Source organism: Columba livia, chromosome 1, assembly GCF_036013475.1.
Source record: "Columba livia isolate bColLiv1 breed racing homer chromosome 1, bColLiv1.pat.W.v2, whole genome shotgun sequence".
Lineage (NCBI taxonomy): Eukaryota > Metazoa > Chordata > Aves > Columbiformes > Columbidae > Columba > Columba livia.
The window spans coordinates 171231520-171282486 of record NC_088602.1 but is presented as its reverse complement, the minus strand read 5'-3'; the positions used below and the strand labels follow the sequence as shown (position 1 = coordinate 171282486).

Genomic DNA, 50967 nt, shown 5'->3' with positions numbered 1-50967 from the left:
TGCCTGGTTCTGTCAGCCATTGCCCCCCCTCTGCACCTGGCTTGTCTCCTGCTGTTTTTCTCTCTCTCTGGGTATGAGATGTCAGAAGGATTAGCCCCAAATCTCCCCTGGGTACTGCAGCTTGCCCCCTGCTCATCTCTTGTGGTCACCTTGGAAGATCTGTCCCCTCCAAACCGAGTGTCAGCCGCAAAGGCGACCGCAGTAGAAATTGCACCCTTGAAATGTTGGGTGTGGGCAGACACCAAGCTCCATTGTCACTATTCATGAACAGAGCCTTTAAAATGTCCTGGCCCAGTGACCAGCTTGTGTCACCACTGGAAGAGAGGGTTGTGGTGCTCGCAGAGCCAGCCGGGCTGTGCCAGGGCAGGGGGAGATGCTCAGGCAGAGTGGAGGCTCCAAACCCTCTGAGGTTTCTTGCGGTTCCTGATGGAGGCGGGAGGTGTAGCCAGACACAACCCATAAAACATGGTGCCCAGGCAGGCTCACCCAAGCTGTGCCAGCACCATAATCACGAGGGACTCATGATGATAAATGGCACTGTGTTCCAGGAAGATCACGTTCCCTTTGGGGTCGTTGGTGTCAAACACTGTCGTACTGTGTTACATCTTCTCCGTGGCCTTGCTGGCAGCAGATGCAAATCTCATGGTCTTTCCTGGCATACCTCATCTCCTTCACACAAGGGCTCAGCGAGGTCGTGCCTGCCCCTGCCGCTCCAGAGCCAGCTCTGCCACCCTGTAGCCCTGTGTCTGAGCACTCCAGACGGACGCAGTTTTCCTGCTGCCCATTTTCCCCATGTACCCATCCACCTCAGCAGTCTGCCTCTGTCACTGTCAGGGTGGTCACCTTCATCCCCACTGTCCTGGTAGAGACCCCATGCTGCTCTGACGTGCAGCACCTCTGCAGCAGGACTGCCTTGCCACAGGGCTTTTAATGAGAAGTTAATTGCAGGTGACACTGCCCAAGCGGAGATCTCTCCTGGGCCTCCGGTCTGTGGCAGCACTTGGCGGGATGGAGATCAAGAAGAGGGAGCATCGGTGCTGCCAGTAAATGTGCTCCAAGACAGGCAGCGAGGCATCTTTATTCCCTCTTGACCCATTTAAAGCAAGTGCTGGTGACTAAGGATGCCGAGAGGAGGATAAAAATACCTCCCACATGTTCCCTAGGAGGCCAGGGACAGAAATAGGGGTGCCATCACCTCTCCAGAGAGCAGCTGGGGCCACCCAGTATTTTGCAGTCCCAAAGGTGGAATCCCTCAGTACCTCTCATGGCAAACATGACCACATGTGATGGTTTTACACTAAAGGAGGGAATATTCAGACTACACATGAGGAAGAAATTTTTTACAATGCGGATGGTGAAGCACTGGCACGGATTGCCCAGAGGGGTGGTAGATGCCCCATCCCTGGAGACATTCAAGGCCAGGATGGACAGGGCTCTGAGCAACCTTGCCCCGCTGCCTCCCTCCTTGTCTCCATCCCACTGCACCTGACAAAGAGGGGCAGCCCTGGGTTAGCGGCAGGGCAAGGTCTGGGGTGGCAGCCGGGATCTGGCGCTGCCTTCCTGGCCCCTCTGTGTTGCATTTTACACTTGGAATGGGCTCCTCACACCAGTGCTCTGCAAGCAAGATGCTGGAGACCTGGTGCCTGCGAATTTATTTCCTATTCTTTAGGTCACGCAGACTCCTGCTGCTTTATTAAACCTCAGAAAACATCTTTTGCAGGCAGCCACAATATTGAATGAACCCAGTTTCTTAGCAAGTGAAAAGGTCTTAAACCAAGCAAACAGACCACAGCAGATACCCCGGGCACTTTACTACAACTGGCAGTTCAGGGTGGAGGAAGAACCCACGCAGGAGGATGCTGTGGTCTTCAGGCAGGCTGCTCAGGCTCATAAACAGCAGCAGGTCTCCTCACATGAGGGAGCACAGAGAGTGGCCTCACAGGGAGATAACTGCTTTCCCTCCCTGGTGGGTGCAGACCCCACTGGTCAGCATGGGAACGAGGGTTGGTGTGGGGCCAGGAATGATCGCTGAGGCTCCTGGGTTCAAGAAGGTGGCCCTCAGCCCTTGTGTGGTTTGTGAATAATTTGTCCATAAAAAGCCGGAACAAAGGGGCAAGTTACAGCAAGGAGTCTGCAAGCTCAAGGTCTTCCTCCCTTTCCTTTTGGCACAGGGTCCCTGTCAGGAATAGAAAAGGTTTGTAAAGGAGAGAACAAACAGGCCTCTCCTGTCCACAGCTTTCATAGACTGATATATCTCCAGAATCTGGGTGAGCATTAGCAGGAGGCTGAATGTCAAGGCAGAGGTTTGTAGGCACTTGTTGGTGGCACAGCATGTTGGTTGGGCACCACCAGGAACCCAAATGTTGCTGTCCCTGAAGGACTTGTTCACTTAATATATCCACCCAGATGTACCAGCAGACTGTGTGGTCTTAATGCTAGTGAGGCTGTAAGTCTCCTGGAGTGTCAGAGTTACTGGGAGAGCAGTATATGCTGAAATAGGCAGTCCTCCTTACTAAATCTGTAATTCCAGCTCTGGCTATATTTTCATCTTTCTAATAATAAGTGCAAATAGAGTAAGAATGAATCACAGGCTACAGGCTTCGGGGTTTTTTTTTTTCCCCCTCCTTTCTCTGTGAATCCATCATGTGCAGGAGAGGGGCTGGAGCAGAAAAGGAGCTCAGACCTGGGCAAGATCCTCTCTCAAGCAAGTCTAAACCCATGTGCTTGCACTTCTGAGTGGTGTCAATCCCAACCAGGAGCCAGCAAACCCTCCCACTCCTATTAACTTCACCATGTCATCCCACCAGCCTAACACCCCTGCCTGAGAACGTTTCCTTTCAGGACACTCCTGGCCTGTTCCCAAACCAGCGGACCTGTCCCATTCCCATCTGCATCCCAGGGCTCGTACATCCGCACATCTGGATTTGCCTGCTAGGAATTTTTTTGCTTTGTTGCAAGGACCTTTTGCAAATGTTAATGCTTTCCTTTCGCTGGAGAGCTCTTCAGCTGATCTGCCAGAACGCATTTCACACGCTTCTCCTAAAATTATGCCCTTTGCTTTTCCCAGCGTTCAAGCTGAAGCAGAGCCCAGCGTGCCGGCGGCATGGAGGAGAGCAGCTTGCCGGCTGCATGCAGCTCCGGGGGTGGCAGAGTGAGGGGTTAAGCATGGCCCAAGTGAGCATCAGTGGCTGGTGCCTCGGCAGAGGTGGGAGGGCTGGGAAAGACCTGTGGGGTGAGAGCAAGGGTCTGTGCTGGGCCTTGTGGGTGCCCTCAGTGGGAGAGGTGGGGGGATCAGAGCATCCCTTGAAGCAAGACAGGTTTCAACACTTGCTCTTCAATGGCGCACATAAGCCTGTGTTCAAAGTTCATCACCTTTTAGGCATGAGAACTTCATAGAATCATAGAATCATTTTGGTTGGAAGAGACCCTTAAGATCATCCAGTCCAACTGTTAGTAGCTCTGGCACTAAACTATGTCCCTAAGAACCTCATCTCCACGTCTTTTAAACACCTCCAGGGCTGGTGACTCAACCACTTCCCTGGGCAGCCTGTTTCAATGCTTGACAAGCCTTTCCATGAAGAATTTTTTCCTAATATCCAACCTAAACCTCTCCTGGCACAACCTGAGGCCATTTCTTCTTGTCCTATTGCTTGCTACTTGGGAGAAGAGACCAACACCCTCCATGCTACAACCTCCTTTCAGGTAGTTGTAGACACAATAAGGTCTCCCCTCAGCCTCCTTTTCTCCAGGCTGAACAGCCCCAGTTCCCTCAGCTGCTTTTTCTCCAGACCCCTCACCAGCTTCGTTGCCCTTCTCTGAACTCTCTCCAGCACCTTGATGTCTTTCCTGTATTGAGGACCCAAAACTGAACACAGTATTTGAGGTGCAGCCTCACCAGTGCCTGGGTTTGGGCTGAAAGCACAGTATGAGCTAAAGATAAGCTGCTCTTAACACCTCCCAGGCCAGCAGTTTCCCCTCATTTCTCTCCACTGGAGCCCACTGGACTGTACACACTCCTGGCACAGTCTTCAGCCATCTCTGGCATTGCCACTGCTGCCCTCTGGGCTGGGAGCAGGGACAGGGGATGTGCCCCAGTCAGTCCCTTCAATTGAGTGGGCGAGAGGTGTCAGGTGGATGGTTGATCCCACGGAAAGTGACCCCCAGTGACAAGGGGGTCTCTCCTGAGCATGGGGTCAGTGTCCAGTTGGTTGTGGTGGACACCCACCATCACAGGGAGGTGGTGTTTAGGTGGGGCCCTTTGCTGCTGCCCCCCATCAGGGCTGGGATGGGGCTCAGGTGGGCAGGGGAGTGCTGGGGACAGGTCAGCAGGGCTCCTGAAGAGCTGGCCCGGCACACACCCCGCTGGTCTCCAAGTCCCTGGAAAGGGCCATCAGCAGTCCCCTGGCGCAACGCACCCATGCAAGCGGGCATCACCTCCCACCATCCATACCTCCCACCATGTACTCCCTGCATCCCTCCAAATCTCCTTCATCCCCTGCACCCCTGCATCCACTGCATCCTCCTGCATGCCCTGCATCCCTCACCTCCTACTATGTGCCCCACACCCCTCTGCATCCCCCCAAACCCTCTGCATCCCCCTGAATCCCACAAATCCCCTTCAGCTTTCCTTTCCCCACACCCCACCACAGTCTCTATAACCTCCCACATCCCCACATTGCCCTCACACCAGACATGTATGCAGATTATGAGGAGTTTACAATTACCCCCCAGCCACTCCAAACTTTAAACAAGGACATTCAGGGTTTACCCTCTGCTGGCAGGAGCCTCCCCAAATATCTGTGTTGGGAAATGCCGTGGGGGGATCCAGATTCAGCCCTGCTACTGGCCCTCCCTGGCTGATGCTGACAGTAAGCAGCAAGTCATGACTATCGTCTCTGCGGTTAGAGCTGATTAAATACAACTCAAATGACTCACTGGGGAATTTTTATTTTATTTTTTTTTAATAACTCACGGTGTCACTACAGGGCATGAAGTTTGCTTCGCTGAGTTTGTTTCCCTGTTTCCTTGTGGAGATAAATAATTGAGGAGCTGAATAGCAAACCAGAAACTCAGAGCGACCATTGCAGGGAGTGCGCTGGGAAATGTGTCACCCCAGCGTAATTCATAGATTTCATTTTTATATTAGTGGTGACTGGGGGGGAGCAGAGACAAGAACAAATTTTGCCATAGGGGAGTAAGGGGGCCAGGCCTGGGGGGCTGGGGGGTGCTCTGTGGGGGACTTAGGAGAGGGATGACAGGTCTCTTGTGCCTCCTCATCCTAATCCGCTGCTACAGCCCTTTCTGTCCCCCTGCAATAGGGTTGCCCAGCGTAAAAATGATGCTCCTTCTTGTTTGCAATGCAAAGTGCTTTCAGCATCTCCCACTGCAAATAAGCCAGGATGACCCTCAAGGGAGGGCTATGATGGCCACGAGGGACCAGCAAAGGTGACCAGCTATGGCCGTCTCTTCCATGCCTGTCCTTTGCCCCTGCTTTGCTCCAGGGAAGGGGACTGAACCCCCTCCACAAGGGCTGTGGCCCTTGGAGGGCACCTCTGGGGGTACTCGCCAGATCTCACCCTTGGGGATGCCCATAGAGAAGGTGAACCTCTTAGCTAAGAACAGCATGAAAATAAATAAATAAATAAATAAATAAATAAATAAATAATTCAAATACTTGAATTTACACAATACCCAAATTTACCAGTGCTACGCTTAGAGCACCTGCTTTAAAATTACCCGAACTTCACGAAGGAAATAACAGCCTTGGAAATTCTTACCAAAAATATTATTACTATCAAAGAACAAGAATTGCAGGGGTTTTTGAAGAAGACGAAGATGCTCTTTTGCATGTCACCCCCACTGTAAACTCCTATTTAAACTGCCATCCTGAGCTTGGTTTCGGCCACAGCATTTGGCTGCAGGTGCCTGCATCCCAGAGTTTCGCTGTTCCGCGAAATGCTGGTGCTTCTCAAATCAGGAAGCAGCATCTGGGTAGCGGGACCCAGTCAGACTTCAACCCCTGCAACCCTCTCAGGGAAGGAAACGAGAAAGACATCTGCATTATTGAAACCTTTCAGACTGCGGCGGGGGGAAAGGATTGGGGAATCTCCTGAAAAATCCCACCTGCTCTTCCCTGCCTGCAGCCTTCCTCCCAATGTGCCTCCCACGGCTGTCACCCAAACCTTTGTGCTCTCTCATTGATCCGGGCTCAGAATAGCTCCTGTCAGCAGCTGATGAGCTGTGGCTGGCTGACACCAGAGCCAATGGATGAAGGACATGGGGCCTCGACCCTGCTACACCCTGCTGCCAGTGACCCCCCTGCTCCTGCACTCCTCCACTGCACCCCAGGCTCCCAGCACAGCCCCATGCTTGGAGAAAGGGGTAAAAAAGGGGGAAGTAACGTAAAGTGGGTAGAAGAGGGGAGGATGCAATGCGAGCTTGTAGCAGAGTGGGCTGTGCCATGTGCTCCAGCTCCAGCACTGACCACCTCACCACCTGGCTGATCCCTCTGGGGGGTCCCAAAAGCGGACCCTCACTTTTGAGGGTCTTCTACATCTCATGTCCACTTTCAGAGCCCTTTGGGAACAAGCGCAATGGCGCAGGCAACCTCCCGGCAGGAGAAGAGCCCTGCATCCCTGGGACATGTCCCCAGTGGTGGGGGGTCAGTCTCTGTCATGGTGGCACCTTGAAAGGAGTGCAGAGGTTGTCCCCGTGCAATCTGCCTGTCACTGGCAATCACTTCAGGTGTCAGACGAGGTTTGTGTCACTCGGCAGGGATGACCCTGCCTCGCTAGCTAGGACCAAGACAAAGAGTGGGTTTAAAATGACTCTACTTGCTGTGGGAGTGGGGAAAGTCAGCCCCCTAAAGCCCAGGGCATGTGCAGGTTTGCCTTACGCCTGTCTTGGGGCCCCCTCTTGGACCATGCCTGGAGCAGGGTCAGGCTGATGCCATGGCATGAAGCTGAGCATCCTTTTCCGTGAGGCTGAGCATCCTCCTCCACAAGGCTGAGCATCGTCCCTGTCCAGCATGTCCTTGTCCCTGCATCCTAACGGTGCAATGGGGGGTGAAGATCTAGGCACCCCTGAGAGCACTTGGGGCAGCTGCTGGGGACAGGATGGGGGTTTCCCTTATCCCTGTCATGTGTCCCCCTGGCCCTGGGTGCACCCACAGCCTGGCAGGTGGCTTTGGAGGCAGGTGGAATTGCCCTGGGGCTTGGGTAAGGGGTAGGACAAAAGGGTTTCAGGGTTGTTGGCTCTAGATGGGGTTTCTCTGGGGAGGTGAAGCTGAGAGCATTGTGGTCCTTTCCTAACTGCTTTGGTCCTTAAGATCAGGTTTTGGGTGCTTCCCTGCCAGCCTCAGAGTGATGGCCTTGCTCTGTGGTGCTGGGGAATGTATGGGGCTGTCCCTTCGGCTCCTGAAAACAGGGGTAGCCCTTTCTGCCAGGGGACCTGCTGCCTGCTCACCCCAGCCCCTCGGGGTGGTTTTTGGCTGTCCCCCCACCCTTATCCCCCTGGGAAATGGCTCACTAAACACAGCCAGCAAAGCGGGGAGCAGTGGGGGTGGCCCCAGGGGAGACCATTGGCCCATGAAGGCAGTAAGGAAACCCCCTTCGCAGTGGGCACCTGGGCAGGCACCGTGCCCCCTCCCACTGCTCCCCCAGCACCCTAAAACACCTGGAGATGGGGAGGAGGGGAGAAGGTGGCTAGTGCTGCATCTCAGCATCTCCCCAGTGTGCCTGTGGACTGAAGTGATCCTGACAGTCAGCGAAGGAAACGGAGGCTGATTGAAGCCGAGTGGTTTTTTGTTTTTTTTTTTTTTTAAATCCTTCCTTAAGTGCTAACACCATCTGGCTCCCCCAACTCTGTCAGCGCTTCCAGTCCCCAGGCAGCTTCGCTGTTCCTAATTACTGTCATTAGGCAGTGGGTAGCGATTAGGGAGGGATGCTGATGAGCGGCATCAGGAAGGCTGCGGTCCCCTGGCAGCCTCACACAGGGGAGCGAGCGGCCTCTTCTCCCCAGCCCAGAGCGTTTTCTAGCTGGGGAGCTTGGTGGGTAGCACGGTGATTTGGTTTTTGGTAGAAGCTGATGGGGAAGGGGGTGCAGGTTGGCAGGTCTGAGCACCGGGGTGTCCCCAGGGAGGCCTGGTGCCACTGGAGATGGGCTGCTCCAGGGAAGGGTGCAATGGTAGAGGTGCTCTGTGCTTCTGGAGGTGGGGGAAGGAGAAGCACCTCGCTGCATCCCACCCTGTCCTGCTTCTGGTAGTCTCACTGCTCCATGCCTGTCCTGCCCATAGGTGTCCAGCTACCAGAAGTTGTGTCTCCTGAGCAGCACAGAATCCATAGTGATGGTCTCCATGGCCAGACCCACCAACTGCCATTTATCCTGGGCAGCCCAGAGGCCATGGTGATGGGCTGAATGGCCGGACAGAGTCAGGCCATGCTCTCACCCTTCTGTTTAGCCAAAACAGGGCTGGTCACCAGCCCACCTAGCCCTCCCCAGCTCCCCTTGCTGCATTTGGGCATTCACCCTCCCATGCAGGTCCCCTGCAGCACTGCAGCCATGCAGGCTGGCATGCAGTGCAGTGTCTCTGCCACCTCATGGCAGGTGCCCCAGGCCTGCTAGTCTCTCTTTTTCACCCATGGTCTCCCACAGGTGTCCCTCAGTGCTCACAGGGACTTCCACGTGTCCCTCTGCAGTGTCTGGCACTGGGAAGCAGGTGGTGGGGAAGGCTCCTGTGAGGTGGGATGAGGTCCATGCCCCATGAGTGGACAATGGGGTGGCCATGCAGCAAGTGGGGGGATCAGAGGCTGTACCCAGAGGTGGGTGGTCCCTGTTGGATCTTGGCCATTGGAGTGTTGCTTTGTGCATGGGATAAAATGGTGCTCACCTTACTCTGTCTGAGGTCCAGCACCCAGAGAGAGCCTGTGAAAGGGCAAGCTGGTTCTGAGGGTGTCTGTAGGGGTGTTTTGGGCTGGAGTAGCAGGGCTCATGGGTGAACTGTCAAGAGACTAAACTAGTGGGTGAACCAGCAATGGCAGGAGAGAGGAGAAAGTGAGGGAGAAGCGCCCAAGTGGGGAGGCTGATGGAGCAAAGCCAAGCACTTTGAAGGCTGTGGAGTCTTCAGGTTTGACAGACGTGACTAGTGGTTGCAGGAGAAGACCCTTAACCAGGGTACCCCTGATGCCTACCCTCCCTGTGCCACTATGTATGTTGGCCAGCTGGCTCCTGCCTTTAGGACTAGGGATGAAAACCACCCCCATCCCTAGGGACACCAAGGCTTCCATCCTTCCTTCCATTCCTTCATTGGTGAGATTGCAGGAACTCCAATACCTCTGTGACCTTTGTCATTGTGGGGTCAGTGGAGTGGAAATGGCTAGGGATACACCTGAGGTGGTTTTGCAGTGGGGAAAGTTTTAGCCCCAGCTCCTTCCTCCTGCCCTGAGATTTCCTCAGGCTTTCCCCTGGCTCTCCCCAAAACCCCGTGCCCCTGCGGCAGGTGAAGCCTGGCCTCGGCAGCCTTTCTAGGCAGTTGTGCAGGCACCAGGCCAGGGAGGAAGCACAGCCTCTGCCTCACAGGGGGAAGTGAGAAACTGCCGTGGAAAGCCAAAGACAGGAAACACGCCCCAAAAAAACCCACTTGCCCTGCTCCACATCCCATCAGCCAGCTCCTGGGGCGGCTGTGGGAGGGATGGAGGTGACCGGGCTCAGCTGGTCCCCAGCCATGGAGATGACCATGTGCAAGGGACATGCTGGTGAGGCTGGTGCAGAGGGAACCTCTCCAGCTCAAGGCCCCCAGGATCATCATGGTGGAGACCCCTGAAACCAGAGGAATGGGGACCCCATACAGACCCCTGAGCATGAATTCATAATGGATTCACTTTATTATTTCATTTTTACAATCATATTTTTTGTCTCACTGCAGACAAGATGGACAACCCCCTGTGTGGTACCTAGGGATGGAGAAGTGTGCACAGAGGGGATTGTGAATCCCCCCCAGGCCCAGGCAGGAGGGGGTCACTGTCCCACTACATGGGCAGTGAGGCAGACAGGACACATAGAAGACACCCCACACACCATAACAGAGAGGGGCACTCGACAGCTGAGGAATCCAATGTGGATTGAAATGCTGCTTCTGCGGATTGCAGATGCTGGCCACTTGTGGTAGAGGAGACACCTGGCTGAAGCTCTAGCAGAAATGAGAGCAGAAGCCCTTACTTGAGCAGAAAGAGGGGCTTTTTCAACAAGATTTGTACATGAGTTTCTTTTTCAAATTGCCACGCTGGTCGAGGTGGGCAACTCATCTGCAGGGCTGAGACACTGTGGTAACCAGGTGGGAAGCAAGAGAGGAGCTTGACAGTCCTGTTCTCTTTCCCTCTCATCCCCATCTCCTGTGGAGCAGGTTGCTCTGCATCCCACAAGAAGCCCTTCTTCCAGCACCAAAATGTGCTCTGGCCTGGCTTCAGCTCCTTTCCCTACTCCAGATGCACCAAGGTTGCTCGAAGTCACTTCACAGGGCCGGGTGAGGAGCATGGGGATGAAGAGATGCCTGATTCATGCCACACAGACGCTTCTGCTTGCGCAGCATGGCTGCTGTGGATAAATGGGAACCCAGTGCTCCACAGCTCCTGACAAAAAGCCATGGGTGCCTGGAGCCCCAGAGTACAGTTGCTGGGCATGTGGACCAGCCCCTCCACCTTCCTCAGCTTCGAGGCTGAGCTGGGAACCCCTCCCATTTTGAGTCAGGTGAAGACTCACCTCCACCATCACGATTAGGTCTCGGAGAGGAGTTGTGGTGAGGAATTTGGGCCTTGGCACCTGTGGCACCTCCTGGGGTTCCCTTTATGGGATGGATGCCATGAGCTCAGTTCTAGCACCATGGCAGGAGAGAAGAGGGAGGGTCACCCTTCGACAGCAGTGTCTGGTCCTTCAGCCCCAGAGAGAGCTCAGGCTTGGGCAGTGGTCACCTCCCAGTCATCAGAGGGACCAGTGGGTGACTCCGTCATGAGCTGGTAGCCCTTAATGGCCCACTGGTACTTAGCAGCAGTGCTCCACACCTTGCTTGGCCACTGCTCCTCAGTTCCTGAAGCCTCCTGGGCAAGGAGACCACCTTGCTGAAGGAAGAGGTCTGCCAGGTTGCCACCAAGATGGAACTTCATCCTTCACACTTCTAATTGCCTAACCAGCCACTCTAGGGCTGGCAGAGTTTCCCACCCAAGCCTTTGGCCAGGATCTGTTCAGCCAGGGGGATCGGCTGCTGTAATTACTTGGGAACAGCAATCTCACACTAATGAGTTCGTTTGCAAGGCAGAGCCCTTCCTGTGCAGCAAAACCACTCACGGGAGGGTGAACAAGACCATCTACACAGAGATGCCTTGGACCAGCATTGCTGGCCAGGTCTGGAGCACAGGCAGAGCCTTGAAGACACTCACATAAATTAAGTCATCTCGCCTACACTCGCATCACTCCTTGCCTGGTTCTGTGCAGCGTGGAAACATCCATCACCGGGAGCCCTGTCATCTCAAGTGACACACAGTATATCTGCAGCCACTGTGAGCTGAAGTGACAGTTGTTTAGAACCGTAATGACAAGCTCATGGAGCTCCTCTAGACCAGCAGTCTCCATTGCCTGCCCCTGGTCCTGCCTGACTTCACTGATTGTAGGTCAGCACAAAGACAGACTTTTTTTTTCCCCTTTTCCCTCCCTCACTCCCTGCTTGTGAAGGCAGACTAATTTCCCATCCCCTGGGTCCCCGGCTGTGGAGGGGGTTCCCATGACCGCCAGTGCATGCCTGCCACTGCGTGAGAGGCCCAAAGGGAGGAGAGACCTGGATATTATGGCATGCAGAAGATGGGGGGACAGGACTGTGAATGGAGCAGATGCTGGATGCGCCTTGCTCCGTATGGCCCCAAGCCTCCTTTTATTGAGGTCAGTAGCAAAAATCGAGCTAATGGCAGCAGTGTGGGACTTGATCTCAGTGTAACTCCCTGGTGCTTTATCCATCGTCCTTTTCTCCCCGTTTCTGCTGTTCCAGCCCCATGTTCCCAGGAATCGCCCATCCAGCAGCAAACCCGTCCTGGCACAATGGCAGCCCCCGCCATGCTCAGTCCTCACCGGCTGCATCTCCTCTGCCTCCTCCTGACAGCACGGCCGTGGCAGCTGTCGACAACTCGGCGTGATCCGCTTTGGCTTCCTCCAGTGCTTACAGGAGTAACGTGGGACTCAACGCAAATGGGGAAGTGGAAAACGGCAGTCATCCTAGAAGGCTGATATTTCTTGAGGCAAAACCCAGTCCTCAGCCATCTCACATCCATGCAAGGCTTTGCTCACCTCCAGGACAGTCTCTGGGCATCTGCAGGGAGCAACTGGAGTCCTACAGTCCCATTCCTCCCACTCTCAGGCTCTGTCCTCGCCAGTGCAGTTCTGGGTGGTTTTTGTGGTGACCAGGGCTGTGGCCCCCAGCTCGGTGGCAGGCAGTGGGAAGCCATGGTTGCACTCCTCATGTCGGGGGTACACGGCAGAGAGCAGGACGATATCACCATTAGGATCGCCCTGGCAGCACGGTCTTCGCTTTGACCCAGCATTCCCAGGTGGCCCTGGCATCTTCAGGCTTCCATTGAGATTCAGGCACAGGGCAGCATCTCCTTCCAGCATGACAGTGTCCTGGCAACCCAGACTGGACAGGGGGCCAGTAGCATCCACATTTGCTGAACGGGGAAAGAAAAGGGGGTTATGTGGCTCACAGAGTGGGACCAGGTATGTCACAGGCAGAGCGTCCCATCCCTGGGGACACACAGCAGCGAGACAGGTCTGGCACAGGAGGAGCCTGCAAGGTCACCACCATGCTGCTCCTGCTGCAAGCTCCCCCTGCTTACAACTGATGGCATTTCCCCCTAAAAAGCAATCGGAAAAGGCAGAAAGTCGCACTTGCACTTCGAGCCCTCTTGCTAAACCCTGCCAGCGGCAGAACAGCCCGGCCCTTGGTGGCTCACCCTCCTCGACCGCCTCCTGCTTAAAAATAGACTTGTTTACACACTTCGAACGTAGGCGCGTGCTGCCTGCCCCAAGCCTCCTGAGCCTTTCCACGCATCCAGTGCCGCAGCAGTGGGTTTGCTGGGGTGCAGCCTGGGGGAACAGGGAGCAGGGCGTGTGGCAGCGTAGTAGCTGAAGGCTGCCTCTGATGCTCTCTGCCATGGTCAGACCTCTCTTGTGGTTGAATTTTCCCTTCTCTTTCGTTCTTGGTATTTTTCCCAGGCGTGTGCATCATGGGCCGTCATAGCTGCACTCAGTTCAGTGGAAAGGCCCCAGGTAACGTCCCCCACAGTGTGAGTCACCCGGCCAGCACCACTGCTGGTGTGCAGCAAGCCAGGGTGTGGGGAACAGCTGACCCTGGCCCTGCCACCCCAAGGGCCCCCACCTGGGTTGTGGGGCTGTGGTGGGTGCCAGCATCCCTGAAGCAGTCCCTCATGGGGGTCCTAGGGAGCCATATGCCATGCCTGAGGATGGGGAGTGGTGAAGCCAGATGACACCACTTCCAAGAAAAGTGGCCAGGGTTGAAACAGCGCCAGGGCAGGGGTCCCCAGTGAAAGAACCAGCCACCCAGCCTATGGCTGACACCCCGATAAGATGGGCCATCACGGGGCACCATGGCCTCCTCCCCCTGGAAATACCCTACCAGGAAAGGCTCAGCCCTGTCCCTCACCCCCCAGCCAAATTTTTGATGCCTTTGGGGATAACCCTGCGCCATGCTTTGGTGTCCTGCCAACAGGGCTGGCCCTGACACTGTCAGCACCTTTGGGGGGCACATTGGAGGGTGCCAGGCATCCCAAATGGCAATGTCAGGCTGGGCAGTCAACAAGGGACCCCTATTTGCAGTGCCACAGGGCAAGGCTCCCTCTGGAGCCATCCACAGGTGTCCACCACCATCCCTGCAGCTGCTGCTCCATCTATGGCTCTCTGGATACTGGGCGAGAGGGACAGGCAACTTGCCAGTTCTCTGCACATGTCCCCTCTGGAGAGGGGACAATGCCAGTGAGTGTTTTAAACAAGTGAAGGCATGGGGAGACCCAGCAAAGGGAGAGACAGTTCAGTGGGTTGCACTGGGAGCCAGGTGCAGGTGTGGGTTGCCAGGGGACACAGGACACCATCACACGGGGGGACTCAGCCGCCTAGAAATGCCCCAGGATGCCCATGGAGCTCGAGTCAAGGTGGAGGAGCTGGTCTCAACAAAAACATGTCTTGGCAAAGCTGGTGGCAAGTAATACACTCTACCCCAGGAGCCTTGGGATGCTGTGACAGGGAGAGCAAGAGGTCCCCTACCTTCAGTCTCCTTGTCCACTGCCTTCCTCTTCCTCCTCTGCTTGCCCGCCTTGCAGGCCAGGAAGCCCCAGAGAGCGGCGAGAACCAGGATGAATCCCACCATGGCCGGGACCCCAAAGATCAGGAGGGTGCTGGGCAGGTTCACCGAGGGGAGGGTGGGCTCCTGGGCAGAAGTGGGGGCCGCACGGGTGGGCTCTGCTGTGGGGTGAGATGCCGGTGGTGTCAGGAGGGGAAGGGCTGGGGTGAGGGAAGGAGGACAACAGCATTACCCACCTACCTGTCCAGCCTTGGGACTGCGGTGGTGGGGAAGAAGAGTGGCCCTTCACAGCTCCCCACCCACTGCCTGCAATGAACTGTCCCCCTGCCTGGTGGGACCCTCATCCCACCCACTGTTGTTCCCAGATGGTGGGATATGGGGGCATCCTGCTCTTCCCATGGTCACCCGTGGGGCAGGCTGTGACCCCCACACCGGGTTGGATCATCCATCTTCTCCCTGCACCGTGTTGCCCTAACTGGAACTGGCTGCCCTCTTCCTCCCTCCTCTTCCTCCCCCAGGTGAAGGCAGCGTTCCATCCTCAGTTGCCACCTCCATCACCATCTGCAGAAGAAGGTCACCTCCACCTGCCCACCCGTGGGGTGCACCAGCCCCCTTGGCCCACCACTGCCCAGCCCCTGGGAACTTGGTCCTTGGCCACCATCATCCCCTTACTTGTGTGGTCCTTCAACAAGTCGGAGCACTCAACGCAGAGCTTGGTCAGGGTGTCAAAGCACTGGGAGGAGAGGCAAGAGGAGGCATCTTTTCCTGACGACGACATGTCTGAGTGGGAGCGCGAGCCCAGCTCCCGCATGGCGCAGCAGGGAAGGGGCCGCCCGAGTGTGAAATCGCAGCGCCCCGGGGCCTGAGCAGAGGGAGACACAGTCTGTCAAGCTGCGTAGTCGGCTCCCTTGGGGCTTGCGATCGCTGCGCTTTACCCTGGGGCGGATCTTCACTGGGGAGGAGGAGAGAGAGCGCCCAAGCCCTACCCCTGACTGCTTGTACAACGCGCCCTCAGACTACCCCTCTCCTTCAAAATATGCTTCCAAAATCCCCATAGCTCCCACATGTCCCAGCCACGCAGCACCCTGTGCCCAGTGGCATGGCTCCTCAGCCCAGTGGTGTCATCTCCTCGGCCCTGGCCCTTCCCCAGCCCACCTGTACATCGCGCCCAGCCCAGACATGTCCCCCAGCCAGAACACTCCCTCGATGGAACACAAAAAGCCCCCTTAATGTCATCTGGTGCCTACAGGAGGTTTTCTTATGCCCAGGTCTTTACAAGACCTTGTCCAAGGGCCATGGATCTGTCTTGGATGGAAAATTCAGAAAAGAAACAGAGAAAAACAGAGGCACTCATGCTTCCCCTTTCAAAAGCTCCTACTGCCCCCAGGACACAGCCTGTTAGCGATTGCTGCATGGGAAGACCATCTGGTGTGTGGCCTCCATCACCTAGTTCTCTTCATCCTCTCCATCCTGTATCTAGACTCTTGGCAAGGACCCTCCTGGCCTCTCAGCACCACATCCTGTTCCTCCAGGATTCAGATCTGGGTCTGCTCAATGACTGTCCAGGGCATGGACAATGCAGGTCACACTAAGCAAGTTTGGTTCCCATACCCTTCAAAGGGACTGTATAAACCCTTAATGGTCTCAGGTGTTCCTGCTCATGAGAAACCTTCTGTCACTAGTACCCACATGTCAAAGCCCAGTGCCTAAGATCTGAAGTGGGTAAGTGACGGATTTCAGTGCTGCAGGTTGGCTCTTCTCTGTCCTTACCAAGTAAAAGTCACATCTCTTCCACTCACTGTCCTGGACCAAGGCTGGGAGGGGAGGAGGAGAAAAGCCATGGGATGCTCTGGTTCAAGGTGACAGAGTACCAGTTGTCCCCATTGGGCAACTGAGCTCACCTAAGCTCAGCAGAGGACTTGGTCCATGGATACACCTGCCCCTCTCCAATGGCTTTTGGGCACCCCACTCCCTGAAGCCTTGGATGGGATGTGGGTGCCAGCTCCCCATGCTGGGTTGCAGCCCAGGCATGGCTCCCCAGTGTCCCATGTCCCACAGGGCAGGAGCCAACCTATGGCAGTGCCCTCCAGGCCCCCTGGCCACATCTCTATCCCTATTGGCAGCATCCCTGCAGGGTGGCTTGCACCAGGGCAGTGCCAAAGCAGCCCCAGCACCATCTCAACCCTTCCTGCCAAGCACCATGGGGCTCTGGGCAAGTGAAAGTCCCAGCCAAAACTGGTCTCTGCCCACCGCTTCCACGCCTGCCCCAATTTCACTTCCCTTTCCAGCCATCATGCCCAGTGACCCACTCCCTCACCCGTCGCACACGTGCACATGTGCCAGGGAGCACCCTGCCTGCTGTGCTACACCAGCAGGGATGTCTGTGCTGGTGAGGATGGCTGTGCCAAGCCCAGAGGGCTGCAGGCTCCTTTGAGGAGCTGCGGGAGCCTGTCCACCATTCCTGCACCTGTGACTCTGTTATTGACCCTCTGTCTTAGTCAAAGTAAAACTCCATGACTGAGCAGGGGCACACCAGGCACTTCCCTCTCTCAGCGTGACCATGAGCTCCAAAGCCACAGCGGCATGGCCAGCTTGGCACCCTCTGCCTCAATGCTTGTGCTAAACAGGTGCCCGCCGGGGGAGGACATCTCTCTGAATCCCACCTCACCCAGCTCCCCGCCTCTCATGCACGCTGGCTGAGGGCCAGGGCTGCAGTACAGGTGTAGGAGCAGGAGGGACATGCGTACACCAGGAGCAGCTCTGGGGGGCCAGAGAGCTGTGCCACGGTGCTGTGCACTGCAACATAGCAGGCTGAGCGGTCAGGAGAAAAGCCCAGGCTTACTCCACTCCACAACAGAGAGCCCCGAGTTTGAGAGGGCACCCAGAGTCCTCACTGTCCCCAGTAGGCAGCTTGGAGAAGTGCAAGGGTAGGGCCCAGGGAGCAGAAAACATCTTGCCTTGTGGGCTGGCAGGCTGAAGCCGTACACAGAGGCAGAGGACCCCACAAAACAGCCACTGCTCCGTCAGGACACTTGCCCCAGAAACAACTCTGTGCTGCAAAGGCTTTGCTGGTCCTCTTGCCCCAGGGGGCTTTACACCTGCTGGTCTCCTTGTCCCACCTCCCTTTTTTCCTCCATCATCCCCCTCTCACCCACCTCTCTGTAATCCCCCCACTATGCTTTCCCCACATCAGTGGTCTCTTGGTGACCCACAGCCCCTATTCCCGTGGGCCCCGCTGTAGCACTGTCACCCCGCCCCTCTCCCCCCCTCAGGAAAAACGTCACAGCATCTGCTCTACCATGCTCACAGATTAACTCTGTGACCCCTCCAGTCAAATATACACACCAGGGAAAGCCCACACTGAGTAGATATGTGTTGCATTTGAAGTGGAGGGTGAGATTTACAATCGAGCTCAGGAGGTGATGGCTCCTGTTTTGGTACCTGGGGTGAAAACCTGAAGCTGCAAATGCATAGTGGGGAGCCCAGGGATGTCCTCCTGCAAACAAAGTTCTCCCACGTCCTGGTACATGGAAGGATATCTCAGCTGCATCAGTGCGATTGATCTTGCCCTATTCCCCCCATTTTCTGAGCCCTCTTTATCCTCCTTTACGGCTTTTCCACGCTCCCTTCCCAGCCTGTCCACATCCTCCTGGGCCGAGAAAATTATGTTTGATTTCACACATGATAACGCTTACTCACAGAGAAAATCACTGCTGACTTCCCCAGTGGCTCTCACACATGTGTCTGCCCACCAGCACGGCCCAGGCTGCCCAGCTGGCTCTGGACATCAGCCATGCGCCTTTTCCCCTCCCTCATCTTTGTCTCCCGTGCCCTTCGTAACGGGTGCTGATCATTTTTGGAGCAACAAAACTTAAAACACGGTGAGCAGTTTGAACTGCTTGCATCTAAGAGCTGAATACGCTTGATAATAATACAAATGCATAATTAAAGAGCAGAAAAAATTACTCACTGGATAGGGAAATGTGCTTTTCTTATCTCCTCTGCAGGGAAACAAAAGCCCCAGGAGCCTGGGACTCTGGCTAACTGAGCGCTTTTATTAAGCAAATAAACCAGCACAGATATCAAATGAGCTATTTAAAAATTGTATCTTAATCCTGGAGTCAGAGAGCTCAATTTCCAGCGCTGCTTGCTCCAACCATGCACGGGGAGGGCTGGTTTCAGCTGAGGTCGGCTCCTGGGATCCTCATGGGGACCGGGCAGCTTCGGTGATCCCAGGAGCAGGGAGGGACAGTGGTGACATGTGAGTGCTCATGCACACATGAGTGACTGGACTCGTGTGAGTGGTTCCTCTGGGGTCGGGTGGTTGAAGTGACTCACGCACGCGCTTGCAGAACCACCCATAGCAGAAAATATCCACCGAAAGTTCACCTTGTGCTCATGTGCACCGGAAACCCAAAGGCTTGTCAATCAGAAAAGCCGTGAGGTGTTTATCAAGCAGACCCGGTTACGTTGGGACAAATACCTTGCAGGACGCACCCAACAACCTGCAAATGCCTTGGCACAGCCTGATGCCTGTCGCACCCCAATGATGCTGCTGGAAGCCTTTGGCTGAAGCCAATTCCCAAAGCACATTTGGCATCTCACTCCTGTGCCCCTTCCCAGCGCCCTTGTGCCAGCTGGTGGGAAGCATCTCTTCTTGCAATATCCCAGCACAGCTCTGAGGAGCTGGTTTTTTTTAGGATTCCGGCACAAACCTCCTCATCGGGATCCACTGGGATGCCCTAGCACAGCACAGCCTCCCCCTTGCTCTGCCTTCTCAATGCCAGCCAGGCCGAGGACAGAACCTGGGAAGATTTTAGGAATAAGGTGAGAAACTGAAAGCTTCAAGAGATTCACCACAACACTAAGCCCCAGACCCCTCTGTAGGTGCTCTGCTTCTTACCAAGGGGTTTTGTGGTGCTGCTCAGACACCTGCATGGGGAGTTCAGCACAGGGGAGTGCCCCGGTGCCACTGACTCTGCTGAACATCATTCATCTCCCCACTTCTTATTTGGAGCTGTGCTCATCCATGAGGTTAAGGAAAAACAAACAGGTGTCCTTGGCTTCCTCTGCAAGCAGGCTTGGACCCCTTCAGGGATGATGTTGAACATCCACATTAGGCTTCCGTGATGGGTTGCCCTTAGAAGACCCCTCTGGGGTTGCAGAGGGAGGGTGGTGGGTCAGCACTGCCTGGGCTCAAGCTTCCTCTGCCCATTCCTTCTCCAGAGTGCCAGGGCAGGACATCGCAGAATGGAGGACAAGGGGCAACTTCCCCATCCTCAATCCCACCCTGGGGCACCTGAGCCCTTGACCTCCTCTGCCAGGAGCAGGCGGTATGGGGGGAGTTTGGGCTGTTTGCAGACAGTGTGCTGGCTGCTCTTGTTGCTCTGCAGAGCGTGGTGGGACTCTCCCAGTGAGGCTTGGGTCCCCAGATGCTGCCTGGGCCCCACCATGTCAAAAGCGACACATCGTTATTTGAGCTCTTCTCCCTGGATGTTCTCACAAGCAAATCCCCCTGTCCACTCTGCCTGCAGCCAGAATGCTGCCTCTATCCCCAGCCTAAGGATGGATGGGAGCTTGTAATGTCCCCCATGGGTGACCAGGGGGAGGCCAAGTGCACTGTGTTGAGTCCCACCACTATGCTCTTGGGGCATGAATCTCCAGCCAACACGACTCCAGAACCAAAATCAAAGTCTGCTTAAGGAGAGGGTCTGTCTCCCTTTGAGCCCTCACCCTTTGCAGTGTGCTCCAGCAGCAAGGGGACAGGAAACCACTTCAGTCAGCCTACAAGTCAAAACCAAACTCAGCAGCCCCCATTGCACTTTGCATAGTGCTTTGTTGCAATGAACTGCTGGCAGGAGAGCTGCAGCTCCAGCTCATGTGCGGGAATGGTTTGGTGAATACTTACGAACAAGGAGGCAACCTAAGAAAGTACAAAGGTGCTTGCAAGTGATTCCAACACAGAATAAATTACATTTATCTGAAGTATGCATTTGCTTCAATTTACTCTGCTGCCTGCTGTACAACCAACCCTGTCCCTGTACGCAAATAACGCCTCAGTGACCCCCAAAACTGCAGCCCAGCCTCAGCACGGTGGCTCTGCAGCCATGCTCTTTGCACTGGTGACGGAAGCCATCCTAATGGAGGTTCTCAAAACCAGTAGCATGCCAGGATAACTTAAAGCACAGCTCCAATGGGGAATGGAACACAAAAAACCCCACCCCAAACTCCAGTGGCACGTGCAGATCGCCACTGCCTGAACAGAAGGAAGGGAGCAGGAAGCTGCATGGTTTCCAGTATTAACTACTGCTCTAGAAATGGGTTGCTGAGCTGACTTCTGTGGCTTCACTGTAGCCTCCCAGGACCTTGAGCCAGGGCAGGAGTGGTAGGTGCAACACCATGCTTCCTCACCCCCACCACTCGGGAGCTCTGACTTTTCTGTTTGTCACTGCTGGATGATGCCCTGCAAGTGGCTTCACTGAGGGAGTGCGGGTACTTTGAGTGAAGGCTGCTTGGCCCATCAGATGCCAAACTCAATCTGTTTTCAGCCCTGTGACATTGAGAGGGACTGCGGTACTGGAGGAGGAACAAGTGCCACGCCTTGGGACATGAGCAAAGCCCCAGTCTGTTGTGAGAAGCAAGGAAGCATGTTTCCATTGAGCCAAAGCAAGGCCCACAGCCACCATGCTGTCAGCCTACCCTTTTCTCCCTCTCTAACCAGAGCACCTCTGTGCTGACAGCATTTCATTAGTCTGCATCACCAGATTGGGCAGTACCCTCACACCACTCCACAGCTTCCCACAGACCTTTGGGTACAGTGCCGGTGTAAAAAGGCCAGGGTGATTTCATTTGCACAGGTTCGAGTGCAGAATGACATTATGAATTTCCATGGCTGTGTTAAGAGCGTGATGAAGAGCCAACAGGCAGATTTGGCCCCTGCTGCTCCTCTCCTGTCTGGCATATGGGCACAATGCCTTGGCCATCTTGCCAAAGCCCAGAGGAGCAACAGGGGAGCGATGCATCAGGTGAGGAAAGGGATGATGAGGAGCTGCCATGGATGCAGGGCTGGGGAGGTGGAGAGGGACTGGCAGCAACCCTGTGGGCAAAGTCCACCGATTCCCTTTCAAAGGGATGGGCCTTCCTACAGCTTGCAGGAGCTCCCTCTGCAACAGCCCCCCCTGGCATCTGAGCCTTAAAGGCACTGGCTGGAAGAAGGATGAATTACCCCAGCACGGGCTGCCACGGGAAGGGAGATGCTGGGTGGGTGAATGGTACAGCTGAGGCAGACAAACATAATCCCCCCTCCATGATCTTTTCCCCATTTCCCAGCTCAGTGAGAGCAGCCGTGGGGGAGCTCCTGCCCTCTGCCACAGCCCATCGAGTGGCTGCCCGTCCATCCCCAGGGAACACAGCCTGGCCTGCTCACACTGGCCTTCCCCCTCGACACTGCACGCACAGCACTGCACGGGGCTGGACCACCAGAGGATGCAGGCAGGGTTCCGCAGGACCATGTGGCAACACAGCATCTCCCATCGCCCAGCCTAAAAACACACGAGAGGCTGAGGGCAGATAAAGCTTTATACCCCTAATAATCTTGTCTCAAAGCTAGATAACTAGGACTGTAAATCCCTGGTGATAATCACAGACACCATGCCTGCAAGCCTCTCCCTCGGACCATTCATTTGGCTTGATGATGCTTTAAAGAGACATTTAATGAGGATAATCTGATTCAAATCCCCTCTGCTTTTGGGCAGCAGAGCAATTCAGTCCCCCTCAAACTACTTCTTCCTCCATGACTCTCTTTATTTCCCCTTCTCACATGAATCACTCTGGGGTTTCCTTTGCTTTTTGCATTACTATTTCGATTCTTTGATATGACCACTGCAATCAAGATTTTCTCCCTTTAGAATCTAATTAGTGTGAAATCAGACTTGCTTTTTACTCACAGCCTTGTGGTAATAGAACGCTGGCCTATGCTTCAGCTCTCACTTTGGGTGCAGGGAACATTGCAGCCTGCTTAAAAAAGTTCCCTCTTTACCTGATTCAATCAGAACCACTTACAGGAGATCCACACACATTTCAAGCTTGGCAAGAAGAGTCAAGCTTTGGGAAGGGGGGGAAGGTCTCAATCACACTCAGCTTTCAGCACAGAGCAGATGGTGAACATACCGCTTCTATAATTTATAGGACACCATCAGTATGTATTAGTCCCATGCAGTGGCTGAGCTCAGCCAAACCATGGCTCATGCACAGGCAGAGGGAACTCGGGCAGGTGATGCTCCATGTGCAACCTGGGCAAGAAGGGCCAGGCTCTGGAGAAAGCACACGCTTCACGTTTCATCTCCTTCATAACACAGAGGATGCAGTGCAGCAGCCCTGACCCTGGAGGGGTTTTCTCTTCCCCACAGGCTGGGCAAACACTTTCCAGCCTGCAAACTTGTGCTCAAACTAGGTCAGTATTATGCAACATCTGTGCACAAGCAACTCCCTTTCCTTTCTTTCCCCTTCCCTTCCCCGGAACCAGCTCACCCAGCAGCACAATGGATGCTAGGGCAGGTGTTGAGGGTTTGTTTGCACTTCTCCAGGGCCACCACACTGGCACAGATTGCGGGGTGTCACAAAGCCCAAGAAGGATGTGTACCACCACCACAGCTCTATTTCCACAGTGCCTAAGCCCCCCTGCCCCTGCCTTTCACCTGGACACACACACCTGCTGCTTGGAACAGCCAGGTGAGGATACCAGGGAGGCGTGAAGGACCTGTAGATGACATCAGGAGGGAGAATTGCTCAGGATGGCCAAGTCAGGTTATAATGAAGGAGAAACAGGACAGAAAAGATCAAAAGGGGACATCAGGTAGTAAAAAAACTCCCTGCAGAGCAAGGTGAAGGCAGCTCCAGCCCCATCTCTGAGGCAGCAGAGCTTTCAGCCCTCTGCATGGCTCAAATGGAGCCCTGGAGACGTGCAAGATCGAGCATTTAGAGGTGCACTGTGTGTGGACACAGAGAGACACCGCGCTATCCCAGGGCTTCCCCAGCTCCAGTGAGTTTGATCCTCTGCTGCTCGGCATAAGAGCACGAGGCACTGAGTCACCCCTCAGCCCCACAGGGAAATGAGGATTAATTAGTTGATGCTGGCACATTGCTTTGAAGAGAGGTGTTCCACTGCAGCACGAGCCACAGGTTGTTACGTACCAAGCTGAGTCAAACGCAGCTCTGGCTTCACATCTGTCATCTCTGGAAGAGCAAGAAAAGGAAATATAACAGTGGAGGGAAAAAAAAAAAAGAACGTTCGCACTGGGGCGATGCCAACGCTGCTGTCAAACCTAGGAGAGCAGCCAGCACGGAGGTTCAGGAGAGCTTTGAGCTGACCGGAGCAACAGCGACAGTGCCTCAAGGGCTGCCCACCCTCAGCAAACACCCAAGGTGCTACACCAACCTGAGCGCTGCGATGACACAGGCAGCAGTGTGGGAGCAAGGCAGCTCTGGTCGCAGCATGGCAACATCACCCTGTCACCGCAGGATGGGCACAGAGTGGGCCTGGAGAGCTTCCATGGGGAGACAGGAAAGGAAAATACTACATCCTGCCAGAAAACAGGGGAAGCCTCTGTAGCGTGTTTAGTGCTAGCTGGGCTTTTTAGGTTTTTCCAAGTGCTCACCATTGTGCCTCTGCCTCACTTCTGCACGTGGGCCGCTCTAGAGGATGATGCTTCAGCTGGTCCTGGCACAGATTGTTGCAGCGCTGAGAAGGTGGCAGGATCCAAATGACATTGGAACAGACTACCCAGGGAACTGGTTGAGTCACCATCCCTGGAGGTGTTTAAAAGACGCATCGATGAGCTTTTTTGGGACACGGTTTAAAGGTGGACTTAATAGTGCCAGGTTAACGGTTGGACTTGATCTTAAAGGTCTTTTTCAACCAAAACAATTCCCTGGTTCTACGACAGAGCAGCCCCTGTGCCAGGTTTCATAAGGGGAGGTGGCTTCTCTCTTTGTTTTTGTCCTCACCCCACCTCGGTGCTCTTTCCCCTGACGTGTAGAGCCCCCAGGGCTCTCGCACCCAGCCTGCAGCTGCACCTGGGCCGGTGGTGGGGACACAGCCTGCGCGTATGTAAAACACGTCTCTCGTCACACACCGCTGCCTTCCCTCTGCGAAGGAGGCGGCAGGGCGCGGGGGCGGGCAAGGCCCCTTTCCTCGCTCCTCACTGAACACCCCACCACCACGACAGCCCGAGGGGGATGAGGGATGTCAGCATGGCGGCACATGTCAGCTCCAGCAGAAGGAGCCCGTGGCAAGGGAAACGTGGCCCAGCACGGGCCGGGAGCCCACACCACTCAGCCGCCAAGGAGTCAGAGCAAGTCACATCACTCCTGAGTCCCCTGCGCCCAACCTCTCACACACACCGGGTTCTTCGCAGCCAAGACAGCCCCTCCAGCGCAGAGCCCACCCGAGGGGATGCCGTCCTGCCTAGCATCGTATTAATATTTAACAGTGAGGAAGAGATCCAGAGACTTTGATTTCTCCCACCAGCCAATTCAAGGATAATTGCACTGCACAGGGAGTTTCAGCGTTTCAGAGGGTGGTTTTGCTCCAGTTTGCAACAAAACCCAACCATGCCGCAACGCCCCACGAGAAGGATCACAGCCCAGTTTTAGGCAGCCTTCCTGCAGCAGAGGCAGGCGGGTAAGAGGCACAAAACACAGCCAATCTCAGGAGATGCCCAGCAGGCAGGTCCCACCAAACCCTTCTCCCCAGAACTTAAGTAAAAATCAAACTCTGAAAATTAGGAAAAAAAAAAATTGGTTTATTCTGTTTGCACCCAATTCCAGATTTGCGGCCCCAATGCAATGTCAATTTGTCCTTATCACACCCCTCCAGCGGAGGCAGAGTGAGTGAGGCACAGTGAATTTTAACACACGTGCCCAGGGTCATGCAAGAAATCAGCCACGGAGGCGAAACAAGCCCAGCGTTTCTGGCTCTCAGCTCTGGGCTGTGCCCGTGATTGCTTTCTCTTGCATATAAATCACTTTTCCCCACCAGTGAAGGACAGCTGGTCACTGAATGGAAAGTGGCAGTTGTTCAGCAGCCCACAGCAACACTGCACACCAGCTTAGGGTGGGAAGTGGAGAACACTCAACGTGCAGAGGAGACTGCCAGGGGATCTGGGCCAGCTGAATGGAGACAGAGCAGCTGGAATCTGGCCAGCCCAGTGCTCCTGCAAAATCAAGACAAGTTAAAAACCCCACAGCAGAAACAACTCCCTTGCTTGTGCCAGCAGAGCAGGTACCTCAGCTGTGGCTCTGCAGGTCAGCTGCAGGCACAGAGCAGAGATATCCCACCCGCTGTGGACAGTGGTCACGGTGAGAGGTAACAAGCAGCTCCTCCAGTGCAACCACAGCTGCTGGGCACCACCACCCACATAACCCAGCCAGCCTCTCTGAACTACAGGTCTTGGCAAGCAGAGACGGCCAGTTTCAACCAGTCCCCAAAGCAAATATTAGAGGTGGTCTTGAATCTAAAGCTCTACCACCAGTTTCAAGGTTTGAAGGGACAGATAAATACCAAGGGCTGGACTTACCTCTAATCTATGTTCCAGGACAGAGAGATCTTTTATAATACTATAGGCTCCATATCAGTACACAGACTTCCTCTCCTGTTATATACACTGAGTGTATCATGTCTTATCATGCTTAAAAGTTGGTCCAATTTAACTTCTGGTGTGGCAAAGCCGGCAAAAAAACAACTTCCCTTGGAAAACCTGTGCTAGCAGAGAGCTATAATCCCAACACGTAATTCTAAAAAAGCTGATTTGTGCCAAAACCTATTACAGAGCACGCCCGTGAGCAGCTTGGCTGGCAGGCTGAGGATACAAAATCTTCAAGTGACTGGAGTGAAGGTAAAACCCTGTGGTTCAAACTGCAGTAGCAGAAAAGACCCTATGACAGCCGCATTCAATTCCATCCCCCCCTAAAAAGCACTGCATGCCTGAAGCTTACACCAGTACAACTTGTAGAAGGTCTTCTACGCTAATTAAACCGCTTTTACACTAATTTTGCTGACATGGCTGACAAACAAAAACACGTCCACAAATTGAAACAGTCAAACCAGCAATGCTCATGGGTACTTTTGCCACAGAAAGGGGGATTTCTCTTTGTGAATCTCCACAGGGGTAGCGAACTGAGGCAACAGAGAGAGGAAGAGGAAGCAAGTAACTCCAAAATATTTCTGTTAGTTTAGATTTCAGCCAGCTTTGGCAAGCTCTTCCACGATGTTTAAACACAACAGAACCTGAGTCACCAGCCTTAATTCAGCTTCAGGCCTTCCATGCCTCTGATCCCAATCCAAGTACTGCTTTCACAAGACCTTTATCAAGCATTAGTCCTGGCTACTCCATCCAAATGAAAGATAATCCTTAGCTGCCTTGCCTTCTGTGGTAGGGCCAGCATTATGGCCTGTCTAAACTAATAGCTGACAGTTCCTAGAGGTATTTACATAGTTGAAGCTGTAGCTTTAGATGTGTCCCAACTACTTTCCTTTGTAAAACATGATGGACCTGAGACACAGTGTCATATTCTTAGATACACTCCACTTCCCCTGCCAGTTCTAGTAAAGACTTTTTCCAAAGAGTAAGAAAAATATTTGCCCCAAGGTGAAGCGAGATGCTGCTCTTAAGGAACTAGAATTTATTTTGTACCAGCTGAGATTTGGCCACCTGTAGGAAGTACAAACAGCATCTTTCTTCTTTGAAAGTAGTAGACGGAAAGAAATACCGCATCCGAAACACAGTAGTGGAAAAAAAGACCCTATATTTGAAGGTGCAGGAATGCACAGCAGCACGTGCGCCTTGCTACAGAGCATTCTGGGTGAACCAAAGAAAGTTTCATTTTCACCCGTTAAGAAAGCACAGCAAAATTACTCTCGAGGCCAGAGGGTTTTCACCTGAGCCCCGTAGTTATTAGAGGCAAACGGAGAGCGACCTAGGAGACGGAAGTCTCCTTGCCTCACAGCAGTTGTGGGGGACACGAAAGACCGGCTCATCTCATGCTGCAGCCCTTCCTTCCCTCCCCCAGACTGCACCTGCACATCAAGAGCAAATCGAAACCAGTCTATTCCAAACCATGGTCTCATTTATTATGAGGGACCCAAAGAGAGAGCGAGGCTAAGACGGCATAATCAACAAAGAAACTTATTTCTCAGCATGATTGCCACTTGCTGGTAGCAGCGTCCTAGCTGGTACCTTCACGATCACAAAGCCAGCTGAAAGTAGGGCATGCCCATTAAGCTTCCAATCCTTCTTACACAGCCACAAGAGTTTGCACGTCTTTCTCCTTTGGGTTTTAGCCAGAGTCCAGCCCTTTTGGGCACCATAACACAGCTGAATAGTTTAGCTCCTTTTGTTCCATCTGACAAACAACCTAACCCTCCCCTGCCAGCAACAATACAACTGGAGCTGGGATTTGTGTGTCCCCTGAGCAAGGATACAGGCTTTGTGCCTTGCTGAGCTGTCTTTGCAAGGACTGCCAACACTCACAGCTGATTAAGCCTGCAGTGCTTTCTGCTTTTTCCTGCTCACACACAGATGTCAGAAACAAGCTAAGCGAAACAGCACACGCAGCTAGAGCTCTGCACCCGGGAACATTCAAGCAGACTATTAGGGACTAAATAAATTAAACCAGAGCAGAGCTGAACACATTCTCTCTCTCTAGGCTTCATTTCTACCTGGCATGCAATTCTGGGTAAAAAACATCCCAGTATTTCAAGAAAAACTGTATAAAACTGTAAGGTGGCTCAACTCAGTACACAAGAAGGATTGTATTTGGAAAGCTTTTGCCACCACCACGTGGTTGGAACCGTGGCTGCAGCCCACCAACTAACTGAGTTCAAACAGCCATCAAGGACCAGCCTCGCTGCCAGGAAAAACTGGGGCAAGTGTTGGTAGGTTTTAGAGCCCGTATCACATACCTAAAGACAGAGCATACACCTAAATATTCAATATTATATATTTTATTAAGTTAGAACTCCAAAACACACTACTGATTTGCATTAGGAATAAGGCATGAATAAGAACCTGTTAAACTGTTATATAAACCATACACCCAACTTGCAGGAGACAACATGTGTTTACTGTATATTGCTCTAGTCATCTGCAGTATTTCATCTCTGGTCAGCCCTGGCAGCTGGGTTGCCAGGGTTATCCTGGGCTTGATAAAAGGAGACTTTTTCTTTCAAGATCTAAATAAAAGCTAAAGTGCGATCTTCTTTAGTGCCTTCCTCCTCAGTGAGGTATCAGGCATGGAATACCAAGCCCTTCACTGGGCAGATGCTCACACAGCTGGATCAGGAACTGCCACTTGCAGTCTATGCAGAAGCTGCAGGACAGCCTTCCTTCCCCATTAGTCTCTTGGTGGAGAGACAAAACCTGGCAGCAAGGTTTCACACCATTAGTCTGAGGTGTTATATTTCATCCAAAAGGAAGCTGGAGCCTCCTGCCTCTTCTCTAAATACTTCAGGGACACTGAAACTAAGACATTCAACCATGACATGCAGCATTTGGAATAGCGGTCTGTTCTTCTGATACTCTCTCAGTAAAACACGTAGCTCCTGGCCACTAGCAAAGTGGCTGAAAGTCAAACTTGATCATGAAATAGAATTCAGACATAATAATGGACAGGAATCCTCAATTCAAACTGTCCTACCCCCAGCACCTATATCTTATCCTCTAAACTGGAATCAAGCTTTTCTTGAGAGATTAGCGACTAGGAACAGCTCTGGATGAATGGTCACAACAAGTCAAGCAAAAAACCTTCCCAATGTGATTGCAACTGTAGCAGCTTGAATGCCTAAAGTGAAAAAACTGATGAATCTGGCTGAATTCTCACGATGAGAAGGTAGTCATCAGCGTGCTGAAGTACAAGGCAGAAACTCCTGGTACGTAACCAGCACAGATCTGTAACATTCGGAGAAGTCGCTGAGCAGTGGCAACCCGTGTCCCTTCCAACTGGAAAGAAAAATGGAGAAATCATTTAATCAGTGGAAAAAAAGAAGTGCAGTGCATAGCTGAGATAAAAGAAACCTGGAACCACTTAATAGTATGGTTCAGAGCTGTGTGCCTCTGAGAGTGGAATGATGAGTACACAGAAAAGTGAAGTGTTCTATCACCAAATGCCAAACTCTCCCTCCAGCTTTCCAGACCAAGCAGGTAATTGGAAAGAGTGGCGCATTAGATGGCAAAACAGTCTGTGAAGCAACAAAGCCTGGCTAACAGGAAGCACTATGTGGGCAATAAAGTCACACGGCAAATAATGGCTCAGGGGCTCCCAGGAAGAGAAAAATCCCCCAGGGAACAAGTGTACCAAGACACTGCATTTCAGAGAAGTCTTTGTTAATTTAGACTTGGCTTCTTGAGGCTTTGAAGCAGCACAGGAAGGAGGAGGTAAACCAGAAGACTCATTTCAAGGACAGTCAGGTTCCTATACATCTACTGGTCTTGTAGAAAGAGTCTGGTCTATGACACTTACCCAAAACAGTAGTGCAAGTACATATATTTATTGCTAATGTAATGATGTTCCTAAGAATCAGAGAACATCGGAATTAACAAATCCCTTCAGACATCAAATAGGCACCTTACCTCCAGTTCACAGAACAGCACAGGACTGCAGTAGTTTTCTCCCAGTTTCCAGACAGCATTCATGTCTACACTGCAACAATTCACCCTGCCAACTACAGAAAAAGTTTTCCCACATTACAAGCCCCATAATCAACATTCAGTGAAGAAAAGTAACAGGAATCACAGCATGTTAGGGATTGGAAGGGACCTCAAAAGATCATCCAGTCCAATCCCCCTGCTGGAGCAGGAACACCTAGATGAGGTTACACAGGAAGGCATCCAGGTGGGTTTTGAATGTCTCCAGAGTAGGAGACTCCAAAATCTCCCTGGGCAGCCTGTTCCAGTGCTCTGTTACCCTTACCTGGCTCTATCCTCATGACACTCACCCTTTATATATTTATAAGCATTAATAAGGTCACCCCTCAGTCTCCTCTTCTCCAAGCTAAAGAGCCCCAGCTCCCTCAGCCTTTCCTCGTAAGAGAGATGTTCCACTCTCTTCATCATCTTTGTTGTGCTGTGCTGGACTCTCTCCAGCAGCTCCCTGTCCTACCTGAACTGAGGGGCCCAGAACCGGACATAATATTCCAGGTGTGGTCTCACCAGGGCACAGTAGAGAGGAAGGAGAACCTCTCTTGACTTACTAACCCTTCTAATACACCCCAGGGATGCCATTGGCCTTCTTGGCCACAAGGGCACAGTGCTGGCTCATGGTCATCCTGCTGTCCACCAGGACCCCCTGGTCCCTTTCCCCTACACTGCTCTCTAATAGGTCATTCCCCAACTTACACTGGACATTTCACATCTGCAAAATGATCCAGAGCTAATTGAGAGCACCATAGAAGGTAAGGCTACAATGAGCACTACAGTGGTACAAGATTCACAACAGAATTAGCACAGAAGTTGTTCATAATACTGACAGCAGGAATAGTATCGCCACATTACTGAGTACTGTAACATCACCATGTTGCATAAGGGATCAGTATGCTATCAGCAGGGGCAGAGTGTTCTACTCATTAATCAAAAGCCCTCCTGGTTCATGTGGTATAATACTACTGAGTGATGTCTCCAAGGACTTCACTCCAACAGAACAGCCAATGCCAAGGTTCTTCTGCACCCCAGAATTAGGCCTCCTGACCCCCAAATTCCAGGAACACGGCACCACTGTTTCAACACTGAGCCGTATAAGCTGGCCCCTCCAGTCCCTGAAGCTGAAGTAGGGAGGATAGGCAGGAAAACATCCTCTCCGCTTCAGGGGGAGGGCGGGGAGCAGATTAAAGACACAACAGAGTCAGACAGCTCACATCAAGGATACCAGTCTTGTATTAAAACTATACTTAATAGTTTAGTAGCTCATCCATTTAGATTCATTTTATTACCACAGTATCATATACTCCTCACTGCTCATTAAGATTATCATTAAGAGAGATCTGCAAGAGCAGAGAGAACAGACTTCTGCAGTGCTACAGGAACAAAAGTAATCCATAACACAAACCCTCCTCAGGGATTAGGGACAGAGAAGAGAGGTCTGGCTAGCAAAAAGGAGAAAGCAAGTGAGCACGAGAGAACCATGTTTTGTCTAGGAAAACAATTAAAATAGGCAGATGAGGTCAGACATAATTTTAAAAAAGCTTCTGACGAAGCCACTGGTTTCCTTGGGTTTGTTTCAAGTTAAGTCACTGCCCTGTTTTAAGGAAAGCAACAGTGAGTTGTGCTGCTTGGAAAGGAGGCGGAGGGCAGTTGCCATACGTACCCCCAGTGACAAGAAAGCACACTTTGCCCAGGAAGAATTTGGCATCCACATAAGCTAGCGAATCTTCGACATTCTTCAAGCTGCCGGAAAAACACAGACAATCCAGTTGGGCAGGAAGGTAAAACTAGTGCAGCATAAGGACAAAGGGAATAACTTTCAGAAGCACAATTAGAAAACCAATGATGTTAACATCTGCTGATCTGTGAGCTGGCACAATTATGCTTTATGAGAAAAGCATGGCATCAGAGACCTCTGTAATACCCACAGCTGTTTAATAATCCATAACATATCCTTTCTACACAAGACTCAACAGTCAGACTTAGTTGGAACAGTGTCCTCCATGATTTGCAGACACTAAGCATCCCAACTCATTAACATCCAACAAGACTTCAGCGCTACTTTGGCTCTTTCGGAAGAGCTAGCCCACACATTTCTGAGGCACCATCTGTGCTGTAAGTATGCAGCTGGGACTGTCATTTTTAGTAAATGAGAGACCAGGATCATCAGTCACAAGTTAAATAAGTAATAAAATGCTGACTTCTGTGCCTTAGGAAGCCTCATGGCATGGGGACACAAATATCGTTTCTACAAAGATGAGCATGAGATGCGAGAAAATGGATTGATCCCTGCAGGCCTTTCTTTTCTGCCTGGAGACGTCTGTAGGGCTGATCCCACTTGACCAGCAGTATCAGTGAACTGGGGACACAGATGCAGCAACTGGCTGGTTATTAGGTAGCACTGCCCAGCACACATCAGCCATCTGCATATTAACCAAACTTCACAGCACCACCATCACTTCCACCTAATTTTACAGACAACGTCTTTCCAAAGCTCAATTCATATCACCCCATATCCAGATCCAGGAATAAATTCTGCCTTCTCTGCTACGGTGACTTAGTGCACAACAGGCATGTTATCAGACAGAGTGGTTCAGTACTAATCCATTGCTGGAGGCCAGAAAACCACTGCATATATTACCGAGCTGTTCCACCACAGCAAGTCCTAGGTTTGAAATCCTCTATTCAGCGATTCTGACACAGTAATAATGTAGATTTAGCCATCAATCAAAGAAAGAATATCAGTTTCCCCTCTCATCTCTCATATTTTTGCCCTTCTTTTACCTGTATTTGTTCTTGATGTCAATCATAAACACAATCATATCTATCTGTGGCCGAAGGTGATCTCTCTCAGAAGGTAAGGGGAGGGATGTAGCAATGTGGCTGAAAGAGAATAAATTTGCCAGTTTAACCAAACAGCTTGGCAAGGCAGTATCCACTTCAGCATAACCACATAACCATTGCAGTTCGCTGTGTAGCAGGTTACCGAGAAGCCTGCTAATTACCAAATATGTGAGCACTGGAGAGACACTGTGATTCTTTAAGTGGTATTTTCACATCTTAAGCCTACTCATAGTTGCTGACAGCCACAATGATACTTGCTAGACAGGGCTGTTTATAATGGGAAGCTTATTAGAGCATAACAAGACTCACAAGAACATTTTTCTCCACAGAGATCAGTATGGCAGTCATTTTTTTAATTGTTAAGAAGAGTCCTATCTAACAAAGTGAAGCCCAGTGCTTTACTGGTATATTTTACTGCCAACTTTCAATTAAAATGCATCTGTGCTTCCCTGTCAGATTCCAGAAATACTGGTCATACATTCACACAGGACACACTACCTTCTCAGGTGTCCATGGTACAGAAAGTTGTGTTGTATTTGAAAAACCTTAAACTAGAAATTTATCACTAGCATAGCTTTATAGATGAAGTTGCAACTCATAAAGAGCTTACAGTTTCTGTTATACCATTACCACCCTTTTTATACCTTTCACTGTATCAGGAGGTACTAGGTTAGTTCAGGTGCCCTTTTACAGACCACCACCATTGCTGACAGAACTGCTGGAAGAATTACAGGGTGGGGATTTTTCATTAGTGTCTCTTCCAGGAAAAAAAGAAAGGTTTCAGTACTGCACATCTGGGCCTTCCACAGTGAAGATTTTCAGCACCATGTTTTTCAGTCTCACAACATCTACTCTCTCTCACAATCCATTACTCTCTGTAAGCCAAGACGGAAACACAGATTTTGGTCTCCTTTGGCAATATTGCTTCTGGCAATTAAATCTTAAGGACTTAATAGTTTTACCAGCAGCCACAGACAATAGTAAATATTTCCTTCTATCAATCATATGCTGTTTGTAGTTTTGTCTGCCAGACTCCAAATAAAGGTGTTTTGTTTAATATTTTTAAGAAAGGCATGCTTTGACAAAAACATTCTGAAACTAACACCTGATATGAGCCCAGTGTACTTGAAAGACACATTGCAACACAAACAAGCTTACAATTTTAAGGTAAAATTTAGGGAGAATCTATGGTGAAAGTATGAGATCTCAGTGTTGGGGAAGAGGCGGAAGCTCCGCGATTTGGAATTCTCCTATATTTAAATCACCATCCCTGCGTGATGTCAGCAGCCTCCAGATTGTGCTACAGAAGACTTTTTTTCCCCCCACACACACACAGTAGGAAGAGGCACAAAAACCCCAGCCCTGCAATTCTGCCAACAGCTGTACCTGGCAAGTAGACCTGCCAGACCAGACACTATGTTACTTTGTAATGTGTATAAACCCAAAGCAACACAATGGGGGGGACCTGGACAGGCTGGAGAGTTGGGCGGGGAATAACCTGATGAAATTTAACAAGGGAAAGTGTAGAGTCCTGCATCTGGGCAGGAACAACCCCAGGTTCTAGTATAGGTTGGGAAATTACATATTAGAGAGCAGTGTAGGGGAAAGGGACCTGGGGGTCCTGGTGGACAACAGGATGACCATGAGCCAGCACTGTGCCCTTGGGGCCAGGAAGGCCAATGGCATCCTGGGGTGTGTTACAAAGGGGGTGGTTAGTAGGTCAAGAGAGGTTCTCCTTCCCCTCTGCTCCGCCCTGGTGAGACCACATCTGGAATATTGTGTCCAGTTCTGGGCCCCTCGGTTCCAGAAGGACAGGGAACTGCTGGAGAGGGTCCAGCGTAGGGCAATGAAGATGATTAAGTGAGTGGAGCATCTCCCTTATGAAGAAAGGCTGAGGGAGCTGGGGCTCTTTAGTTTGGGTAAGAGGAGACTTGAGGGGTGACCTTATTAATGTTTATAAATATATAAAGGGTGAGTGCCACGAGGATGGAGCCAGGCTCTTCTCGGTGGCAAACAATAATAGGACAAGGGGTAATGGGATCAAGCTGGAACACAAGAGGTTCCACCTAAATTTGAGAAAAAACTTCTTCTCAGTGAGGGTGACAGAGCACTGGAATAGGCTGCCCAGGGGGGTTGTGGAGTCTCCTTCTCTGGAGACATTCAAAACCCGCCTGGACATGTTCCTGTGCGACCTCACCTAGGCGTTCCTGCTCCAGCAGGGGGATTGGACTAGATGATCTTTTGAGGTCCCTTCCAATCCCAAACATACTGTGACACTGTGAAAAAAAACTGCCACAGACTTCCGCTTTCCCTGATGATACTAGCACAGAGACTTCTTTTGCTCTGTAGTATGAGCATAAGTTTCCATGCCTTTGGGTAGTTACCCAGCTTTAGTACCAGTAGCCATCTAGTTATGGCACTCCACAGCATAGCAGAGGCTGCAGGATTTGCATAGAAAATTGAGTAACTAATTTACTACTAGTTAGCACAAGCATCCAATGTGCCATGATCAGAGCAGTACAGTCAGTCTAATTAGCTAGTAGAACATTAGCCTGTGTTTGCCTTTAATGCATAGCCTTGAATTACAGCAGCGAAATAACACAAACACCTTCTGAATAGCTGACTAAACTCATTTGGTCTTGGCAAGAGAGCTGTCAAGGACATTATATCATAAAAAGTTAGCTAATCAAGCTTTTAAGACAGCACTTGTCACGCAGCTAAAGTTAAAATTCCAAATGCATCTTAATAGCTTGAGGAGGAAAAGCACGTGCACACATACAAATCAGAAAACAGCTATGAAGAGGACCAAAAGTAATGGACATCTTTCAGGAGAACTTATTTGGTTTCAAGTAGTTGCAAGTATTGTACTTATCCCAGGAGGTTTAATTCCTGTATATGCCTATCTCCCAGAAGAAAAGATAAAATGTCTCTGTTCCTCTCAAACCTTTGCAATTTATTAATTAAACATCTATTTAACATGCAAAGTCTAACGGTATGTGGATAGTGAACATGATGAATACGTGAGAATTATTTCCACTCGGTTTCTAATGGTGCCTAAACTGCTTGCCCTGAAGACAGCGAGGTTTGCCTTTTGCAGATGCCAGTCGCAGCTGTGCAGTAGTGCACTCTAATGTTCATACAAAAGTTCTTTCTTTGCAACGAATGCCCTGCAGTTCCAACTACCACCACTTAGGTAGAGGCTGCATTTGTAGGCGACTTTGGCGCATGCATTTCTGAAGCAGGAACTTTTCGTGTATCCGCAGCGCAGCCGCTGCTTTGTCTCCATCTCCTGGACAAGGTGGCAGAGGGTCCCTGCACGAAATCGCCACGGGCCTGGGGTCGAGACCGCAGGCGGCGCACCCCCCTCCCCACCACTCACACATTCACCGTGAAGTCCTTCTTCTCTTGGAGGATAGCCTCCGCCAGCTTCTGCTGGAAGTCTCCCTCCGAACCGACCAGCTGCACAAACAGGAGGGAAAAACACGGTCAGAGACCGCCCGGAAGCAGCACCCGACCGGGGGCAGCCCCGCGAGCCGCTCCCGCCACCGCGACGGGTCCCGCGCGAACCCGTGCAGGGGGCGGGGCCAGCCCCAGGGAACAATTTGCATATCGCAGCTAGGTGACCTATCCTCGCGGGGGGCGGGGCCGGCGCGGCCGTTACCCCCGAGGCGCGGCCGTTACCCCCGAGGCGCGGCCGTTACCCCCGAGGCGCGGCCGTTACCCCCGAGGCGCGGCCGTTACCCCCGAGGCGCGGCCGTTACCCCCGAGGCGCGGCCCGCGGAGGCTCCGGGAGAGGCGGGTGCCGATGGCAGAGCCGGGCCCTGAAAGGGAGAAGGGGTAGCGGGAAGGGGTGGCGGGAACGGGTTGCGGCCTCCCCAGTGCCGGACCTACCAATAAGACGGCGGAGTTGAGCTCCGGGAGCTTGCTGAAGGGCCGCAGCACCGCCATGCCCACGTCAGGCAGCGCCGCGATTCAAACTGCCGCCGTGCGCCTTGTAGCGCGTCGCGGGCGGGGTCTGAAGAGGGGGCGGGACTTCCAGCGCGCTTGCGCATTGGGCGCGCACGGAGCGAACGGGCGGGCGGGAGAGGGCGCTGCGGGGCTTGTGACCATGCGCGGGGTGTCCTGGTCACTGTGGGGCCCTGGGGTGGGTGACACGGTGCCGGGTACCCGCCAAGCGTTCAGGTATCGCACGGCGTGGCTAATCGCTATCAACCACGTACTGATCGTTAATCCGGGGGCCCGTGGTATCAGGGGCACTCATCAGTGACACCAGGTCATGCTCATGTGTTTCAAAGGCATGGGGGAGGGGTAGACGTCACCAGGGGTATCAAGGACAGCCTGAAACTTCCGAGAAGCAAAGTCCTTGTGTCCGTCCAAGGCTGAGCTGTCCCTCTGGTCCTGGAGATGAGCTGATGCCCACTGTTTTGTTTCAGCCTGAAAAAAAAAGCACAAGCTCCAGCAAAATTCCACTATTCCTTACATTTTGGTGTATAGTGTCCAGTTCTGGGCCCCTCAGTTCAGGAAGGACAGGGAACTGCTGGAGAGAGTCCAGTGCAGAGCTACGAAGATGATTACAGGAGTGGAGCATCTCCCTTATGAGGAAAGGCTGAGGGAGCTGGGTCTCTTTAGCTTGGAGTAGAGGAGACTGAGGGGTGACCTCATTAATGTTTATAAATATATAAAGGGTGAGTGTCATGAGGATGGAGCCAGGCTCTTCTGGGTGACAACGAATGATAGGACAAGGGGCAATGGGTTCAAACTGAAGCATGAAAGGTTCCACTTAAATATGAGAAGAAACTTCTTCTCGGTGAGGGTAACAGAGCACTGGAACAGGCTGCCCAGGGAGGTTATGGAGTCTTCTTCTCTGGAGACATTCAAAACCCGCCTGAACGCTTTCCTGTGTAACCTCATCTAGGTGTTCCTGCTCCAGCAGGGGGATTGGACTGGATGATCTTTAGCGTTCCCTTCCAATCCCTTACATTCTGTGATTCTGTGTAATGTGAACTACTGTATGTTAAGAAAGTTAATGCACTTTCATGCCATAAAGACTGCTTGACATAACAGCCATGGAAGGGAATTTCCCTGACAGTGTACAGCAGCTCTGTCCAGCTTTGTATGCTAAATGGCTCTGTGCAAGGTTTTGCAGCAGCTCCAGCAGCCCCAGCCCCCATCCTGCCCTTTCCTGGGCACCTTCCTGGGCACCACGATACAGGCAGGAGGGAGCCCTTGCAGAAGCACAGCAGTTATGGATGGAGGCTGAGCTCTTCTTACGCCAAGGTCAGAGCAGGAGGATGACGTACAGCGACATAAAGCCCTTGGAAGTCCAGTGTCCCTCGGTGGCCTGTGGTCCACAATGCTCAACCCTCGACTCCAGCTCAGTGTGGAGGAGGGTCCGGGATGCCCTCAGCTGCCTGCTGGGGCTGGCTCTCACTGCTCCTTCAACCAGGACACCTCCAAATGGCAGGCGATGTGCCAATGGGAGGAAGAAGGCCACAGGAGGATGAAGATGTAGAAGATGTATCCTCCCCCTCTGCAGCAAGGCAGAGAGGGGAGGTGGAAGGGAGAGAGCAGGGGGTTTAATGTAAGCTGACATCACATGGCTGCCGTGGCTTTTTTGATCTTGACAAAGGCAGACGGTTCCGCTCGTTGCCAGCATGAGACAAATTACAGGTGAAGCAGAAGAGATTACAGGATATTTCTGGTTGTTGTTGAGTTTGGTGGGGGGAAGGGAGGATGAATCCAGGGCAGACATATTCTAAAGAAGGGAGGCAGGCAGATGCAGTAAATAATGAGAACCAGTTCCCGAGTTGGGGGAGCATAGACAGCAATTTGGACAACACTGCTTTTGGGCTGCTGAGTGTGTAGAAATACTCTAAAAGCTGCAGCACCCACCTGAAAAGTGTTTCTCCTCTTTCATCCCCCTGTTACTGCCCATTGCCTGCAGAAAGACCTGGGTGGCTTCAGTGTCTGATTAGGGACAAGCTCACTGTCCTCTCTGTTGTTCCGGGTTTCTGGTGACACCAGTGTCCAGATGAGCTACCACCAATCCCACAGTTATTTTTCCTTGTCCCCATCAGGTTTCCTGGCCGTCCCTTGCCAGACTTCCCTCCACAAGGCTGACCCCGCCGTCCCACAGGGACACAGAGATTCGCCCCAGTCCCTCCTCTGTGTGCCTCACCCTCCCTGCACCCTTTTGCAGGAGGGGACACTCCCCCCATAGCCCCCTTATGAACAAAGGACCCTTGGGTGCATGGCCCACCTGAGGGTGACTCGGAGGGGGCAATAATAGTGCGGATGGTCCCTGCCTGAAAGTCCTGGCTTTGGCACAGCCAGTTTCCTTCTGGCATGCAAAGCCATTGCCTGACAGCCGGCGTGGTGAGCTACACCAGGCAGATTCACTTTGCTTTCCTTCCTCTTTGAAATGCCCGCAGGGCTGCTCTGTGGGGACGCAAAGCCTGCAGAGCAAGCTCAGCTCTGTGGGGAACCAGGGGGGAGAACAGGAATCATCATCCTGCACCCTTGTTGGCTATTTACCCATCTGTTTAAAACAGATCTAATGTCCAAAGGTAGCATTTACATTTCATGGTAGAGGATGGCATACGGAGGTGGAGACTTCAGACTGGCAACATGCCTGCGGCTCTTGTCTAGATCTGTAGATCAGTAAGGAGAGGAAGGGAGAGGGATGAGACATGCTTGGTGTTGCAGGCTGGGGTGTATTTTACATATCACTGCACGACTATGCTAGGCTGTTTCACCTCTCTCTGCCCCACTTCCAGTTTGCAAAGCAGGAATATGAGTTGATCTCTGTTTCTGAGCAGTGCAGGAGAGTTGAAGCGGGGGTATTAGTGCACTGTCCCCCGGCACAGGCAGAGAGCAGGGCATGATACAGAAGGGGAGAGCTCCTGATTTCACTCTCTGGGCTATTGTACATTGCTCTGGTGGCACAAACCATTTCAAAAATGAGTAGAGGTGTAATGTGGCCCCTGTGAAGATGCACTGGTGCTGCCAATGAAGGCAATTAGCATCAGCAAGACTTGGCCTGGTGTGCTGATCTGACTGAAAGCAAGTTAATTTTGTTCATACAGTTAGAAACTTTTCTTTTTCATAGCTAACACAGTCATTGTTTTGATTTAGTTTGAGAATAATAAGATAACATGTTTTTCTTCAAGTAATTTTCCAGTGTTTTTGACTTGTAATGAAGAGAATGTTAGAACTTACTGTTCTTAGTTGTTGTCTGGGAGACCAAGATCTTTCTGGGCTCTCTATCTACAGGTGTGAGGCAGCTTGGAAGAGGGGCATGGATGGGACAGACCTTGACTGACATCCAGGCTGATCAGTGAGAGTATTCCATGCCATTAATGTCATGCCTTGTACGTAATGGAGTTGAGTTTTCCATCTCGGGAGACCTGTTCTGGTTCTGCTCTGTTCCAGTTGGGATCTGTTTGTGAGTTCCTTTAGTTTGGCCTGTTGGCTGTTCTGTCATTTTGCAGTGGCCTCTGAGTCTTTCTGCTTTTTTGGCTTTTGTCACTCTCTCTCTGGGATCAGCTGTTTGGGACCAGGATACTCTCTTCCCAGGACTGGCTGCTCAGCATGGATGAAGTTCATGAGGAACTGCAGTGAGTATCACTTATTTTATATTTATTTTATTTTCATTTTTATATATTATTAGTAGTAGTATATTAGTATTCTTTTGTTATTGTATTAAAGTGTTCTCATCTCAATCGATGAGTTTCTCCATTCCCTTTTTATTCTCTCCCCTACCTGGGGGCTGGGGAGGGGGAATGAGCAAGTGGCTGTTGTAGTTTTGATTTCTAACTGGGGTTAAACCATGACACTTGGCCATCACCAGTGTTCCCTGGGAATGGTGCAGTTGCTCCTGCAGCAGGACAGCACTGGCCACTACAAAAAATATTGTACAACACACATTGCCCTTGGATATCCTTGATGTGCAGTTTATCTAGTGGGCTGGTGACTCAATCTCAGGATATTTTCTCTCTGATTTCTCTCTCAGTTTTCCCCAGACAGACAGAGGAGCAATGGAGACAGGCTTTGGGGATGGTCTCAGGAGCAATGCTGACCCCAGCATGGTCCCAGTTATCTCAGCACCCACCCCCAGACCTTCTGGCAGTGATGGGTTCATCCCAACCCCGCTCAGCATGAGTTCTGTGAGATGTCACCTGGCCAGTTCTGGGCTGACCTCTTGCAGTGCTGCTCAGGAAGCATGCAGAACACAAACTCATGTATTTGGTTTTGCTTGTTCTCTCACTAGTAGATGAAAATTATATCATTTGCAGCAAGTGCAAATTATTAGGGAAACTAATGACGTTTCCACATAAGTTGCTGGCAACTTCAGCTTCCTTTGGCAAAGTCTCTCCCCAGCTATCATTAAACCCAAAGTAAATCAGCTTTTTGCATTCTGCTCTTTAATTTAATTAACCATGTACATTTCCTCAGCTTTATGATCAACTCATCAAAGCTTCTCAAAGGTGTTTCCTCATTTGAAGCTGCAGTAGCACCCAGAAGGCAGGTTACTCTGCTTTCCCACCAGAGTATCCAACTGATGTCCTGTCATGCATTCAGGGGACCTTCTGCATCCTGCAGCCACTCCCTCACCTCCAGCAGCTCAGCAGGGAAGGATTTCTGTGACTCTTGCTGGAGTTTTGTCCTCTTCTGTGGACCTTGCGGGAGGCTAGTCTCATAAAGTCCACCTCCCATGCCTTTACCTAGCTTGAGAGTGTAGTATTTGGGGGACTAGTACTGCCTTAAAGATGGGCAGGGACTTGTGTCTGATCATCTCAGGAGATGCTGAGAAAAGCCTAAAGTACACCAAAGAACAGTGAGGAAACTTGTCAGGAAAAATTGGAATAATTCTTAATCAGGCTTGGGATTAAGCCGAGCTCAGTATGTCATTCATGCTGTGATTTATGGTCATGTTACAAGCAGGAAGTGTTTGTCTGAGGTTGCACAAACATCTCCTCTTTTTCCAGACAGTGCTTTTGTCTGAGAAGGGTTTTGTGACACCTGCTCTGTCTGGGTGTCCCTCTCTTGTCAAATCTGACCCTGCGCTCTCCTTCATTGCACAGGTGAATTTCACAGAATCACAGAATGTTAGGGATTGGAAGGGACCTCAAAAGATCATCTAGTCCAATTGAGTCGGAGGCTCGGTGGTGGGGCAGGTATCCTGGGGTGAACAGCTTTGGGGGGCTCATGTGTGCACAGATGCTCTGGGGCTTCCTCCAAGCCAGTGGAAGGGGCTGTGAGCGCCCCAGGCACTGGCCAGGATGGTACCCACATGCTTATGCCTGAAAGATGCTGAGTGGCAGACGGCGGCCTTATTCATAGTAAAAGCTGAACTGCAGCTGAGGCATTTCCATGTGGTTCGAGCTGTCTGAGACGCGTTGGTGCCTGGAGCCATCTCAATGCTGCAGCTCTTGTCGGAAGCCAAAGGATGTGACAGCACCTGAGAGCCCTGTCACAGGCAGTAACACAGCTGCCACAGTGTCAGAGACCACCATAGGGCAGGGAGGCTGAGAGCACAGCTCCAGCAGCACGGTGCCTGCTCCCCATTTCCTGCTGCCCCCAAGGGCGCTTCAAACTCAGCCTGGGGGATTTCCCCTTGAAGCATGTTGAGCCATGGCTTGCAGAGCCCACCTGTGTATTGACAGCTGCAGAGAAAGGTGATCGCTTCTGCTCGCTGTGCCCTCCCAGTGCTGGCATGGCAGGGAAGGGAGGCAGGGGAAAAAATGACCCCATGTTACAAAACTGCTGCTGTTCTGGAGCTCTGGCTGCAGAAGTAGCATGCAAGCATGGAGCCTGAGCTTAAACCCAGGGAGAAGTTGCAGCCTGATGGACACATGCTGGCTCTGGTATCCCCCACGGGCAACCTAGAGCAGAGAGCTGGGACAAATGGTTGTCGATGGGGGCAGATCACACACATTTCAGCACAATGTCCTCCAGGATGCCTGGCCCAGCAGGCCCTAATAGGGTGGCACTGCTCTCTTGGAGAAATTATCTCCCACCTCATGCCAGCCACCACTGATCTTCCTCTCATTTTCTCTGCATACCTGGAAAGTGGTTTACCTTCTGCCATCTCAAAAGTTCTGCATCTTTGCCTGCCCTTAGGATTTGCTCTGGGAACTAAATAAATGATATCCTTTCAACATTATTTTTTAAAAAATCTCTTTCGTTTTTGGTTTGTCCAAATCACATGTTTCTCTGCCAGTATGGTCAAAACCATGAGGCTTGTGTTTTCCTCCCACTGCAGTGGGATTAGTGAAGCAGTTACTGGACTGATGGTCAAGATGGGTATCACAGCTGAACTTCAGCGAAGTTAAAATTAAGGTGCAATTGCATGCTCCCCTCTGGAGGCACATGGCCATCATGTGGAGTGCCCACCTTGCTCTAGCAAACCAAGAAGCAGCTAGCTAACTCTAATGGATCTTGTTCTCTGTGCAGATATCCTACTAGGCATGGAGGGACTGCAAGCCTAAAGTCAATGCTTTTAAGCTATTGTGAAGTTACATCGAGCAGAAGTGAGGCTTGGGAGGACAAAAGGAGGATGAGGAGGAAATCACAGAGCATGCCATCCAGCTTCCAAGGCTCCAAGCACAGCTTGATCTCCGCACTGAGGGCTGAAACCCTGGCACAGACCAGGCGACATACCCCTTGGGTGCATTGGCTTTGGAGTCAGCAAGCCCACATGGGCTCTGTCACCATCCACAGGTTGGCTTGGGGAGGGGACAAATGCATTTGTGCCTGAAACACAATCTACTGGGAAGCCAAACCTCACACCTCACAGCTCCTGGGGCATAGGCACGTAGCAGGCACAAAATCGGGGCTCAGAGAGTCTGATGGGTATTATTAGCCCTGCAAGACTTTACAACCACCTGCCATAGTGTGTTTGCAGGGCAGTAGGTGTCAGAGACTAACCAGGCAGGGCTGGAGAGTGCAGGCAGGAGAGCAGGCAGCTCTTGGGGCCAAAACCAGTTGTTTGATTTTGTTAAAATATTTATGTTTTAAATGACTTCTGGGTCACAGTGAACATTCCCCTGTGTACAAAAGGGAAACAAACAAACAAACAAAAAGCAAAAAACCAAAACAGTTTGGTTGTTGCTATTTCTGTACTGATGAAAAGCTGAAAATGTTTCAACAAAACGTCTTTCAGCAGCAGTAGCAATAACAGAGCCAGGTATGGATTCAGGAATCAAAATATTTCATTGAAAGCAAAAATATTCCTTCAGACAGCAATGTTTTGCTGTTTTCTGATGTAACATACTTTTGTTCAAAGTGTTGATTGTTTCATTTTTGCATAAAACCCCTAAAGGGAACACTAACCTCCTTCCCCCTCCCACCCCCTTCCTCTCTCTGCATCCATCCCACCGCTGACCAGCCACCAACCCCCAGAGCCTGGGGTGGGCACACCAGTAAATCTATGGAGCCTTAAAATCCCCAAAATTTCCATCAACTCGAGCTCACACATCTCCCCCAACACTTCTCCTCCTCCTCAGCCCTTGGAGAGCTGGTTCTCCAGCACTGCAGCCTGGGCTGCAGGTGATGCCAGAGGAGGCAGAGCATCCCGCAGCCACTTCTCCCGTGGCTCTCGCCTGGGTACCATGTGCGGGTGAGCTCAGGAGGCCCGTTGCCATAACGACTGCTGCTAAAATGCCCCCCCTGCGTGGGGATGCAATTGGTTGCAGACTGTCCCTCCTTCGGGGGGGAAGCCAGTGGTGGGGTGTGCTGGGGAGGCTGGAGGAGGGCTGAGGCTGCTGGGGAGGTGATGGGGGAAGCCCCCAGGAGCCCCGGTAGGAAATGAGGCCACGCTGCTGGCTGCGTGTCATCCCCACACGCTCCTGCCAGCCGCAGCTGCTCCCGCCATCCCTCCCTCCCTCCCCGTGCCTGTCGTCTCTCGCTGTCACTCTGCTCTCCCGGAGCGGGTCTCTTCTGCCTGGCTGGGAAAGAAGCCTGACTCATCCCAGCCGGGCCCCGGCTGATGCCAAGGGGAGCAGCCACATCCCATTGCCCTGTGCCTGTGGAAGGAGGTAGGTGGCATGATGCAGGGCAGGTAGGGGGTGCTTGTTGGGGATGTAATGCATGGGAGTGGGGTCATGTCCGAGTCCGCAGACATCAGCAGCTCCTTGCCCCAAGCTGCAAACTGCCCTGGGGTGCCCAGTCCTGGAGGGATCTTCTGTGGTGGGGGTGAGCCCAGGGCTGGTAACACTGCAACCTGGTTTGTGGTCTTGGCCATGTACATGGGAGAGTTTTGTGCCCAAAGTCACCTGTGTCCTGGCACTCTGCTCGGGCACCACTCCTGCCTCACTCACCCCCTACCCAGTCACCACCGCATGTCTGTGTGTCCTGCAAACCCCCTGTCCCTGCTCCTGGCCTTCCCCAAGCTTCTGTCCTGTCACTTGCAGTGTGACCCCTGGGGTACCCATCACAATTGTACCCATAGCACCTCAGGGGACAGTGGGAGGCGACACGGGGTATCCGGGGGTGACATTGAAGGAGCATGGCTGGAGTGGATTTATAAAGCGTCAGTCAGCTTACCTCTGTGAGATTCTGTCACAGCTGAAAGACCAGGGACTCTTTCGTGTCTTTGGGGGGACGCAAACATCCCACTGCAAAATGGGGTGCTGAGATCAATTGGTCCAGCAAGGGTTAAGGCACATTTAGTATCTGCAGAGCTGCTCCAGAAAGCTGACATCTTTGAATGAAACTCCCTCTTTTCAGCATTTGCAGCCAAAAATCTGCTCACCCACCTGACAAGAGCAAGTGCTTTGCCAGGCCAGCCCTGCAGAGGCTTTGGGGAGGTTCTGACACCTTGCCCAGTGCTTGGCTTGGCCATGGAGAGGACCCGTGTTGAGGGGGCAGGGATGGGTGAGCGGCGGGGGGATGCAGCAGGAGGTGAGGGCTGCATAGCAAGTAGACCGAAGAATAGGTTGTTGGCAAGGAGCTGGGAAATGCTGGCTCTGCTGCTCGTGGAGGAAAGATAAATCGGGAAGTCTGTGAGGGCTGCTTTTTATTGCGGTGCTTTTTGGATGGCAGCTTCACTCCCAGGTTTGGAAAGCAGATGATCAGGGAAGGAAATGAAGTTGCTGGCTTTCCTCCCATTACCCCGGGGGCTCCAAGCTGGAGTCACCTTCCTGGGCTCCCGAACGCTTCCTATTGCTGTCACCATCCAGGGTCTCATGCAGTAACTGGTGCACCTCTGGAGAAGGAGTTTGCGGTAGCCTTGCCCCCGCCAGCCTGGCTGCTGGGCTTCCCACAGCAGCAGCAGCAGAGGACACAGGAGCTACTTTTCAGAGCAGGTAGGAATGCTGTGCTGAGGGACCTCTGGCTAAACCCAGACCTCAGACCCGACTCCTGTCAGGGAGGGGGCTTTGTGCTTAATTCCTTCCATGGTCCCTCAGGATGGGAGGCATTTCCTCACGAGTTACTCACCTGAGGAAGGCAGAGGCAGCCGTGAAGAGGCAGGAGCAGTGCCCAGATGGCCCCTTTGCTCCTGGCCAAATGGTGGCCAATTCTGAACCACCCAGCCCCATTGCTCTCGATCAGGTGAAGCTGGGACCCCACAAAAGGGAGGCGTGAATCATTGAGAGAGCAACAGAAAAAGTTCTCCAGGACTTGACAATGGTAGGGAGAGCACCGTGAATTGCAAAAATAAGGATTGCTGAAAGCCAAAGAGCATGGTAGGAAGAGGCAAAATCCACTGAGGTTTCCCCTGTCATACAAGGAGAACAGATAAATATCAACATCCATGGCAATGAGTGGGAGTAAATCAGGTATTTTCTCCAATGCTAGCAGTTTCTTGCTTACTTAAACAAGAATTACAGCTCATTTCAGATCTAACTCTGTGACAAAAAAGGTGTTATTCAGAGGGCAGAGATAAACCTCGTGCTTCCTGCTGCTTGTCTTGGGGCGAGCAGGCACGGACAGGCTCTCCTGCTGCAAGAGGCATTCAGCAGATAAATACTGCTGGGCACACTGAAGTCAACTGATGGCTGCAGTATCAAAAAAGTCCTCAGAAAAGCCCAGTCTCTGGTGTGGGAAAGGGCAACAGCCTCACTAGCCAGGAGTGGGGAAGAGGATGGAGATGCTCAGAGCCCCCCCCATGAACCACCCCGCACAAGGGAGGTTGGGGACACGTGGTTATTAGTGGAGGGGTGACTCGGGGGACAGTCGCAGGTGGCTGCTTTCCGGTGTCTGGAAAAGCAGGAGCTCAATGAGGATGCAGCTCTTGTCTTAACTCTATCCCTGCTGAAGTCAAGTGTCATTTCATTGCCCACACCGAGGATTGAGGATTTTGGAAATTCTCCCTTCAGGACTGCTTTTCATGCCTGAGCCTGGCACCATTGTGCTTTCCCAAGCCTGAAGGTTCCCGGTTTAATACACCAAAGCCTGTGACAAGCAGCATGCTCACTGCGCAAAACCCAGCAGACCTGGTGCCCAGGGAAGGCCATAGCTGTGCTTTTTCTTGGGGGATGCTTCTTGGTCCCATTTTCTGTCCCTGCATGACCCACACCCTGATGAATGTTTTGGTAAGAGTGAGCAGCTGGGAGTCAGACAAGTTGGGCACCACTGGGGGCTGTAATATGGGTTGCTCCCTCCCTCCCAAAGGATGGGGTTAAGGGATGGGCACAAACGTGGCACCTTTACAGATTTTAAATGACGCAGAGTCAGGGTGTTTGCCCTGAGCACAGCATCAGCAGGGCCATGGTGGTGGGAAGGGAGTGGGCCAGGGCAGCAGCAGGTTGTGGGGCTGGTACCCCATCAGTCCTCCCCTCCAGAAAGCTTTGGCCCTGACAGCCAGGCAGGGAGAGGTTTGCTCCTTCCTGTTTACTCATTTATAGTGCTGGCTTGACAATGATTGTATGCCACATTGTTTTGTGTTCCCAGGGCAACACTGCTCCGGACCTGGCATCTCACGTGTGGGTGGCAAGGGGCTCCTGGCAAGGCAGATTGACTGCCCCAAATAAGGGGCTCCCACTGCCCAGCAGCTGATTTCCTGATTTTCTCCCCATACTTGGCACTGGTGAGGCCTTTTCTCAAATACTGTATTCAGTTTTGGGCCCCTTGCTACAAGAAAGACATTGAGGTGCTGGTGCTAGTTCAGAGAAGGGCAACAGAGTTGGTGAAGGTTCTGGAGCACAAGTCTGATGAGGAGCAGCTGAGGGAGCTGGGGCTGTTTAGCCTGGAGAACAGGAAGCTGAGGGGAGACCTTATCACTGTCTACAACTACCTGAAAGGAGGTTGTAGCATGGAGGGTGTTGGTCTCTTCTCCCAAGTAACAAGTGATAGGATGAGAGGAAATTGCCTCAAGTTGCACCAGGGGAGGTTTAGATTGGACATTAGAAAGAATTTCTTTGTGGAAGGGGTTGTCAGGCATTGGAACAGGCTGCCCAGGGAAGTGGTGGAGACACCATCCCTGGAGGTGTTTAAAAGATGCATAGATGAGAATCTTGGAGATGTGGTTTAGTGTCAATGTGAGGTTAATGGTTGGACTCAATCATACTGAGGGTCTCTTCCAACCAAAATGATTCTATGATGCAGGGTTGGGTGGGGACTGGGCTCAGCTCAGGGATCAGTGCTGAGCCAAGCACTGCAAGGTCCCTGAGCCCCAGCAAAGCAGGACTGTAAACGGGTCCAGCAAGGGAGAGCTCAGCCCTGAGCTAGGCCAGCTCAGACTGGCAATTCAAAAGGGTTGTGGAATGTCAGGGGAAGGGGCAGCAGATTCTCCCCCAAGCGGGAGATGAGAAGCAGCTGTATTTACCCGCTGCTGACATTTAAACTGCTGGCAACAGGGTTGGGGGTGTGCAGGTTTTCCCCCCTCTTTGAGGAGGGAGCGGGACTGATGCTCCCTGAGGGGGTCCCACCCCCAGGGGATTGCCCTCTCCCAAAGGCTGAGGGGCCTTGATGTGCAACCAAGCACAAACCAGGGTGTGGTGGGGCTGTGAGTAGGGGTGCGGGGAGGCTGGGCACTGCTGATGAGGCACATCTCTCATGGTGAAGCTCAGTAGAGGTGGTTTTTGGGTGCTCCCACTGCACAAGCTTTCTCCCCTTTTCTCTGGCAGCCATGCCCCACTTCTTGGATTGGTTCGTGCCGGTGTATCTGATGATCTCCATCCTCATCCTGGTGGGCTTTGGAGCTTGCATTTACTACTTTGAGCCAGGACTCCAGGAAGCCCATAAGTGGCGAACGCAGAGGCCAGTCATGGAACGAGACCTTCGGAAGACGCTGATGATTCGGGACAACCTGGCCTTTGGGGTGCCTGAGGTCTGACACACTGCCCATCAAGTCCAGAAGAGCCTCTCCTGGCTGGGCAGCAGACCACAAGCCCTGGCAGGGATGACCTTCCTGCCCTGTGCAAGTGGGACTGATCGTCACTTTGCCCTTTGCTGATTCGGGTCTTGTACTCACCACTCACCTTTCTGCCCTTTTGTTTCTCAGGCAAGGTTTGTGTGGCACTGTAGACTCGGGGTTTCCAACGTGCTCACAGCCCTTCACCCAGCCGAGGACTTCTGCTCCTCCCCATGGCCAAGACTGGTGAATCATTCAAATGAAAGGTCTCGTGTTAATGACTTGAGTTTGAGCTGGCTGGCATCTTGACATGAACCCCAATAAGAAGTCTCTGCAGGGGTACCAGGCTTGTTAAGGGATACAGAGTCACTGGGTTAAGGCTGTTTAACTCCAGGGGGAATTTTGGGGGAAATAAATGGGATTTCAACTGAGATCATTGCTTCAGCTGAGCTCTTCACAGCACCCACCCTTGGCGCTGGGCTGCTAAGCTTGCTGAAGCTCTGTGAAGAGGGGGCAAGGGCTCAGCAAGATCCAGAGACAGAATGCTTTTATCGCTGCTAAAGGCACGCTGTTTCTCTGTGTCCGCCTGTGAGGTGGAGAAGACAGAGAAAACCATCCATTCATCCATCCATCCACCTACTCATCCACCTACCCATCCATCCACTCCAGATACACTACATTCAAATTAAAGATCTTTACTAACGAGGTTTGTCCAAGTCCTGTGTCAAGATGAGAATATTCTGCAGCTCTCCATGAAGGCATGCTGCCAGACTTACCACATCAGCCTCTCCCAATCTGCCTGACCTTCTGGTCCTCTGACACAGAGTGAGATGGAATAGACCAGGAGGTAGCTTGCACTTGTTCAGTCCCCTGCACTTGGGGGTCCTATGACATGGATGGGCTCTTGTCAGGGGCTGGCTCAAGGAGCGTGGACATGAGTCCATCGGGCAACTGTACGAGCAGAGCCCATTCTAGTTAACATAAACAGGCCTTAGTTAGCTTGTTTATTAGGCCATGGGAAAGCGGGGAATGGAAAAGTACTGACTGAGGCAGAGTTAGAATAATAAGGATTGTCCTTGAAGAGATAAAACCCAGAAGAATGTGGGATGCGCATAGCTAGCTAAACCCAAATAGGTGGAGTAAGTAAATGTAACTTTTTAGTGCTTAGCCTATTAGGCAGAGACAAGTATGCATAATTATGGTATTTGGTATAAATGCACGCTATCTCGGGCAATAAAGTTGAATCATGCTTTATCACTCACATTGAGTCGGCCTGCATGTTTTCTTCAGCCGCCTACTCGCAGGCTCTCCCTTAACTATCACCTCAACAAGCCCTGTGAAGCATTCCTTGACCCCCCTTTCCCTGTATGTCTCTCGTAAGGGACACTGAGGCAGTTGGTGAAATGGGCTCGTTGCACTGCCTCTGCTTTCCGCAAGCCATATAACATGGATCTGGCACAAAATCCCATGTTTATGGACTATCTGCACTTTCTGCACTGCCCTGTGGCCAATCAGCTACAGAAGCGCTGTAGGAATGTGTCATGCTGGGGCTGAGAGGGATGTTCACATCTTCTCACTCCCTGCCAGCCCAGTGCAATGCCCAGTGTGTACAAGGAGGCTTGGGGGAGCTCTGAACCTGTGGCAGGAGGCTGTGTCAAGAGCTTCTCATCCCCTCTCCTCCCACTTCAACACCCACCCTTTGGATGCAGTAAGTGGGTGGGTGGTACCACCTGTGACTGCTCTGGGCATAGCGGGGTCCTGTGTGTCCCCCTCCTGTACAT

At 52.2% G+C, this 50967-nt stretch overlaps 3 protein-coding genes across 14 annotated transcripts; 1 reads left to right on the top strand and 2 right to left on the bottom strand.

Annotated features, from left to right (window-relative positions):
* Nucleotides 1-9862: 9862 nt before the first annotated feature.
* On the bottom strand, nt 9863-26127 carry TNFRSF13C (TNF receptor superfamily member 13C). Of its 5 annotated transcripts, XM_065045854.1 has the most exons (7): nt 25930-26127; nt 24010-24160; nt 23790-23898; nt 23546-23587; nt 15026-15215; nt 14317-14553; nt 9863-12704 (listed from the first exon to the last, which is right to left on the bottom strand). In XM_065045854.1, exons 5-7 carry the CDS (start codon nt 15162-15164, stop codon nt 12394-12396), a joined length of 687 nt encoding a protein of 228 aa, XP_064901926.1. In that variant the 5' UTR covers nt 15165-15215; nt 23546-23587; nt 23790-23898; nt 24010-24160; nt 25930-26127; the 3' UTR covers nt 9863-12393. The 5 variants fall into 5 exon arrangements, with proteins under 5 accessions (XP_064901926.1, XP_064901916.1, XP_064901936.1 ...); XM_065045844.1 differs by having other exon boundaries at nt 23546-23898; XM_065045864.1 differs by lacking the exon at nt 23790-23898.
* Nucleotides 26128-28339: 2212 nt separating this feature from the next.
* Nucleotides 28340-36940, bottom strand: CENPM (centromere protein M). Its single transcript, XM_065045889.1, has 6 exons — nt 36781-36940; nt 36269-36348; nt 32830-32928; nt 31709-31788; nt 29980-30071; nt 28340-29349 (listed from the first exon to the last, which is right to left on the bottom strand). Exons 1-6 carry the CDS (start codon nt 36835-36837, stop codon nt 29227-29229), a joined length of 531 nt encoding a protein of 176 aa, XP_064901961.1. The 5' UTR covers nt 36838-36940; the 3' UTR covers nt 28340-29226.
* Nucleotides 36941-37068: 128 nt separating this feature from the next.
* Nucleotides 37069-50447, top strand: SMIM45 (small integral membrane protein 45). 8 transcript variants are annotated; one of them, XR_002409239.2, is made up of 5 exons: nt 39157-40259; nt 40380-40505; nt 43345-44927; nt 47785-47920; nt 48960-50447. XR_002409239.2 is itself a non-coding variant. In XM_065045917.1 (4 exons), exon 4 carries the CDS (start codon nt 48962-48964, stop codon nt 49166-49168), a length of 207 nt encoding a protein of 68 aa, XP_064901989.1. In that variant the 5' UTR covers nt 44378-44927; nt 46071-46196; nt 47785-47920; nt 48960-48961; the 3' UTR covers nt 49169-50447. The 8 variants fall into 8 exon arrangements, 3 of the variants coding, with proteins under 3 accessions (XP_064901989.1, XP_064901983.1, XP_064901974.1); XR_002409237.2 differs by having other exon boundaries at nt 39160-40333; nt 40435-40505; XR_010468967.1 differs by lacking the exon at nt 43345-44927 and having other exon boundaries at nt 40018-40333; nt 40435-40505.
* The last annotated feature ends 520 nt before the right edge of the window (nt 50448-50967 follow it).

Excerpts from the sequence above, each read along its gene's own strand:
- TNFRSF13C (XM_065045844.1), bottom strand. The coding sequence starts at position 15,164 with ATGCGGGAGCTGGGCTCGCGCTCCCACTCAGACATGTCGTCGTCAGGA. Across the intron at positions 14,554-15,025 it reads CTTGTTGAAGGACCACACAA|CCCTTCCCCTCCTGACACCA; the intron begins GTAAGGGGATGA and ends CCCTCACCCCAG. Across the intron at positions 12,705-14,316 it reads AGTGGACAAGGAGACTGAAG|CAAATGTGGATGCTACTGGC; the intron begins GTAGGGGACCTC and ends TTCCCCGTTCAG.
- CENPM (XM_065045889.1), bottom strand. The coding sequence starts at position 36,837 with ATGGCGGTGCTGCGGCCCTTCAGCAAGCTCCCGGAGCTCAACTCCGCC. Across the intron at positions 36,349-36,780 it reads TCAACTCCGCCGTCTTATTG|CTGGTCGGTTCGGAGGGAGA; the intron begins GTAGGTCCGGCA and ends CTGTTTGTGCAG. Across the intron at positions 31,789-32,829 it reads GACATCAAGAACAAATACAG|CTTGAAGAATGTCGAAGATT; the intron begins GTAAAAGAAGGG and ends TTTTTCCGGCAG.
- SMIM45 (XM_065045902.1), top strand. The coding sequence starts at position 44,879 with ATGCCAAGGGGAGCAGCCACATCCCATTGCCCTGTGCCTGTGGAAGGA. Across the intron at positions 44,928-48,959 it reads CCCTGTGCCTGTGGAAGGAG|CCATGCCCCACTTCTTGGAT; the intron begins GTAGGTGGCATG and ends TTTCTCTGGCAG.